The sequence below is a fragment of the Taudactylus pleione genome, unplaced genomic scaffold (assembly GCF_031769625.1).
Source record: "Taudactylus pleione unplaced genomic scaffold, aTauple2 ptg000201l, whole genome shotgun sequence".
Classification (NCBI taxonomy): domain Eukaryota; kingdom Metazoa; phylum Chordata; class Amphibia; order Anura; family Myobatrachidae; genus Taudactylus; species Taudactylus pleione.
This window is the reverse complement of record NW_028284603.1, coordinates 54418565-54490653: the sequence shown is the minus strand read 5'-3', so window position 1 is coordinate 54490653 and position 72089 is coordinate 54418565. Positions and strand designations below refer to the sequence as shown.

General features: G+C 45.1%; 1 pseudogene; it reads left to right on the top strand.

Moving 5' to 3' along the window:
• Window positions 1-13957: 13957 nt before the first annotated feature.
• On the top strand, window positions 13958-52727 carry LOC148518414 (uncharacterized; annotated as a pseudogene).
• Window positions 52728-72089: the final 19362 nt, after the last annotated feature.

The following is a 72089-nucleotide window of genomic DNA, read 5'->3' as shown; positions in this document are numbered from 1 at the left end:
ATGCTGTGTCTCTCCTGACACGCTAGGAGCTCTCATGCTTCTCCCGGAGATTAAATCTGACCAATATGACGTGATTTGCACAGAAAGACATCATGTTGGCCCTGCCCTCTCATTTACCTGCAATTTGTGGCATTATTCTCCCCATAGTGCCCACTTTGTTAGGATGCACCTACTCTTCCGGGGGTGCAGGGGACTGCCGGCAAATTCAGGTATCTCCTGCAGCTTCCAGGAGAGTGGACAAGTATGTATATATATCAGAGAGGAGCAGTTCAGTTTTGCTAATAACCAAACACACCCGAACTCTGGCATTTTGAGTAGAACCGAGGCCCTGATTCAGAGCCGGACGCTCTGAAAGAGCGCTCGCTCTGAATCAGGACGTTTTTTGTGTGTGTGTGCGGCCTCCTGGCCACTCGCATAGCTGTGGGTGACCACCCACAGCTATAGCGAGCGGCCATGATGATGGTCGCGATGGTCAAGACCATCGCCACCATCGGGCTTGCGACAAGACCCTTGTGGTAGGGTCTCGTGGCCGCAAGACCCAGAGAGATTTCGGCTCTAACAGAGCCGGAATCTCTCCACTGACATCACTCGTGATGTCAGTGGGGCTGCCCCCAAATGGCAGGCGTTCTCATGGGAACGCCTCCATTTGGGCAGCCACCCCCCCGGCCCACCCACCAAAGGGGGCGAGCTGTCACTCAACATCAACAGCTCGCCCACATTGGTGCGAGACCCGGAGCGACGGATTGCCCATCACTAGCCAGGTCTCACGCATGCGCATGACGGAGCCGGCTCCGTCGTGCGCATGCACTGTGGGCCACCATCGACCCGGTTGCGACCTGGTCTGGATCAGGCCCCGAGTCCCGACTCCAAGTTCGGAATTTGGTTCTAAAGACCGGATCTTGTGTATTTTGGATGGCATTTAAGTACCTCCCTTCTGAATTCAGGTGCTGTGAGGTGTTCAAAATTGACTGGAATTCAATATTAACAAAAACAGTTCCAAGTTACATGATTTTAGCTGTTTTTATAAATTTTTAAAGAAAATAAAAACCGAAACAAAACTCTTGAGGGTGGTTTTACTAAAGCCAAAAGAAAAACACAATGATGATTTAGCAGCAAATTCAAAACATAGGGGCCTGTGCAGATCTCTAATATATATATTGTGATTAAGCTATTTTTACAGTTTTATAACTAATATAAAGTTAAAACTAAAGCTCTACACATTTAGAAAAGGTGTATTAATCAGGAGATGATAATTAGATTATACAAAAACCACTGAAAATTAGATTTTTTTTAAATAAACACCAATCAGTACATAGTGTAAATGATGTCACTACAGGTGATGTATTTAAACCCTTCTAGGAAGGGCTCAGGGCCTGATTCAGACTTGGGAATAGAGTGAAATATCTCTCTCAACTGTGAACCTGAACAAACCATATTGCAATGCAAGGGGTGTAAATACATACATTTTTTTACATGAGGGGTAAATACTGGCTGCTCTTGCATGTAGCCCACAAATATTGCACAGCATTATTATTACTCTGCAATTTAGATGTCAGTTTGGAAATACTCCTCCTAAATCTAAATCTCTCTGCACATTTTAAATCTGCCCCACCTGCAGTGCAGCATGGTTCCACCAAGATGATCAGTTGAGCGAGATATCTCACTCCATTCTCACTCTGAATCAGGCCCTCTATCTCCCACTTTGAATCCATAAGGAAAGAAGGTGAATGTGCTACTCTGCTTACTCCTACTAATACCTATGATATATCTTTCTCTGTAAATATACCTGGTTAATACCTACTATGTATAATTTTTTTTCTGTAAATATACCTGATAAATACTGATTATATATATTTTTCTATGTTAATATACCTGATTAATACATATTATGCATTTTTCTGTGCTAACATACCCCACTGCATAATTACAGTAATGTTATTTATATTTCTACATTATTATGGTTTGATATAATACACACTAGCTTAATTTAAGGCTTTGTTATACATTTATTATAATAAGGGTCCTCTCAGACATATTATAGGTGATATTGGGTGATAATGCCCTATGTCCCTCCTGACCTATATTAAATGATCCATTGCAAGAATATCCACTCCATTTTTTTTGTATAATATAAGTAATACAATATTTAAATAATTATGGTAAGGGGTAGAAGTTACCCTTACTTTACATATAAACTAAATACTAATACCAAGCTATGCATAACAATAATTCCCCAATGTTCTAATAGGTGGAATTTAACTACCCAGTACTCATCACATACAGTACATACAGAATTTTCTTTCTTTTTTTTATATCTGAGGTATGTAGATACAATTCTTCATTTTGAGACCCAATGCCATTGTTCAATTATATGTATTAGACCACCATGCTAATTAATGAAAACTAAGAAGTATTACATACATTATTTAGGTGCGAAATCTGCCACCTTTTGCTGAGAACCAAGTGTTTCCTAAGAATATCCATCGTTCCAGTATGTATTCTTTTATGTGAAGGCAGAGAGGTATGAAAATTAAATTGGGTATTGTTAAACCCCTCTTTGGTCATAATAGTTATTTCTATCCTTAACTTGACAATCCCATAGTTATTACTATCCATAACTGGACAATTTCTTTAGCTCTTTCTAAAATGTTGTGAATCTCAATTCTTATTAATATCAATGTAAATAATTATATGCATACTGTAGTATGTTAAACTCTATATTGGAAATAAGTGGATAATGTTCCTACTATTTGCATAATGTTCTGAATAAGGTTGTAAATTCCATGTATGCAATAATTTGTGTGACACCCTTCTTATGGACTTTTTATGTTTCATTTTTAAGATTAACCCCTGATGAAGTCTCCAAGGAGATGAAATGTGTAGGGTAGCTGTGTTTTTGATCCATATTTGGTGACTACATTACTACGAATGTATGCTTTAAGCCTAAGGGTGAATCGTCCATGTTCAAATGTGGAAACCTGTAAACCTAATCAGCACCGTCTAAAATTGTATTGGTACTGTACAAAATGTTTTTTTATTGTAATAAATTGTATTATGTTTTTATAAGGGTGTCAACAGCTCTTTGTCCACAAAAACTACTAGGTTTTATGTGAATGTTTTTATACTTCAATAGTAGTATTCAGAAGTGTTTATCCAGAACGGCCTTTTCTTAATTCTCCCATATAAACAGTAAAGTTACGCTCTCTCACAGACCTTTTTGTTTCGCTAATATCCAGTCCCACTGATAGGGGACTCTGTATGAGTAGCTGCTAGTTTAGTTCACTGTATAGGCACAGGATGGGTGGTTTACATAACATTATATATATATATATATATATATATAATATTAGAGATGAGCAGGTGTGGTTCTCGGAGAACAGGACCCATCCGAACTTCCAGATCCGAGACGAGAACCGAGCTCAGCTCAGGTTTTCCCGCCTGACTTGGATCTCAAACCAAGGCAAAACATCATCCTCCCACAGTCACATTCTCGCGGGTTTTGGATTCTATAAAGGTTCCGTGATCTGCACCATTTTCACATCGGGTGTGGATGGTGAAATGAACAGACATATTGCTGTCACTGTCTGTGTCAGTGTTTTGTCCAATTTGTCCTGTCGGGATCTTGGGCTGAAGGCTGCTGCTGTGTTGTCCATAAAGGGGCTTTGGCTGCAGTATATAAAGGGGGGCTTCAGTGGGTGCTGCAGCTGCTCTGTCCCTTGTCCTGTCAATCACGGGGCTGCTGCTGTGTTGTTCTGTCCATCAAGGGACTAGGGCTGCAGTCCATAAAGGGGTGCTGTATTGTCCAGGGGCATGCTCTGTCAATCAGGGGTGCTCTTCCCCAGTGTAAAAAAAGAAAAGTGCTTTTCTTTTTTTGTGCGTTAGCAACTTAGCTGCGCTATTATTGTTTGGTGACACTGCCGGCCAGACTGCAGTTTATCATCCACGTATTTGTGACTCTCCAGAGGGTTTGTCTTCTATCGACAGGGGTGCTCTGTTATCCATAAAGAAGTGGTACTGTCTGTGTTGTTTATCAAGGGGATGCTGCCTTGTTCAGGGGTGCTCTTCCCCAATGTAAAAAAATAAAATTGAAATAAAATTAACTATTTATCATTTATCAATCCACAAAAAATTTAAATTTATTTTTGTGCTTGTGTGCGTTAGCAACTTAACAGCGCTATTATTGTTTGGTGACACTGCCAGCCAGACCACAGTTTATTGTCCACGTATTTGTGACTCTGCAGGTGGTCTGTCCACACTCGGCAGGGGTGCTTTGTTGCCCATAAAGAAAGGGTGCTGTCTGTGTTGTTCATCAAAGGACTGCTGCCTTTTTTCAGGGGTGCTCTTCCCCAGTCTTAAAAAAAAATATTGTTCGGTGACACTGCCGGTCAGACTGCAATGTAAGTTTGTTTATATGGAGGATGATCAAATGAGAGGAGAGCAGGAACCACATACCACTCTTGCAGCTGCTGCCAGCAGTCATGATGACGATGCAAGGTCGTCAACATCATCTACAAAGGCCGATGCCCAAGGGCTTAAGTCTGGGCATTTAAAATCATGCAAGCAATGTTTTACAGTGTTAAAGAAAAAAAAAATTAAAAGCTAAGTTAGCTGCAAAGAAACAAAAAATAGGCAATATGCCATTTACTACACGAAGTGGCAAGGAAAGGATAAGGCCTTGGCCTTTATTTATGACTTATGGTTGTGCATCTTATGATGACGTAAGCCCTTCTCCCTGTAGAAGTGTAAAAAAAATTAAAATCGCTAAGGCACATGAACCATCTGTGCTCAGAGAAGTCACAGATCCCCAAGGAGAGTCCATGTGTGTCCACGGTTGCCATGTGTGAGCCTGACATTTCTAATACTGTACTTGAAGAGGATCCTCCTTCCACCATTTGTGTGCCCTCTGCAAATGTGGGGATGAGCAGCACAAGTCAACATGTTGATGTAGAATTTGATGATGCTTCTGTGGAATTGCACCAGGAGGATGAGGGGGATATTTCTGTAGTTGGCGCTAACAAGGATGATGAGGATGTTGATGCCGAGCATGTTGTTTGTTTAAATCAGACAACAGTTGTTGACCATGGTGTGAAAAAGCCCATTGTCATGCTGGGGCACAAGACAAAAAAAATCCACTTCTTATGTGTGGAATTATTTCCACCCAAAACCGCACAACAGTTGTCAAGCCATCTGTAATGTTTGCCAAGGAAGAGTGAGTAGAGGTAAGGATCTTAACCATCTAGAAACCTTCTCCCTGTTATGTCACTTGCAGTGCATTCATCAAATTTCAAAGTGTTTACAAAATTCAGAAACTTTAGCTAAAAATGGAACAATCAGTCCAGCGTCACCTAGCTGCTCCCTTCTCTCTATTATATCCAAGCACCTACAATCTCCACCACCAACACCTGCATCATCAACATCCTCAATCATAATCGGTGATAATCCTGCTGCATCTAATTTCATAAGCATGACTGACTCCTCTCCTACCCGTGATTCCTCAGAAGGATCCTTGAGTGCTACGCCTGCTGCTGCTGCTGTGAGTGGATCTTCATCCTAGAAGATGACCAGGAAGAAGACTACTTTTAGTAGTTTAACAAAACAATTGACTGTCAAACAATCGTTTGCATTGGGGAACAAATATGACAGCAGTCACCCAGTTGCACAGCGGATTACTGACTTCATAACAGCTATGCTGGTATTAGATGTGTGCCCAGTATCCGCCATTAATGCAGTGGGCTTTATAGAGTTAATTGAGGTCCTGTGTCCCCACTACCATGTCCCTTCTAGATTCCACTTCACTAGAACAGCAATTCCCAGTCTGTACAAAGACATTAAAATAACCTTTTTAGTGTCCTCTGAACTGCTGTTGTACCCACTGTCCACTTAACCACAGATATGTGGACAAGTGGCACAGGGCAAACTAAAGATTACATGACTGTGACAGCCCACTGGGTGGGTGTATTGCCTCCAACAGTGCAAACAGCAGCAGTAGCATTTAACAAATGCCAGCTCATTCAGAGGCAGGCTACTCTGTGTATCACTGGTTTCAGAGGCATACCACTGAGAACCTCTTAGAAATACTCAGGGAAATCATTGTAAAATGGCTTACCCCACTTGGACTCTCCTCAGGATTTGTTATTTCTGACATTGCCACCAATATTGTGAGAGCATTACATCTGGATGAATTTGAACATGTCCCATGTTTTGCTCACACAATTAATTTGGTGGTGCAACATTTTTTTAAAATGACAGGGGCATGCAGGAGATGCACTCAGTGGCCCAAAAGATTTCTGAACATTTTCACCATCAGCTGAAGCAAGAGGTAGAAACTGGGTGGATTCTACCGTCTATATTCTTCAGTGGATGGAGGAGCAGCCAAAGGCCATCCAAGGCTACACAACGGCCTATGACATAGAGAAAGGAGCAGGAATGCACCTTAGTCAAGCACAGTGGAGAATAATTTCCATGTATTGCAAGGTTCTCAAACCCTTTGAACTTACCACATGTGAAGTTAGTTCAGACACTGTTTGAGTCAGGTCATTCCCCTAATCAGACTTTTGCAAAAGCAGCTGGAGAAACTGAAGGAGGAGCTGAAATGGAGTGATTCCACTAAGTATGTCAGACTTGTAGATCAAGCCCTTCATTCATTTCACCAGGAACCAAGGGTCATCAATCTCTTGAAATCAGATCACTATATTTTGGCGACCATGCTTGATCCCAGGTTTAAGTTATATGTTGTGTCTTTCTTTCCGATGGACACAAATCTGAAGAGATGCAAAGAGCTGTTGGTGAAAAAATTGTCAGCTCAAGCGGCACGTGACACAGCAGCATCTCCTCCTTCAGTTTCTGCAGCTGCCAGGAAAAAACTAAATTTTCTTAAGAGACCCACTGCTGGTGATGCAGATCAGTCAGCAAAACCTTGTGACATCTGGTTGGGTCGTAAAGAACTGGCTACAATTAGTGACATGTCTACCGTGACTTTGTTTGATATGGTCACTATTCAGAGAATGGTGGCTAATCATTTTAGGGATAGCATCAAAATAGGCATGTCTGACAGTCCATTTTACTACTGGCAGGAAAAAGAGGCAATTTGGAGTCCCTTACACAAACTGGCTTTGCTGTACTTAAGTTGCCCACCCTCCAGTGTGTACTCTGAAGAGTTTTCAGTGCAGCCGGGAACCTTGTCAGTAATTGGTGTAGGAGGTTACTTCTCCAAAATATGGAAAAGATGATGTTCATCAAAATGAATTACAAATTCCACAAGGAAGACCTTTCCCAGCAATTAAGTCGAAAAAATACAGAGGCACCTGTAATGGTGGATTCCAGCGGGGACTAATTAATATTGTGTGAAGAAGAGGTTGTATACACTGATGGGGATGATGACTACACCTGATCTTACCTATGTTGCAAAGTCAGTTTATGTATGGGATCATTGCCACCAATGTCCACTGCGCATTGGCAGCTTGTTTTGTGGGGGCCCAAACAAAGCAATAATTTCAGCCACAAGTGGCAGTCCCTGTCGCTGAAGTGATTGGTTTGTTAAACTGTGAATATCTTGTTTCGTATATATAACATAAGAGTGGATCATATTTGCCTACTTTTCAAAGAGAATTTCAGGGAGATTGTGAAAGCAGCACCTATGAGCACGGTAGTACAGTGGGCATGTACTGCTACATCTGAGAGACGTGTCATAATACTGACTTACATCCAAATGTAAACGAGCCCAAAAGCAGTTAGTAAGATCTATTTGTTGATGAAAACACTTTTCAGAAAATACATGTAGCCATAGGGATCATTGTGCCGTATAACCAATGCAGGGAAATGATACTAATGATCCCATTTGAATGTGTATATCTGTTTTTTTATTTTATATAACTTCATAATGGGGGTAAGATGCAATCAGGGAGATTGGTAGACTCTTCAGGGAGACAGGGAGATTGCTACTATTTCAGGGAGTCTCCCTGACAATGAGGGAGAGTTTGCAAGTATGGAGTGGGTGGGAGGGCCCAAGGACAATTCCATCTTGCACCCCTTTTCTTTGCAGTATGTGCTGTTTGGGGCATTGCTGCCTGACATTTTTAATTTTATAATTTATGAATGTCCAGAAATTGTAATGACCACAGACCACATCTCCTGTATGCCCCTTTCATTTAAAAATAAAAAATTCTGAACCACCAAATTGATGGGGCGGTCAAATATGAGCAGCAGCACAGAGCATCTTCCTGTCAGGATGTGTGCAATAAAGTGCAAATACATTTAATACAAAAATGAGTTGTGTATATTGGTCACATACATACATATTTACATACAGTGCGTAAAGCAGGCTCAGGTAACCTGAAGCACACCACCTTTTGCTGACAAATAACTAACAGTGGGCCCAGCAAACATCACAGATGCTGAGAGTTCTAGTGCAGCCGGAGAACTACAGGCTGCTTTCCTCTGATGTAAACAGAAAGTCTTGCTCCCATTATCCCTAACAACCTCCCTGAGTACAAAGTAAACATCTGTTTACAGTAAGTTCTAGCAGCACTTCCACAAGCAAGACCACCTCATTTCTACTATATGTATACAATTTTAAAAAAACCTCCTCCAGATCAAAGATGTCTTTAATGAACTGAAGAACTTGATCCTAGATTGATCTTCCCTCATAATTTTTTTTAAGAATCAAAACATTGAAATAAATAAATTAAAAACGAATCAATCCTTCAGTCCTTTCCCCGTCTTCAGTCCATAAACATATTCCAACTACGTCGGGCCACTAAACTAGTTAAGGAAAACAGTCTTGGTTTCTAGGGGTCGTATAGTTTAATAAACTGCCATCCTGTCTACCACTGCAATGCCACTCTTTGCCATGTGGGAAGCTGAACTGCCACATTTTAGTGCCGCCCACTGCTGTTGCTTAGCTTAGTCAGCTAACTAGCTGGATGCAACATTTTGGCCCTAAACTAGATTAAATCAATATTGTGAGCTGTGAGGTGGTCAAAATTGACTGGAAATGACTGGAAATAAATGTTATTGAGATTAATACTACTGTAGGAACAAAAAAGGCCCAAATTATGTGATTTTAGCTGTTTTTATGATTTTTTTTTAAAAACTACAGATCCAAAACCAAAACACGCAGTGTCTGCGGTAAAGTTGTTTTACATCGATCCCCTGTAAAGTTAATAATACCCAGCTTGTATGCTGTAGGCAGGTGTAGGCAAACTGAAGATGACTACAATTACTTTCTATGTGAATTTACTGTTGCCTTCTACTCTAGTCTATATAAACTAAACAGAAGTACTGGCAACATTTGTAAGTTCCCTTTCCAACTGTCCCCTCTCTGTACTTTTTGGGAAACTCTCTCTTCCTTAATAAACAGCATACTGTATTATACCCTTTTGTTGTACAGTATATCAAAACAGTAACGGGTTGGGTATGGGATCTCGGCGGTCAGGATGCCGCCGGTCAGAATACCAACAACGGCATAGCGACAGTCAGAACCCCAACAGCATCTGGTAAGTAACCTAACACTTATTCTTACCTCTAACCCTCCCTCCCTGGTGCCTGAACCTAACCTCTCCCCCTAGTGCCTAAACTTCACCTCCCCCTCCCCACACCCTAAACCTAACCCTCCCCCTAGTGCCTAACCCCTAAACCTAACCCTCCCCTAACCCCCGATACTTACCTTCGGGATGGCCGCTGTCGAGATTCTGGCGTCGGTATCCTGCATACCGGGATGCTGACTACATCCCGTTGTTAACACAAACATTCTTGAAAAGTAACATTCCAAACATACAGTACAATAATAATATGGTTCATTTAAGAAGAATTATTTGCCCATAGTGAAAATGTACAGCCTGCTCTGCTTTACACACTAGATGGAAAGATGATAAGTCAGTGAATGAATAAGTAATTCATGTACTAAGATTTATTAGTTGAACCTATTAACAAGAAAAGTCATATTGAAAGTTGCTGTCTACTTATGATGACTTGTAAATATTTTATATAGAACAAGGTGTAAATCATGAATGACTGTACACAGTTAAAATCAAATCTGTTACTTAGGGGCCTCTTTAGCAAATAATATTTGTGGGATATCAGCAAATATTAAGTATTTTGCAAAAGTACCCTCCAATATCTGTTGCGGTCCCTCCATTTCTGATAGCTGCCGCAGCCTCCAGAGATTTCTATTGGGACTGCTGTACTGCTGTGCTGCTGTACTGCTGTGCTGCAGGATTTACTGTTCAAGTTATTAGGTTAGGCATCCCAGACCAATTGTCACCCCTCTGTGAAGTTTTCATCCAAATCCATCCAGTGAAAGGTCCAGAACAGGCTCCCCGGGTCAAAATTCTGTCCAGCGTCCCCTGGTCTAAGTTCTGCCGAGCATACGCCAAACGGAGGTCTGACTGGGATCACCAATCTCCAATGTTACCACTTTGTGAAGTTTTCATCCATATCCTTCCAGTGGAAGGTCCAGAACAGGTTCCCTGGGTCAAAGTTCTGCCCAGCATACACCAACGAGAGCCAGAGCCGTAACTAGAACTCTGAGTGCCCTGTGCTGGCCCTGCCCCTTTTGCGCATGATGTCATGATGGCGCGCATAAGGGGACGCGGCCGGCGGCATCTGAACCTGCAATAGTACCCAGAGCGTCTTCAAAAAGCTCTGAGCAGTCGTAATTGTGTCAGAGTACCTGCCTGTAGAGTCCATGGGACGCTACAGGCAGCACTGGTGCAGTGATGCTAGCTGCAGGGTGCTTTTACCTGCACCCTGCAGGGTGACTTTAGAGGCACCCTGCAGTCAGAAGCAGGGTCTGTGGGGTGGCGACAGGGCCGCCCACAGAGCCCTGCGCTTTCTGCAGTCACACCTGCCGCACACCTCTAGTTACGGCCCTGACCCCCCCTAAAACATGACCAGGATCCAACTGGACCACCTCACATGCAGGGGTGTCTGAATGCATAACCGGACAGGACAAACAAACATAAAGACCAATGAATTTTATATATAAGATTAACTACTAATCTGTCCTTGCAGATCATTCAGGGGCCTATTCATCATACCTAAAGTTTCTCAGGAGGTAATTCGGTTTATAACTCGCATGGAATTCTACCTAATTACCGGAGGAATTCATCATTCCACCTCTCCATAACTATCTATTCCGAAAAGCTGTCATTTTTGCGATGACAGCTTTTCGGGATATAGATAGTTATCCCTGCCTGCTCTAACTTACCGCAGCTGGAAACAGTGCTGCGCATGCGCTGTAACATCTGTAAAACCAGCGCATGTGCAGCACTGCCTACACCTGCGGTAAGTTTGTGTCCCCCCCCTCCACTCACCTGCCCCCCCTTCTCCCCCCAGCTCACCTCCCCCAGTTCAGCACTTACCTGCCCGCGCAGCAGCCTCCGGCTCCATCTGCTATACTGTCACGTGTTCTCCCAACAGAGCACAGTACTGTTTAGAAAAAAAAAAAAGTTTTTTTTTTCTAAACTTTATTGTGTTCTGCTGGGAGAACACAATGTCAGCATAGCAGACGGAGCCAGAGGAGAGTCTAGAGCGATGGAGGAAGACCCCGGGGGACCTGCCCAGCTGGAAGCAGGTAAGTGTTACCTACTATACGCCACCTCACAGTGGCGGATAGTAACACCGTTTGATTTGATGAATACCATAATTTCCATATCCCCATACTAATGTATGGGGAGTGTGGAAATTAATGCAGGGGGACTTAGTGAGGACATATCAGTGATATCTCTTGTGCTAAGTGTGTTCATGAATACTAAAATAACGTTAATTAAGGAAAATGTCCTTAAAAACGTTATTTTACTGTTGATGAATAGGCCCCATAGTCTCCACAGAAGACAACTACTGTATCCCTGTTTCTTGTGCTTTCCATAGCAAGGTGGGAATTACTTCTTTAACACCTTTTGTTTAATACTTAGGGGCATATTTATCACAATCCGTATGGGATATGATAAATTTGCCCAAAATCACAATGCGATATTTAAATACATCGCAAGGATGTATGAAATACTGCATGCAGGGACAGAGCTTGCGAGAAACTCATTCCCTGTGAATCCTCACCACACAGTTCTCAGAGTATTTTTCACAAAAAATAACCAAAATGTGACCTCACGTGCACCGCTGGGATGTAGTTAATAATCCGGCGGACGAGATGCCGGCAGTCGATATAGCGCCGCTGGCATCCCGCCGCTGGGCAAAATGCCGATGCTGCTATCTCTGCACGAATCAGGATCTCATTTCCCATTATAAATATCAGCTTACTAGAACACATTTCAGACATAAAAACCTAGGAATTTGCCAGGGCACACCAAGTCAACCCAGGTCCTGCTTATGGGCCTGATTCAGCAAGGATCGCTATTCTGCTAATACGCACGCAATGCAGTTGCTAATATCAGCGGTGATTTGCAAATGATTACATTCGCATTGCGATCGCAGCCTAACATAAGGACGCCATCTATAGATGACATTGCCCCCTGACAGGGATCCAATCAGATCCCTGCCAGCAACCCCCATGGCACGTGTGTCACTCAACACATGCATAGAAGGAATTCTCAGTCATAAACCCGGAAGTCCTTTTATACTGTAGTAAAGAGCAGCTCTTACCGGGAGAGCTGTCCTTTGTGAATTTTTTTTCAAGCATACGGCGATAAATGCCCTTATGTTTGCAATGAGTGTCGGAATGCATCGCATTCAAAACGCAATGCGTCATGCATCCCGCCCACAGTGAGACATAATGTAAGGGCTTTAATGTACAGTATAATTGCATATAGAATGCTTAGGGCAGCGCAGCTGTATATCTCACACTGGGGGAACTGTAGAGAGCAGGGATGCAGAAGAAAGCGATAAATTGTTAAGATATTATTGAGTGTTAGGGATTTTTACAAAACATTACTTACATACAGTATGTATGACTCCAATGAAAATATATCATTTTTTCTACGTTTTTATTTACACAAACCTAATCACTATTCCTAAATAGCAATATAATATAATATAATCTTAATTTCTCTTTCATCCACTAGAGGACACTGGAGGTGCTTACGTTGGGTATAGAGGCGTGGATAACTGGAGCCGGCACTTTAAATAATTTACAAGTGTGAAGCTCCTCCCCCTCTATGCCCCATCAGCCCCCAGTTTAGAAAATGTGCCCTAGGAGATGGTCACAATTTGCTGTGATCCAGCAATACATTATTATTTATTATAGGTTTTTTTTATTTTATACATCTTTTTACATACTGTAGGTACCCTTCGTAACCTCTTCAAAGGTGAGGTCTGGGTACCTGGCACCCTGTCTTATTAGAAGCAGGAAGGAGTGCACAGTGCTTACATTAAAAGCACTGACAGCTCCTTATTGCCACAGCACAGGAAGAAGTGCTGAAGCCGATTGCAGAGAGAGACCTCAGCGGGGACACGCAGTGAGTATCAGCGCTGCACATCCCCTGGCTCCCGCCCCGCTACCCAGCGCTATATCTGCACTTAGTAAGAAGTGCCTGCGCTGGGTTAGGAATAGTAGCGCTACAGCGCGGCTTCCTGCTTCTTCCTCTCCCCACTGACAACACGCGCGTAGCGCGGAGGGGGAGGAAATGACAAGCAGCCATCTTTGAAGCCCTCGAGGCATAAAAGGGGGCGGAGCTTGGGCAGCGTGGGCTCTCTCTTCTAAGCGGCAAGCAGCTGTGTAAAACAGCGTGGCTGCCGTTTATTTATTATACTAATGCTGCATCTCTCCTTCAAACAGGAAGTGTGCAGTTTTTAACAGGATCCTTGGCAAAAGATTACACAGAGGGCTGACCTGACTACATCCCTGGTACAGAGGCTGTGAGTATCACTGGGGTATATGCAGGGATTCTGATCTGTGGGAAGGGAGTGGGGTGTACTCCTCCTCTGTGTCCCAAACCAGCCTTCTGTTTATTTTGTTATTCTGTCTATACTCTGTCCTTCTGTGTGGAGTGACTGTTGTATATCCATGTGAAACAGAACTAAAGCTTCTCAGAAAATGTTTGTCTGTTCAAAGTGTAACAACAAACTAACTAAGCCGCATGCTGCTGGGTCCACGTTATGTGATGCTTGTATAGCAATAGATCCATCTATGGCTATTACTGCCTCACCTGCTCCTCCATGGGCCGCTGACATGGTAGGAGTTATGTCAGACTTAGCGTCAGAGTTAGCTGAGGCACGTAAGTCTCAACCTCCCTGGGTGGCCGGGCTAACCAAGTCTCTAGACACCTTGGTACAGGTTATGGGTAAAGCGGCATCTGCACCCTCCACTTCCTACCAGAGACCGACACAAAAGCGTACTCTGACGACTGTTCTCCAGTCAGAGGAGTCGGACAAAGAATTTCTCGCTATGGAGGATACCGAAGAAGGGGAATTGGAGGAAGCTTTACAGGATGATACACCTCAGGAGTTAGAGTCCACCTCTCCCGGGGTGGAATCTCTAATTTTGGCGGTCAGAAGGACCCTGAATTTACCTGAGGATATAATTCCTGCACCACAGGAGCTTGAATTATTTCAAGAACAACCTAAGAGCTCTGCGATTTTTCCGTTCTCACAGCAACTTCAGCAACAGCTCTCGGTGGCCTGGAAACAGCCAGATAAGCGGTTCCAAATTCCGTGACGGTTTTCGTCTAGCTACCCTTTTCCATCATTCATGATGGAGAAGTGGGAAACACCTCCTCCAGTAGATGTGTCTGTCTCCCGTCTCTCAAAGAAAACAGCACTCCCAGTACCGGGAGCTACAGTACTAAAAGATCCGTCGGATCGTAAGTTGGAGACAACGCTAAGATCTGTTTATACTGCAGCGGGTGCTCAACTTAGGCCCACCCTTGTTACTGCTTGGGTTAACAAAGCGGTGGTTTGCTGGGCTGACCAGTTGATTACAGGTTTGGACTCTGGTACTTCCAGAGCAGAGTTACGTCTACTAGCAGAACACATCCGTGAGTCTGCAGTTTACATGGGAGAAGCTTTTAAAGATATCAGTCAGATTAGTGCTCGCATATCTGCTTCGGCGATTTCGGGCTGCAGAGCCCTCTGGCTGTGCGCTTGGCAAGCTGATGCAGAATCCAAGCGTGCTGTGGAGGGTTTACCATTCAATGGCGATATGCTGTTTGGGCCGGAATTAAACAAATGGATATCCCAGGTCACGGGGGGTAAGTCTTCCTTCCTCCTCTCTACTACACCGGCTCCCAGAAAAGCTTACACTGGGCCTTCGTTTCATTCCTTTTGTGCGCCACATTCCTTTCATGGTAGAGCCAGAGGGGCTCCCACCCAAGCAAGAGGTGGCAGAGGTAAAGGCCACCCACACACGGTTGCACACAGACAGGAGCCTAAGCCAGCTGAAAAACAGGTGGCATGACGGTCTTCCGTCCCACCTGGGACCACCTACAGTGGGTGCCCGCCTGCAAAGATTTCAACATGTTTGGAACCAGACGTCTCCAGAACCGTGGATCTGCAGACTAATTTCCCTGGGGTACCGAATAGACTTCGAGGTCCCCCCTCCACCTCGGTTCTTCACTACAAGTCTGCCAATACCTGCAGACAAGGCCAGAGTTCTACAGGAGGCTATTCAGTCTCTAGTAGTATCATCTGTGCTAGTTCCAGATCAACGAGGTATGGGGTTCTACGCAAACCTGTTTGTAGTACCCAAACCGGATGGATCAGTCAGGCCCATCTTGAACCTCAAGTCATTGAACCTGTATCTGAAGAGATATCGGTTCAAAATGGAGTCTCTGCAGTCCGTTATTGCGAGCTTGGAACCAGGAGAGTTCCTATTATCCCTGGATATCAAGGATGCCTATCTAAATGTTCCCATTTGGGAACCACACCAAGCCTTTCTGCATTTCGCCATAATGAAGGATCATTATCAGTTTCGGGCATTGCCGTTCATGTTATCCTCGGCTCCCCGCATCTTCACCAAACTCATGTCAGTCATGATTGCTCTCCTTCAGTCATCGGGAGTGAACATAAACCCTTATTTGGATGATCTGTTACTCAAAGCGCAATCGGTATCTCTTCTTACAAGTCATGCCTTACTGACATATCAGACTCTAACCCAACACGGTTGGATAATCAACTTCAAGGAATCAAATCTCAGAAGCTCCTGTTTCTGGGCAAGATCTTAGATACGGCATCACAGAGGATCTTTCTTCCACTAGACAAAGCCCGGGATATCCGGTTGTTAGTTCAGCTGGTCCTCAGACCAAAGAAGGTGTCCCTCCTTCTTTGTTTGTGTCTCCTGTGGAAGATGGTAGCTGCTTTCGAGGCACTACAGTTCGGCCGGTTCCACTCCAGGATGTTTCAGCTGGACCTACTGACACAGGGGTCAGGGTCTCATCTGCTTCTACATCGACAGATCCGTCTGAGCCCAGCTACCAGAGTGGCCCTTCTCTGGTGAACACAATCCAATAATCTTTTAGTGGGCCGGAGATTCGGAGTGTGGGACTGGATCATCGTAACAACGGATGCCAGCCTTCAAGGATGGGGAGCAGTAGTTCTCGATTATCACTTTCAGGGTCGATGGTCCCCTCTAGAACAAAAGTGGCCCATAAATGTGTTGGAACTCAGAGCAATTTACAATGCTCTGATAGAAGCAACAGAGGCCCTGATTCAGAGCCGGACGCTCTGACAGAGCGCTCGCTCTGAATCAGGGCCGTCCTTCTTCACTTTTAGAGCGGCCTCCTGGCCGCTCACATAGCTGTGGGTTACAACCCACAGCTATAGCGAGCGGCGAAAAAGATGGTCGCGATGGTCAAGACCATCGCGACCATCGGGCTTGCGACGAGACCCTTGTGGTCTCGTTGCCGCAAGCCCTGGAGTGCTTTCGGCTCTATCAGAGCTGAAAGCACTCCCACTGACATCACTTGTGATGTCAGTGGGGCCAGCCCCAGACGGTAGGCGTTCCCATGGGAATGCCTCCGTCTGGGCAGCCACACTCCCGGCACGCCCACCAAAGGGGGCGTGCTGTCACTCATCATCGACAGCACGCCCGCTTTGTAGCGAGACCCAGAGTGACGGCTTGGCCGTCGCTATCTGGGTCTCGCGCATACGCATGACGGAGCCGGCTCCCTCGTGCGCATGCGCACTGGGCCAACATCGACCCGCTTGCGAGCGTTCAGCGCTTGCGAGCGGGTCTGAATCAGGCCCAGAGTTTCTAAGGACTCATCCGGTAAGAGTTCAGTCTGACAACGCGAAGGCCGTCGCGTACATCAACCGCCAAGGAGGGACTCGGAGTCGCATGGCCATGCGAGAAGAAACTCAGGTCCTCAGGTGGGCCGAGAGCCAGTCATTAATCCTGTCGGCGGTATTCATCCCGGGTGTGGACAACTGGGAAGCAGATTACCTAAGCCGCCAGGATATCCATCCCGGGGAATGGAAGCTTCATCCAGACGTGTTCAACGCGCTGATACGTCGATGGGGATGTCCTCAGGTGGACCTCATGGCATCACGATTGAATCGTCAGCTCCCAGTATACATGTCAAGAATTTGAGATCCGCAGGCGGTGGCAGTAGACGCTCTGACAGTTCCATGGAACTACGACTTAGTTTACCTCTTTCCTCCGATTCCACTTCTTCCTCGACTACTAAAAAGAATAAAACACGAGTCAGCCTCTGTCATTCTCGTGGCTCCGAACTGGCCTCAGAGAAGTTGGTTTGCGGACCTTCGGTCCCTATTGGCAGACGATCCGTGGCCCCTTCCTCTGTGCCCAGATCTGCTACAGCAGGGTCCTTTCGTACACCCCAACCTAGCACAACTGTGTTTAACGGGATGGCTCTTGAAACCAATATCCTAAGAGGAGGAATCCCAGACTCTGTCATTCCCACCATGCTACGCGCCAGGAAGCTAGTTTCGGCTGCGCATTATCATCACATCTGGCGTTCTTATATCTCGTGGTGTTCCAGTCGGGATCTTCCATCTAGGACTTTTCGGTTGTCCCGGTTTTAGCTTTTTCTTCAGAATGGTCTGGATTCTGGCCTTCGTCTTGGAACTTTAAAAGTGCAGGTTTCTGCCCTTTCCATTTTCTTTCAACGGAAATTGGCCCTCATTCCTGAGGTGCAGACATTCTTCAGGGGGTGTTGCGTGTGCAGCCTCCTTTTGTACCTCCGATAGCTCCCTGGGACTTGAACTTAGTGCTTTTGTTTCTTCAGTCGTCCATGTTTGAACCTTTGGAAGAGGTTGATATTAACTATTTGTCTTGGAAAACGGTCCTCCTCCTGGCTCTAGCTTCGGCTCGTAGAGTTTCGGAATTGAGTGCTCTGTCCTATAAGCCACCTTACCTTGTGTTTCATGCTGATAGGGCAGAACTCCGGATGGTAGCCGCCTTCCTTCCCAAGGTAGTGTCGGCTTTTCATATTAATCAGCCTATTGTAGTACCGTCTTTGGTGGAGGACTCTGGTGGTTCTTCTACCTTGGATGTGGTTAGAGCTCTCTGCATCTATGCTGACAGGACTGCTTCCCTCCATAAGTCTGAGTCGCTTTTTGTCCTCTATGATGCGGTTCAGAGGGGTTGGCCAGCGTCTAAGCAGACTCTGGCACGTTGGTTCCGGCTGACTATTCATCAGGCTTATGTTGGTGCCGACCGCCGGCCTCCTTCATCCATTTCGGCTCATTCCACACGTTCAGTGGGTGCGTCATGGGCGGCCGGTAGAGGAGCCTCCACGTCACAATTGTGCCGTGCGGCCACTTGGTCTTCAGTTTACACGTTTGTCAAGTTTTACAAATTTGCTACGTTTGCTACTTTGGCATCCCGTTTTGGCCGTCTTGTTCTGCAGGTCCCCCGCCCATGGGGAAAACTTTGGAACGTCCCCAGCGTAAGCACCTCCAGTGTCCCCTAGTGGATGAAAGAGAAAATGGGATCTTGGTACCTTACCGGTAAATCCTTTTCTCTGATTCCACAGGGGACACTGGACGCCCACCTCTGCGCTCTTAGCCTGCCTGTTTGGTTTGTTACATATGTTGTATGTTTTGATTGTGTGTTCTCTCCCCTCCCTTTTACTCCGCTTGTTCTCCATCTCCTCTCGGTCTCCATTTTCTAAACTGGGGGCTGATGGGGCATAGAGGGGGAGGAGCTTCACATTTCTAAATTATTTTAAGTGCCGGCTCCAGTTATCCACGGCTCTATACCCAGCGTAAGCACATCCAGTGTCCCCTGTGGAATCAGAGAAAAGGATTTACCGGTAGGTACCAAAATCCCATTTTAGAAATTCTAGATAGAAAGTAATAGCATTAAAACATAATACACTGCTTAGAGTATGAGAAGGAAGGTGTGTTACATAACATACCAACATTTCTGGTCTTAAAGACAACCACGCCTCTGTTTCATACTTTATCTACAATCACAATTGGCAGCACTTTGTTTTCAGATGTTGACATTCCATGATGCATGATGATGTCATACGTGACCTCTTGTCATCTGAATGGAGATGCAAATAGCTTTTAAATCACTTATGTCCAATAAATATTCTTTCTGTTCCTATTTTTAAAAGTGAATAATTGTTTAAAAAATGTATAATTTACTTTCTGTAGAAGCTAACCTACCATATATTAATTGCTGCGAAAAGCTGGAATAATCAGCTCACTTCATCCCTTTCTGCCCTATGGAACCAAATTGAGCAAGTTGTGGCTATGAACCAAAAAAAATCACCTATTACTTGCATGCAGGGCCGCCATCAGGGGGTGACAGCCAGTACTCCTGTACCGGGCCCGGACAGCTGAGGGGCCCGGACGTCGGCAGGCAGAGTTAATTGCTAATTTATTACCCTCATACAGGACAGCTGAGGCTGCTAAGTGCTGGCCGGAGAGTTCTATGAATGAGTCATCACTCACTGCTCAGCAGTGTGTGATGACTCATTCATTAATGAACTCTCCGGGCAGCGCTGCATGATCATCATACACACACGCGGCACCAGTGTCCTGCTTCTGTTACTGTGAGAATCAGGAGCAGCTGCAGGAGGACCAGCTTATATAATAAAGGTAGGAGCACTGGGCCCCCTCACAGAGATGTTCCCCTCTCAGGACCCTATCAAATTAGTTACTCCAATCACATCTGCCTCCATAGTTGCTCCACCCTCAGCTCTCCTCCTCTCCTCCCCCTGCTCTCATTGGCCAGATAATGTGTGCACTGCACTGAGGAAGGAAATGTGAAAGAGCAACTGCGGTGCACACACAGAGGTACTTCTGCCCCATCCCTCCCTCCTATACAACCTGCCCCATTGTCCCCTGTACTATGCCTATCTGCCCTCCCCTCCCCCTCCTATACAATCTATCCCCTGTACTATTTCTGAATCCTGCTCTGTCCCCCTCCCCCTCCTATACAATCTGCCCCACTGTCCCCTGTGATATTCATGAATCCTGCTTCTGTCTCCCCCCTCCCCAAATTTCTATCTCTGTACTGTCCCCATATGTGTCCATATCTTTGCCCCAATTCCCTCATAGCTGTGCCTTTGCCCCCTCTCCATCTCTGCCTCTGCCCGCTTCCCATTTTTGACTCTGCTCCTATCCCATCTGTGTCCTTTACTTAAGTGTGCCTCTTTCTATTTGCACCTCTGCCCCCTTGCCATGTCTGTGCTGGGCCTGATTCAGACCCGGTCGCTATGGAGCGATCACTTGCTGCCGGGCGATTGTTGCTCAATGCGCATGCATCTAATTCGCAGTGCACGTGCGCAAGCCAGTCTCTGCGATGGGTAATTGTGTGCTCATAGCACACAGACTGCCCGCTACTTTGAATGACAGATAGTGCCGTTTGTGGGTGGGTAACAGGGGAAGGTGCTTGTAATGGGGGAGTGTTGTTGCGAACGCAGGCATGTCAGGCCAACAAAACGCTGTTTAAAGGGCGTGCATAATTAGCAAAGTAGCGTCATTGTACACGTCACCTCCATGTATTTCAGCCAGCACTGATCGCAGTGCTTGCGGCGGGGTAAGGCTACCTCAATTGCTGTGATCAGCTCCGATGGCTCTCAATGTTACGATTCATCCAACAATCCCAGGAGATGACTTGTGTTGCGAGGGGAAAGGGGGCGTCTTAACACACTTGCGAGCGCTCAGTGCCGTAGCTCGCTAAGACATAGAGGGCGTCCTTACGCGATGCAGTGCAATCACATAATTTAAATATCCGGCCCTTTTTTTGCAGCGAGCGAGCGCATCTTCAGAGCGGGTCTGAATGAGTTCCAGTGTTCCATACCACATACAGTAATTGAACCTCCGGATGGCAGGTTAGTACAGTTCTGTTGTAAATCATTAGGCTTTTCTCAATTTAAGAAACAAAAAATCTGTTTATTCTTTTTTAATATTTAAAGGAAAAAAAAATTATATATATATACTCCAGATACCAGAGCTCAACCCCACCAGACCTTTGGGTTGGAAGAACAAAGGGGGTGGGGGGCCCTGCCTTTTTCATTTGTACCGGGCCCCACAATTTCTGATGGCAGCCCTGCTTGCATGACAGGGGCCACATGTTCACTCAGGACTGGGATCCCTGACTCTCATTTAGTTGCACCTTCCCACACCTACTGTACTCTCTGCTGACTAATCTGCCAATTTGACCCATATGTGATGCAACATTGTAGTTCCCCTTGTACTGCAGATTCACACTACGGCACTCCCAACCTCTGTACTATTTCCTTCTATGCTCTGCACCACTTTTGTGCTTCTTCCTTAGAGCATTTCTGTAAGCCAATTTCTCCTTCCTTCATTTTTGGTTTCTATGATCCTGCTGTAAAATTGCTCACATACCATAATCATGTTCCTTTTGCTGTGTGCTCTGTCTTATACATTTATTCTTTGTGAGCAACCAAAATAAATAAATATAATTTTGATCATTTTACATATTGTATTACTACTTTAACATCCCTTCCAGATGAATGGGACTGTGTGATGCTGCTGAGTGTGGTGCCATAGATGGAACCACTCCTGGGGCAGTTCAGTAGTGTAGTGGTTGGGTAGTAGCTCAGGTGACCAGGAAAGTTACTTTTCGGGTTTCAATATGCTGCTTCCAAACCTTCAAATTCTGTCTGAGCTCAGTGTCAGCTAAAAACTTTGATATATACACTGAAGTGCAAAGTCATGGGATGTGGCGGAGAAGTCCATTCGCACCCAAGATCCTGAATCTACAGATATCATGATGCTGTGGGAAGCTATCCAGATGGCATGGATCAACATCTCTCCAGGGGTCTTCCGTCCACTTGTGGAATCAATGTCATGTCAAGTTGCTGCACGTCGACAGTGTATATATACAGTACCAGGATAATCATAGTAATAGTGTGACAATATGAGTATAGGCTATAGTTCTGAGAGGATCTGCAACCTAGATAGATACAGAGATGATTTCTACATGCAGGAGTGTGAATGCTCATCCTGAGAGCAGTGCAAGTGTGTTATACCTGTGAGTACTGTGTGCAGAAGGCAGGACACTGAAAGAGGAGAAATACATTGTAAAGAGGTGAGAGGGTGTCATTTACTTCATTTTTCCAAAAACACAATTAATTCATATATTAATCAAAAATCCAGACTTGAATCTGTGATAGAGAAGGTTTTGGGGATGTACAGTAGTCATAATGTCAACATCACTATATCAACAGTTATGGTGTTAACATTGTTTAAATGACAATATTGAACATGTTGTCATGTGCAGATTGTCGACATGTTCACAATGTTAACATCTCAAATGTCTACATGTGAAATGTCAATATTCAGCATGGACCGGCAGCGGAGGGATATGGCTAGGCACTAGTAAAAACAAAAAAACCTGGCGTTGTACCCCCTAAGTACCCCCTAAGTGGAAAATATATGGGGATATTCTGACTGCCGCCTGGAATAGAAGTGTGGGAAATATATCAACCCACAAGAAACTATGACAAAGAAAGAAAGTAGTTCGAGGCGTTGTCAGATTATTATATTTAATCACAATTTTTTTTTAAATGTACTAAAATAGACAAAAATAATATAATGTAATGCCTACAATACAATAAAATAAAATACTATACCGTATCCCCACTAAAAATAAACCTCTGGATCAGAATAGAAGACATACTGTATGTCTGTCAAGATTGATAGAAAATACTCGTTTCCACTGTGAATCCAAATAATTGTATTCAAAGGAATAGCAACACAATTATTAGCCTGTATCCACCAGCACAAACAATTTTGTATCCAATGTGTGCTCAGTTTCTTCATTTTTAAAGATGAAACATATTTGCAGAATAGTTATCTACAGTATTTCACATATGGCACATTATAAAAAAAAAGACATAGGACGCTAAATCCATACTAGGCTGCTGAGATGAATGTGCAGAGAAAAAAAGAGAGGCAGTCTTCACTTAATTAGATCATAAGCATATAGGGAAAGACAGGCACTTGTTACTATAACTTGTGTACAGTCACGCAGAGTATTTTCTATTACTCTTATTTTTTTAGTGGGGATACAGTTTGGTGTTTTATTTTATTGTACTGCATGTATTACATAATATTATTTTTGTCTATTTTAGTCAATTTGTTAACATTTTTGTGATTAAATATAATAATCTGACAGCGCCTAGAGCTACTTTCTTTCTATGCACTAGGGGTAGGCTACAGGAGGGGAGATTAGGGTTAGGCACTAGGGGAAAGACACGCAGGATCTCCTGGCATCACCGGCGAACCCGGAAGATACCACTGGAGAGTCACTGAACCCGCAGTAGAAGGTAAGTTAACACTAGACATTTTTTACTCAAATTCTAATCATGTCGACATTTTATCAGTATCAAGATAATGACATAATGAATGTTGATGTGATCAATGTCAACATGCTAAGCATGTCGACTTGCTGATGGTTGACATTACGACCATGTCGATATCTTCATATCAACATTATGAATGTTGACAAAATATCCCACACCCCAGGGTGTTTAAAAGGTTGTTGCCTTTTATTGACTCATGTAGCTGCTCTAACATTATGGAAAGTGGGAAGGAAACTTCTTTGCCCATGTTGTCTTTATAAGGGTCAAATATAGAGAAGGTAAAGGAGAGGGAAAACCCAAAATAAAGAATATATCTGATGTCTAATTGCTGTGTTGGGTATTGAGCTGAAAAATTATTGGAACACAGACATGACCAAGATAACTAGCACAAATATCAACCTGAAAAATAACTTAGATTTGCAAGTGAACAGCTTGGTGGAGGGGAAACTTGATGAACTGTTCAAGTCTCAAACCTGAAATTGTCTCAAAGGTAAGCATGTGCAGTCAGGGAGAGCCTCCCCTGTCATACCCCCTAACCTATCATCCTCCCTGTCATGCTCCAAAGTTTTGAAATAAAAATTGTTAGAATAATACAAAGAAGAAAGTTATAACTTATAAACATCTTCTTTGCTTATTGTAATCATTTTCTTTAGTTAAAACTGGCCAAATCTGTGGAACTCACTAGAATTTCAGGGAAAGGCGAGAGGTGAGGCAACAAATGCTCAGCCTCACCTCTCATACACTGCTTGCAGAGCTAGGGGCAGAGCCAGTAATACTGCACAGTAGGAGAGCCAAAAGAGGCATGACTCACTGTGAGGGAGGGGGGGTACCTTGAGCACTGATGGACACCTTCGATGTGTCATGTGACCAGGAAGTGCACTGCTCAGAGACCCACTGGAGCTCAATCAGCAGCAGCGGCGGGGGAGGAAGAGAAGTCAAACAGTTTGTGATGCAGGTAGGAGAATCAATAGACACTGAAGCAGAGTGTAGTTAGGGGAGAGTTACAGTGAGTATGGGCTCATGGCACTCAGACTCACCCCCATGTGTGCCTCCCCAGCCATTGACTTCACCGCACATCACTGCTCAAAGATATAGGACAAGAGTTAAGCTCGCCATAGGTTGGGTCAGAGGACAGAGTAAATAAATTTTCCACTTGGACACATTACTAAGAAGACTAACTAGGCAGTGACTATTACCTCTTACTTCTGCCCGTTTCTGCCTAGTCGCAGTCCTGGTAACCATGCGGAAAAGCTAATTTCCGCATATTTTAATTACCGGGTCATTCATCGTTAGGGGTCCCAAATGGACAACCTGATATTTAGCAAACTCAGAAAACTGAAAGTTTTCAGAGTTTGCTTGCAAGAACATGCTCCATCTTCAGATGGTGCTCCTATGGGAAGGAGTTCTGGGGATGTGAAGAGGGATTACCTTGCCGCCTCCTCACTACTTCCCTTGAGTCACGCATGCTTACCCAGGCCGACGGGGTAGAGGTAAGTAACACAGCTACTTCTGTAGCTGCAATACTAACAGAGGGGACAGCTGCTTTTTGGAGCAGCTGTCCCCACACTAATGAAATGATTAATTGCTCTGGTGTTAAGTTCCCCTGCTGTGAGTTTCCCCCCCCCCCCATATGGCCCCCAGTGATGAATAGGCCCCTGAGTGTGAGACATTTGTTTGAATACTATGGTTTATAACTGCACTTATTGTGTAGCATGACAAAAGTTTAGCTGAACATGGAATGAGACAAGTAATGTTAACCACAGTAAACAAAGAATCAGTATACTGAGAAGATAGTGACGTTTCATAGTCATGGCAGTATATTAGGACATTGTGTGAGAGCACTCTAACCGGCTTGATATGCGATATGACTCCTAAGTGATACATATGATTATGATTAATACAATACTACATTCCATGAAACACACCTTTGTTTAAACATACAGTTGTAAATAATACACTTTAGTGGTTATTTGAGGTTGTTAATATTAATACTCTCTGGCTAGAGGTGAGATCAGGATATTCCTAAAGTCAGATGTCAGGCATTTAAGACAGCTCTATTGAGAGCTCTCTACAAATAATTCAGCCTACTCTTTTAAATTTAAAGGTTTAGGTGTTTTGCATAGCTGCAACTGTAGTCATGGTAGGGGGTTTACTGAAAGAAACTGTTTTTATTTAAAAAAAATTTATATATTTTGTGCTACAATTTTGAATGCAAATAGAAGGTAATACTTACATCAGTCGAAATCTCAATAGCTTTTCAAGTGCAGCTTTAACAAATTTGAAATGTTCAGTCATAATTCTTAAAATATTCCTAGTAACAGTACCAAACTACACATATTCCAATACCTGCTCTAAAGGCGAGTCATTGTAGCAAGTTTGGCATGCTTATTTCTATGTGATATGAATATATACTACATGTATGCCTATCATATATAAATAAGTGCTCTGCTGTATGCTGTATACTGTAGTAAGACCTATTTATGCAGCTGAACAATTACCAGCTCACATTGCAGATGAAGGTTTGTAAAATCATGAATTACCTTTTGTGCAGGAGTTTCCATTTTATCAAGAAGCAAATACAATGAACCTGATGCAAAGTTGAGCGTATGCCTGTTTGTTAAGTATAACTAGTAACATACTTACTTAACTACTGTCCTGGATCATCCAGGAGACTCCTGAATTTGCGTGAAGTCCCCCGGACTTCTGGTAGAGTAGGTGGCCCTCCTGCATCTCACCTACTTCCTAGTGAAATGGCTTGGTTGGGGCGCATAATGTCTTGAACTGTGGATCCAGACAGTTAGGGTGGAGCTAATATGGATGGATTCTATGAGAATAATGTCATTTTGGGACCGTCCCATCTTTATAGAGTGCACCACAAACAGCACATGCTTCGGAACCAGGTATACGCAAGTACCTGCAGCGCAAGGTCATAAGAATTTTAATTGCATTTCCACTTGTGACTGAATAGGCAGAATTGGGCTGAAACTAGACCTTCTCGCCAAGTTCAGTGAGCGCTGAAGGAAAGGATTTTGGTAATGCAGTTATGTTTGAATGACTTGAATGACATAGATTTGCACAAAATGTGCTGTGAACCCAGATTTTCTCATGTTCATAAAGAAGGCTCTATACCCACTTGTCAGCCCCAAACCATAGGAGGTGCTTAAATACTGTGCACATGGGAGTGGAACCCAAGAGTAGGGTATCAAGAAGGCAACAGCAGTTGTAAAGTTGTGAACGAGTCTCAGATTAAGAGTCAGAAGGGTAGTCATACCGTATCAAGTATCAATAATAACGTATGGTCTAGCTCTATCCAAGTTAGGATATACAGCTGTTACCAACTCGCCCTTTTGTTCAAATGAAGAATGACAATAAAGAAATAGAACACACTACTTTCCTGTGGTAAGTCTCACTCAGAAAGGCATAAATATACCCAAAAGGTAGACCTCAGCACCATTCAATCCTTAGATGCTTTTCTTTAAAATGACAGTACTCCATATGTCCTACTAATCTCCATATAACCACACAAGTGGTAACTTCCTGATCTTCACACATAAGAAGAAAAAACTCTATATAGGGAAGTAGCGTATATTACATAAAATAGTAGGTTTAAAACAAATCACAATATATCCACCACCAGTGCGTATCAGAAAGAGAAGGTGTACATAGCACACCAAAGACCGTATAATGCAAAACTTCCAGGGGTCTCCCGGGACCATAGAACCTTTGATAGTGATGCTGGAGCTGTTACCCCTCTCAGATGGTATATTACAGTCTGCTGTCTGTCTCACACTGGCCACCAACTCCTTTCAGCTCTTATGGCCGGTACACACTAGACGGCGGTATTTCATTTGTTACTGCCGCGAATAGCGAAGATAAGAAATTATAATTATCGAGTCTAAGATACAATAAATAGGATAAAAAAAGGATACAATGTAGCATTATTTACCTAGTCGTAACCTGCAGTGCTGATGGGGTAAAATTATTTCATTGGCATCAGTGTTTTTTTTGTAAAATAAGTTGTGATATTCACAGGACCGAATAGTGTGTCTTCAGTAGTAGTTGTGAATTGCAGTATACAACTCTTAGAGGTAAATTTACTAAGGGTCAAGTTTGTGTGAGTTTTGGTGAGTTTGAAGACTCACATGAGTTTAGGCATTTTTTTCATCTCGCAAATTTACTAAAGACAAACTCGAGTGAGTTCTCTTTTTTCACTGTTGAAACTCATATAAGTTTGCACACTCGAAAAAACTCACCATCGGCCAAAATAGGAAGTACTTTAGATGAAAAAGATGCAACTCGCAAATTTACTAAGATTTGAGTTTCCAATCTCGTGTGAGATTGTGGCAAACTCACTGTGAAATAGAAGTTTTAAACACTCACCTCCTGAGCTGCGAATTTGGGTGAAACATACACAAATCATTGTGATTTTTTTTTTTTTTTTTTAGCTTGTTTAAGTAGTGTTAATTATTTTTAAAAAAATTACGTGAGGTCCTCCCCCCAAAAGACTAACCAGCCCCGGACTTGCCAGCCTGTCCTGGTACCTAAAATTATGGGGAACAAAACGAGTAGGGTTCCACCGTAAATTAGGTACCAGCACCAGGCTGCAGGGCCAGTCCTGGTTTTAATTATAGGGATAAAACATTTGCATAAGGGTACCTCTAAAATTAAAACAAGCACTGGACCCTATCTAGCAGGGGGCTGATGCCACAGCCAGGGGAGCTCTTTCACCAGGCCCCCCAGCCACAGCATCAGCCCTGACCGCTAGTCAGCCCAGGCCAGGGATCCCTTGGGAGTTATGGACCCCTCCAATAAAGGGGACCCCCTCTCCAGGGCACCTCTGGCCTAGGTTGATAGCCCGGGGCTATCCCCGCCACCCATGGGCGGTGGGTGGCTGGTTGATAGTGTAGGTGTAGTGTTAAAAATGTAATTAACAACATTGTCTTTACAGTAGAACTGCAGGTCCCAGCAAGCCTCCCCCACAAGTACCAGCATGCGGGGCACTAAGGGGCCACTGGTACCTGTAGTTCACCTGTAAAGACAATGTTGTTAATTACATTTTTAACACTACACTGTCTAAGCCGGATGATTGGCTGAGACCAAATCTTAAATTAATATCTGGCGATGCCATTTTGTGTCGTCCCTGACGACGCCATCTTGCATCGTCAGCATAAAGCCATTGTGTACGATGCTATAGTTGATTATTAGCGTTGTGCGTCTGCTTTGCTACAGCATATTGTTGAAAGTCCTATCAAAACCTATATGCACATTAAATAATACATACAAAATATACAAGACGCACAACGCACAGTTGCGCTGTTCATCAAAGCACAGATAGGCACAAAACACATAGACGCACAATGCACACTAGCGACTTTACACAATATTCTCCCACTCACACATGCAATCTCTTATAAAAAGGTTCCCAAGCATTAAGCTTAATGTTAGAGGTTTTATTAGCTAATACTTATGTTATGAAATGTAAAGTACATGATGTTTAAGGTATAGAGACTAAGAGACAAGTCATGTTTGTTACCATTCTGAATCACTGTTTATTTGCAGATCTCCGGTTCTATCGGCAAGGAGATCGCATCATGCGTCTGTAAATTATGAATTATATGAAATTAGTGGTTAGAATGTAAATCTGTATGTAGTGTCTTTAACTAGTTTAAACCAGGTCTTCAGTGGGAAAACCACATAAAGTAACGTCTGAGGAACTGGGACATACCCCCAGTGATGCTGTATGAACTGTCCAATGACCTGCATCGTACCAGAATGTCCAGGAGCAAGACCCAATGTAAACCTGTTAACTAGTTTCTTTGTTCTGTAAGTTATATAGCCTACTCACTGGTTATAGTATACAGCCATTCTTCTTGGATGACCACAGGCTTCTGGAGAGATGACTGTATACTGGGACCAGTACGCACGCGTATGTATCAGCTTGTACCTTTTGTATTTACTTGCTTTTTGCGCTAATTGTTTAGATCACAGCGCGTTATACTTTTCCTTGAATAATATAACTTTTTGTGCTTTGGAGCCACAATTGGATTGGAAAGCAATTATTTCTTATGCGACTTGTAGCAGTAAACAGCGAAATTTTAGGTATATAGATTTAGGGGTATCAATAGTTGGGGGCTCGCTACCGAGAGGTCGCACGATAGCGTACGGATCTCAGTTTCGCAAGAAAGGGTGGAAGGCGCCATAAGCAGGAAAGAACGCACTGTGTCTGGTGTTGTGAAACCGATATCCGTTGTGTGATTTCAAGGAGCACTGACTAGGACCTTGGGCAGGAGAGAAAAGTTTGTTTCTTTCATTGTCTGTCTTGGCGCTAGAGTGCGAGTCGCACAATAGCGTATACGTATTTCCTGTATTGCTGCCACGTGTTCAAACAATCATTCTGATAGTATTGTTATATTGATAGTAGGGGTGTGCACCGGCCACTTTTCATGTTTTGGTATTGGATCTGGATCTTTCTTCGTGTTTTGGATCTGGATTGGTTTTGCCAAAACCACCCTTCGGTGTTTTGGGTTCTGGGTTTTGTGTTTTGGATCTGTATTTTTTTTTTAAAAAGCATAAAAACAGCTAAAATCACAGAAAGTGTTGATTTTTCTGCTCCTATGCTATTATTACCCTCAAAAACCTTAATTTCCACTCATTTCCAGTCTATTCTGAACACCTCACACCTCACAATAGTGTTTTTATGTCCAAAAGGTTGCACCGTGGTAGATGGATGACTACGCTAAGCGACACGAGTGGGCGGCACAAACATGTGGCCCATCTCGGAGTGACACTGCAGTGGCAGACAGGATGGCAGTTTGAAAAACTAGGCCCCAAACAGTACATAATTCAAAGAAAAAAAAGAGGTGCAAGACGGAATTGTCCTTGGGCCCTCCCACCCACCCTTATGTTGTATAAACAGGACATGCACATTTTAACAAATCAATCATTTCAGCGCCAGGGTCTGCCACACGACTGTGGCTGAAATGATTGGTTCATTTGGGCCCCCACAAAACAAGCTGCCAATTAATCTGTCCCTGCACAAACTGGCTCTACGGAGGCAAGATGTCGTCCTCATCCTCCTCATCCACCGATTCCTCACCCTCTTCAGTGTTGTGTACATCCTCATCCTCACAGAGTATTAACTCGTCCCTGCTGGGATCCACCACCACAGGTCCCTCTGTACGTTCTGGAGGCTGGTCTCTCTGGAAGAGTTGATAATTCATTTTTATGAAAATCATCTTCTCCACATTTTGTGGAAGCAACCTCCTATGCCTTTCGCTGACAAGGTTCCTGGCTGCACTAAACACTCTTTCGGAGTACACACTGGAGGGGGGCAACTCAGGTAAAATAGAGCCAGTTTGTACTGGGGCCTCCAAATTGCCTCTTTTTCCTGCCAGTACAGGTATGGACTGTCTGACATGCCTACTTGGATGCTGTCACCGATGTAATCCTCCACCATTCTGTCAATGGTGACAGTATCATATGCAGTGACAGTAGACATGTCAGAAATTGTTGCCAGGTCCTTCAGTCCAGACCAGATGTCCAAACTTGGTCCTGCCTGCCCTGTATCACCGCCAGCGGGTTGCTTAGGATACCTAAGTTTTTTCCTGGCAGCCCCAGTTGCGGGAGAAAATGAAGGAGCTGTTGACGTGTCACGTTCCGCTTCAGCTGACAGTGTTTTCACCAGCAGGTCTTTGCACCTCTGCAGGCTTATGTCGGCCAGAAAGAGAGACACCACATAGGCTTTAAACCTAGGATCGAGCACGGTGGCCAAAATGTAGTGGTCTGATTTCAACAGATTGACCACCCTGGAATCCTGGCAAAGCGAATGAAGGGCTTCATCCACAAGTCCCACATGCCGAGCGGAATCGCTCCGTCTTAGCTCCTCCTTCACTTTCTCCAGCTGCTTCTGCAAAAGCCTGATGAGGGGAATGACCTGATTCAAGCTGGCAGTGTCTGAACTGACTTCACGTGTGGCAAGTTCGAAGGGCTGGAGAACCTTGCACAACACGGAAATCATTCTCCACTGCGCTTGAGTCAGGTGCACCTTTGCCTATGTCATAGGTGGATGTATAGGCTTGAATGGCCTTTTGCTGCTCCTCCATCCTCTGAAGCATATAGAGGGTTGAGTTCCACCACGTCACAACCTCTTGCTTCAGGTGATGGCGGGGCATGTTCAAGAGTGTTTGCTGGTGCTCCAGTCTTTGGCAAACAGTCGCTGAATGGCAAAAGTGGCCAGAAATTTTTCGGGCCACCCAAAGCATCTCCTGCATGCCCCTGTCGCTTTTCAGAAAATTCTGCACCACCAAGTTTATTGTGTGAGCAAAACATGGGACATGCTAGAATTTGCCAGATGTAATGCCCGCACAATATTGGTGGCGTTGTCAGATATCACAAATCCCCAGGAGAGTCTAAGTGGGGTAAGCCACTGGGCGATGATTTCCCTCAGTTTCTCTAAGAGGTTGTCGGCGGTGCGCCTCTTACTGAAATCGGTGATACACAGCGTAGCCTGCCTTGGAACGAGCTGGCGTTTCTGAGATGCTGCTACTGGTGACGCTGCTGTTGTTGCTGCATAAGGTGATACATCTACCCAGTGGGCTGTCACAGTCATATAGTCCTTAGTCTGCCCTGTTCCACTTGTCCACATGTCCGTGGTTAAGTGGACATTGGGTACAACGGCATTTTTCAGGACACTGAGGACACTTTTTCTGACGTTTCTGTACAGTCTCGGTATCGCCTGCCTAGTGAAGTGGAATCTAGACAGGATTTGGAACCGGGGACACACTACCTCCATCAATTGTCTAAATCCCACTGCACTAATGGTGGATACCGGACGCATGTCTAACACCAACATAGCAGTCAAGGCCTCAGTTATACGTTTTGCTTCAGGATGACTGCTGTCGTACTTCATCCTCCTCACTAAGGACTGTTGGAGGGTCAATTGTTTAGTAAAAGTAGTGGTGTTCCTACTTCCTCTCTGGGATGATGAACGACTCCCAGCAGCAGTGGCAGCAGGAGGCGTAGCAAAGCAGGAACCTCCGGAGGAATCCCGGATAGGAGAGTCAGTCATGCCAGTGACATGGCCTGCAGGACTACTTCCGATCCTGACTAAGGAGGAAATTGACGAGGAGGGAGTTGATAGTGTGGTTTGCAGGCGCTTGGATACAACAGGACAACGGGATTTAGGTGTCCCTGGACTGCTTACAGTCTTAGCCAAAGTTTCTGAACTTGACAGTAACTTTTTATGAACGCGCTGCAGGTGACGTATAAGGGAGGATGTTCCTAGGTGGTTAACGTCCCTACCCCTAGTTATTTCACCTTTACATATGGTACATATGGCAAGACAGTTGTTGTCCGGATTTGGATAGAAATATTGCCAGACCAAAGAGGTGGAATGTTTGGTCTTCTGCCCAGGCATGACCGTGATGGGCTTTTTCATCCCACGGACAACAACTGTCTCCCCCGAAGCCTGATTTAAACAAACCACATCACCATCAGAATCCTCCTCTCCAACTTCCTCCTCAGTGCCAGCTACACCAGTATCCTCATCCTGTTGTACTTCAACAGTGACATCTTCAATTTGCATATCAGCATGTGGGCTGTGGGTGCTCCTTTCAGCACTTGCAGGGGGTGTGCAAATGGTGGAAAGAGCCACCTCTTCCCATCTAGTGCTGGGAAGGTCAGGCATCGCAAGCGCCACCACACTTGGACTCTCCTTGGGGATTTGTGATATCTTCTTAGAACGCACAGCTCTTCGCTGTGCTTTTGCCAGCTTAACTCGTTTGATTTTTTTAGCGGGAGGAGGGCTTCCATCGTCATGTGAAGCTGAACCACTAGTCATGAACATAGGGAAAGACCTTAGCCGTTCCTTGCCACTCCGTGTCATAAATGGCATATTGGCAAGTTTACGTTTCTCTTCAGATGATTTAAATGTTTTTTTCAAGGTCATTTTCCTGAACTTTGTCATTTGGGATTGTATGTGCCCTCTACTATGACATTGGGCATCGGCCTTGGCAGACGATGTTGATGGCATGTTATCATCTATGTCATGACTGGTGGCAGCAGCTTCAGCACTAGGAGGAAGTGGTTCTTGATCTTTCCCTATTTTATCTTTATCGGACAAAGTTTGGTCCTCCATTTATGTTATATTGATATATACGTGCGGCTAAGGCGCACACAAACACAGAAAATTATTTTTTATTTTTGTTGGAGACTAGTGCACTTTGTGGGTTACACCACCCTTTAAGAAATGAGCCAGCCGGCCCTTTACTTATGGAACACAGGCGCACGCTTGGCGCTGCTCCTTTGTTGATGCATGTGCAGCTACAGCCCACACAATTCACAAACACAGAAAATATTTTTTTATTTTGTTTGGAGTGCCCTTTGGGGATTACAGCACCCTTTAACGGACAAGCCAGCCAGCCTTTTACTTATGGGACACAGGCGCACGCTTGGCGCTGCTCCTTTGTTGATGCACATGCAGCCACAATGCACACAATTCACAAACACAGAAAATATTTTTCTTTTTTGTTTGGAGTGTACTTTGGGGGTTACAGCACCCTTTAACGGACAAGCCAGCCGGCCCTTTACTAATGGGACACAGGCGCACGCTTGGCACTGCTCCTTTGTTGATGCACTTGCAGCCACAGTGACAGTGCACACAATTCACAAACACAGAAAAAAAATTTTTTTTTTTGCACTTGGGGGGAGCACCACTGATGGACAGAGCACCCCCTGGACAACACTACAGCACCCCTTTAGGACTGGGACACTGCACAGGACTTTGGAGTGGACACAGCCCCTATGGACAACTGACTGCACAACACAGTCCAGCCAGCCCCTATGGACTTTGAAGGAGTGGACACAGCCCCTATGGACAACAGCAGCACAGCGCAGCACAGCACAACACTTCACTGCACTACACTACACTACACAGCCCAGCCAGCCCTAACTCCCACCCTCCCTCTTCACTGTCCACAGCCGAGTGAGAAAATGGCACCGACGCGGGTACCTTATGTAGGATCCAAAACCCGCGAGACCAGGAAGGTGGGATGATGACGTTTTGCCTCGATTTCAGATCCGTGTCAGGCGGGAAAAGTCGAGCCTGACTCGGATCGGCCTCGGATCGGGGTTGCTCGGGGGGGTTCGGATTTCAGAAATCCGAACCCGCTCACCCCTAATTGATAGCATGATTACATTGTTTAAAACTTCTGAATCATACTGCCATATTAGCGAAAAGTCTAGTTTCTGCGCAGAAAACTAAAGGTGTATGAAAGCAGATGTGTGATTGTAACATAATAGAGGCTACTACTGTGTGTGAGGATTATGCTAGGTACCGTGTGTCGGTCCTAAAGACTCGGTAGGTTTTTGACGAGCCAGAAAGCTACTGAGTGTGTACACATAGCAGGTGTATTGCAGCAAGGGCAGGGATTTTGGGCCTCATTCAGAGGCGGTCGTAGGATGCAAGCAGTCGCTCAGAAACAGTGCGGCCGCTTGCATCCTGAATGGCCGCCTCCATGTCGGTCGTTAGGCTGTGGGTTAACACCCACAGCTCTAACGACCGCTAAGGGAGATGGTCGCGATGGTCAAGACCATCGCGACCATCGGGGCTTATGACGAGACCCTAGGGTAGGGTCTCGTCAACCTTAAGCCCCAGGGAGCTTCCTGCTCTGTTTGAGCAGGAAGCTCCCCACTGACATCACTGATGATGTCAGTGGGGACGCCCACAAAACGGCCAGCATTCCGAAAGGAACGCCTCCGTTTGGCCAGGCACGCCCCCTGCCCGCCCAGCAAACGGAGCGAGCTGTCAATCAACATTGACAGCTCGCTCCATCTGCTTCGAGCCCGCTAACGACGGGTGATCCGTCGTTAGATGGGTCTCGTGCATGCGCAGGACGGAGCCGTCTCCGTCATGCGCATGCCCTGTGGTCCAACATCGAGTCGGTTGCAAGCGCTCAGCGCTCGCGACCGACTCTGAATAAGGTCCTTTGTACCTTGAAGAAAATAAGGGGTTTTCAAAATTCAGCTCCCAATAGTGGTCGCAGAGCTCATTGATCAGTTAGGTTCTCTGGACATTGCGACTAGACTGCACAGTTGGGTAGACCATGATTGTGACTTGGGTTGTAGTGGAGGAAATCACTGGAAAGGGTAAGTGTTATTGGAACACTTAAACTCTAACAAGGGAGAGTACTCAAAAAGCGTGAGCTACCGGACAAGGGCTGAAAGGTGTCCGGAAAGACAGTATAATCATATAAGACTTTATTCTGTTCCTCGTTGTGCACGCCGTCCATAACGGTTAGCGGGCCGGTTGTGCACAACGGGATAGGAGTGTGTGAACGTAGCTCTATTGAAATCGTTCACCGGTCCACATTCACTAGTGATAAGCTGTTTAGCGTTTTTCCAGATGGGTGCTAAGCAGATGCTGGGAATTGTTGATAATGTGCTGCTTTTGGAAGGGCCGACAGGTTCGGCAAGGCATATAATGTATACAAAGTATGGTGCGTAGGCAACTGCGTACTGTGATGTATGGGTTAAGTTGACCAAGAGATGTGTGAAACCTTTTCCTAAAATTGGCAGTTTTGATGTGGAGGTGTTGAGTAATGTTAGAGATGGCATCTGTGTTGTGAAATCTCTAAAGAAATGAGTAAAGTATGAGCGTTGTTCAAAAAGTAATGCCTAAATGCTCACAACTCAAATTTTATTGTAGATACAGATTTGAAAATTTGCAGTAAAATACTTTGAAGTCTTAGTAACAGAATGACTCTACTCAAAAAATTCACTATCTGCCCTCAAACATTTTCTCCACCTCTCAACCCAAGCTGTGAATCCACTTTGGAAAAATTCCAGTGGTTGGTGTTTGACCCAGGAACGTATGGCGTTTTTAACAACTTTTATGTCTTCAAAATGTTGACCACGGATATGGTGGATGTGGCATTATTGCCACCATATTTTGGCAATGGCCGCAGATGTTGCCATCGAAGTGTTAGGTCTGGCATTGTTGTGGTGTAAGATGACATTTGACAGTGGAATTGTTTACTTTTTTTTGCGGATGGCTTCTTTCAGCTTCTTAATTGTAATAATGTATCGATCACTGTTGATTGATTGGTGTTGTTTCAAGTAAACGATGAGAATAACACCTCGGCAATCCCAGAAGAATGTGGCCATGACTTTGTTTATGGATCTCCGTGATTTAAACTTTTTTGGCCTAGGTGAACTTGGGTCTTTCCATTGTTTTGATTGGGCCTTTGTTTCTGGGTCATAAAGGAATACCCAGGTCTCATCTCCTGTAATGACATTTCCAAAAACGTCTCAGGGTTGGCTTCAAAGTTGGTCAAAAGGTCATTGCACACTTCCACCCTCTGGGCCATATGATCCCTGGTTAATTGCTTTGGAACCCATTTAGCACAATGGGTTCCAAAATAACTTTACGATATCCCAAATCATTGATTAGTGTTTCTACAGTACCATGGCTACATTCCAGTTCATCACTGATATCTCTGATGGTCACACAATGATCTTTCTGAATCATGGCATCAACTTTGTGTCGGTTCTCTGCTGTCACTGCAGCTGATGGTCTGCCACCACGAGGTTTGTCGCACATGGATTATTCTCCCAATTGAAAATGCTTCATCCACCTTCTGACATTGCTATAGTCAATTGTATGCTCACCATACACTTTTATCAGTCTTCTGTGGATTTATGTAGCACTGCAGCCTTCTTTTTCCAGAAATTCAATGATGGCTCTTTGTTTCGTCTTGGATTCCATGGTATTTCTTGGACTGCCTAAACAAAACTACATATATAGTTAGCAGACATATTATAGTACAAACTGACAAAGTTTCAAATAAATGTTGCATATTATTTCAGAGTTATGAGCATTTAGGCATTACTTTTTGGACAACCCTCGTATAATGATTGTTTGAAATTATGGCAGCATGAGGGGAACACGTGGTTAAGTGGCGTGCTCGCACCGCTAAGTAGTGTCATGAGCACTATGCAAAAGAGTGTGCACGCAACGCAAAAAGTGTTGCGCATGCACCTCAAGGGAGCACGCACACAGCGCTAGTCAGCGTCGGGTGCATGCCACAAAATAGCATACATGCACCGCAAAGTAGCGGCACTAAAGGTATAGGTATTCGTGCATGCACAGCTCCAACGCCCAATGCGGCTGAAGGTGATGGTACAGCCGATACTAAAAATGATAAAAATGTAACAAGTAATTTGTACCCTATCCTGAGTAATCATAAGGAAAATGTTTGTATAGATGATGAACCTGTTGAAATGTCAGCCATTGCATATGCAGTAAATCTGTTAGACACAGCACTAAACCTAGAAAGGGAAGTAATCCAACCAGCTGTATCAGCAGAAGGGATCCTATCAGTTATACCAACAGTAGAAATTGATGAAGGTAATACAGTGCATTTTAGTAACAGATTGAACCCCCAGAGTACTATGGTAAAAGTTCCCATAAGTAACTCTAAAAATAGCAAAGTGGTAGGTGTCCATCCTGTCCAGACAATAACTGTTCCCAATGGGAATCCGGATGGAAATGGTGTAGTACCCACAAGGGATGTAGCAATGCATTGTCCATGGACAAGAGCAGAGTTACATTCAATAATGACAGAATTTCCCGACCCTAGAAAAGAATTAGCTAAGTGCCAAAAATTTGTAAAAGATTTAGGTAATGCTCATGAGCCAACCAACACAGATTGGCGAGTGGTATTATGGGCATGTTTTCCATCCAATATCGATGTGAAAAAGTTTATCACAGATTGTGTATTGCATGGAGATAGGCCCTCATTCAGAGCCGCTTGTTAGCGGCAGTACGCTCGTTCCGAGCGATGTTTGCACATCTGCGCATGCGTACGCTTTTTAGTACGCATGCGCGAACCAGTCAGTGCGGCCGAAAATCGTTTGTACGCTATATAGCGAGTGCCTGCTATTTTGAGTGACAGAATGAGGCGTATGTGGGTGGTAACAGGGGAAGGTGCTTGAAAATGGGGAGTGGAGATCCGAACGCAGGCGTGCTTAAAGGTCAAAACGGGCGTTTTATGGGTGTGTATATTTAAAACAGCAGCGTCAATGACCACGTCACTGGGTTATTTTATAGCCAGAACTGCTCGCAAATTTGTGGTAGCAAACACCAACCACAAGAATAGCGAGCAGTTCATACGCTGGTCGATGTACTCGATTAATCTAATAAATAGCGGACATGACGTATGGTGCGAGCGGCCAGGGGGCGTTTTTAACAAATAAACGAGCGTATGTTTTGCTCGTTCGTTCAGGCTTAGAGGTGTGAACAGACTGCAATGTGCGTACGGATCATTTGAATAGCCACCCCTTGTTTTTAAACGAACGACCGCAAATAGCGAACGGCTCTGAATGAGGGCCTTAGTCCCTTAACTGATGACAATAACCAAGGAAACATTACATGCATAGTCACCCAATTCGCCATATATTTTCCAGTAGTAGTGAACTGGAGTAAAATTTTCACCATCAGGCAGAAGGATAGTGAGTCTGCAGCAGATTATTTCACCCAAGCACTATTGACAATCACCCAATATACAGGCATAGAAAATATAAAAGACAACACACACTACAGGGAAGTAGCTGTCATTGTACTTATGGATGGTCTTAAAGACACTCTAAAGACCAGGCTTCAAATCTCTCAGTCTAACTGTAGAGGAATTACGGTAGATGCCCTCAGGGAATCAGCTATATAACATGATAAAAACATCCTCAGGAACAGAGAAACACAAAGTGAGAAGCTAATGGCTGTTAGCATTCAAGCTTTAGAAGGAATGTACACACAGCCACAAAACACATATCAACATACCCAGCCACAAATCTCATACCACACACAACCACAAGCTCTCCACGCACAACAACCTACTCAACGACAACTTTCCAACATAAGATGTAACACATGTAGCCAAAAAGGACATATAAGTAGATACTGTCAAGAGAGAAATGGGGGGGACAAATAATAAGAAAATGCATAGGTTCATACCAAAAGGATACCAGCAGAATGTAGGAAATCCTCAGCAGTCGGCGGCTCACATAGTGGCCGTGAATGCTTTACTGGAGAATGATAGTCAGCTCTAGGGGTCAGGTCATACCGGTAGTCTACAGCCAGTCAGGTTAACTGAGAGTACTAGGGAAGAACCTACAATGACAGTAGATATAGCTGGTAGTAAATACTCTTTTTCTTGTAGACACAGGGGCGACCAGATCAGTGTTAAATTCTCCATCAAATGCACAGATAACCAGCAAGACAGTACCAGCAATGGGAGTAATGTGTAAAGTGCAGCATTATCCTTTAACCAAATCTGCAGAGGTTACTATCGGGCCGCTGCAAACCAATCATCCCTTTCTTCTGGCAGCAGCTGCTCCTACTAACCTACTGGGAAGGGATTTGTTATGTTAATGGGATGTGTCATTTACTGTACCCCTGATGGTATATTCTTAGATATCCCAGAGAACGTTGCGCATGAGGTAAGGGATATATTGGACACTCCACAAAGGTTAATGCTTCACTCTACCATTTTAGAACAAAGCCCATCCCAAGTAAAAGAGATGTTATCTCAAATACAGGGTTCACTTTGGACCAAGCATGGACAGGACACTGGATTGATGGCAAATGTATCTCCTGTAATGCTAAATTTAAAAAGTAATAGGCAAGCTCCAAAAATTCCCCAATACCCGTTAAAGCCAGAGGTAAAGCTAGGGGTTTATCCAATAATTGAAAGGTTGCTACAACAGGGGATTTTAATCTGTACAGCTAGCCTAGCTAATAGTCCCATTTTTCCAGTGAAGAAGGCTGGGGGGAGGGGCTATAGGTTAGTACAGGACCTTAACGGTGTAAACAAAGTAGTCGAAAGCCAATTCCCCGTAGTGCCCAATCCAGCTGTCATCCTCATGCAAATTCCACCATCTGCAACCCATTTTACATTGACCGATGTTCTGCTTTCTTCTCTGTCCCTCTTCATCCTGACTGTCAGTATCTCATTGCATTCACCTACAGGGGGCTACAATATACATGGACACGATTTCCCCAGGGTTTCATAGATAGCCCCAGTATTTTCTCTCAAGCCTTACACGACTGTTTGCAATCTTTTCAACCAGGCAATGGATCTGTTCTAATTCAGTATGTAGACTATTTATTGTTGTGCTCTAATTTGTTTATGTCATGTTTAAATTATACTAAACTACTGTTGCTTCATCTCTCACAGACAGGACACAAGGTTGCTAAGGACAAATTACAGTGATGCCAGACTAAGGATAAATACTTGGGACATTGACTAACACAGGGACTATGATATTTGACAACCAACAGGATACAGGCCATACAGACCACGACACTGCCGCAAAACCAACAGCAAATCCGTACCTTCTTGGGCATGTGTGGATACTGCAGGATGTGGATCCCAGGTTTTTCTATTTTGGCCTTACTTTTGCAGTAATTGGTGTCATCCTCAAAACCCGACCGTGTCACACACACACTGAGGAAACAGAGCAGGCTTTCCTTAACCTTAAGGACAGTCTGACAAGAGCACCTGCACTGGGAATACCAGATTATGAAAAACCTTTTGATTTATATTGTAGAGGCTGATGGCTGCGCAGCAGGTGTCCTCACACAAAACATGGTGATGCTAGTAGACCCATAACATACTACAGTGCACAATTGGACACTGTGGCAATATCAGTCCCAACATGTTTAAGAAGTGTAGCAGCAACTGCTCTGTTGGTCAGTAAGAGTGAGAATCTAGTATTAGGCCATGATATGATTGTCTATACAATACACCCCATGCTGTATCTGCTTTGCTGAATTCTGCCCAAACCAGACATGTTTCCTCAGCTAGGTTCACAAAATGGGAACTAGCTCTAATGGCACCTGCAAATATCACCATTAAACGGTGCAGTACGTTAAACCCAGCAACGTATTTACCATATGTGCCTCAGGATGCACAAAGGGTGGAGAGAGGTGAGTCGGCTGTTTGAAGGTGAGTTTTGCAGGTATACGGATACACATGATTGTATGGAATATTTGAATCAGACTTTACTGCATGACCTGACATACGTGATACACCTTTAGAAAATGTAGATGTGACATTTTACATGGATGGGAGTTGTCATAGACAAACCGACACAGGAGAATTATGCACAGGTTATGCTGTTGTAGATGATGAGGATGTTGTAGAAGCTGAACCACTTGGTCCACCTCATTCAGCACAGGTAGCTGAACTGGTGGCATTAAGGAGAGCATGTGAACTGGCAGAAGGTAAGTCAGCTAATATCTACACTGACTCTAGGTATGCTTTCGGGGTAGTTCACGATTTTGGGGCTCTTTGGCATCTTCAAAATTTTATGACAGAAGCAGGCACACCTGTTGCACACTCACACCACATAAAAGGACTCTTGACAGCAATCCAACTACCAAAGGCAGTAGCTGTCATCAAATGTAAAGCGCATACATGTGAAGAAGACCCTGTGTCATTGGTAATAACAGAGCAGATGAAGCTGCCAAATGGGCAGCAGGGTTAAAAATTAACATGCAAATTGATAAAATGATGGTTTTTCAAATGATTGACACCCAGAAATTAATTGAGATGCAAAATTTGTGTTCCATACAGGAAAAGGCAGTCTGGAGATCAAAGGGATGTGGTCAAGAGTCCTCTGGACTCTGGAGAGAGGCTGCGCATGATTTGACTCACCTAGGAAAAGGAGGTATGTGCAAGTTAGTCAGAGCATACTGGTGTGCACCTGGATTTTCTTCTCAAGCTGAAAAGAGGGCTATGGGCCTCATTCAGAGGCAGTCGTAGGATGCAAGCAGTCGCTCAGAAACAGGGCGGCCGCTTGCATCCTGAACGGCCGCCTCCATGTCGGTCGTTAGGCTGTGGGTTAACACCCACAGCTCTAACTACCGCTAAGGGAGATGGTCGCAATGGTCAAGACCATCGCGACCATCGGGGATTACGACGAGACCCAAGGGTAGGGTCTCATCAACCTTAAGCCCCAGGGAGCTTCCTGCTCTGTTTGAGCAGGAAGCTCCCCACTGACATCACTGATGATGTCAGTGGGGACGCCCACAAAATGGCCAGCGTTCCGAAAGGTACGCCTCTGTTTGGCCAGGCACGCCCCCTGCCCGCTCAGCAAACGGAGCAAGCTGTCAATCAACATCGACAGCTCGCTCCATCTGCTTCGAGCCCGCTAACGACGGGTGATCCGTCGTTAGCAGGGGCTCACGCATGCGCACGACGGAGTCGTCTCTGTCGTGCGCATGCCCTGTGGACCAACATCGAGTTGGTTGCGAGCACTCAGTGCTCACGACCGACTCTGAATAAGGTCCTATGTCCTGTTTGATTTGTCTGAGGAAAAATGTTGGGAAGACAATCCCTACAGAGCCATCCCATATCCCTCTGACAGACGGACCTTCTCAGGTAATACAAATTGATTTCATCCAATTACCACCCTGCAGGAATCTCAAGTATGTATTAGTTTGTACTGATGTGTTTTCCAATTGGGTAGAGGCATATCCAAATGCCACTAATACTGCTGTTTTTACTGCTAAAAAGATTGTTAAGGAATTTGTATGTGTATGCAGATATGGTATCCCTAGAATCATAAAAAGTGATAGGGGTACTCATTTCACTGGAGATGTTTTCCAGCACATTTGTAAGTTAATGGGTATTAATAGTAGACTTCACACACCCCTACCGACCACAATCCAGTGCGAAGGTGGAGAGGGTGAACTGTACTATTAAGAACAAACTTTGCAAGGTCATGACTGAAACTGGATTAGGATGGCCAGAAGCCTTACCGCTAGTCCCCCATAGCATCAGGACTACTCCTAGACCTCCTCTTAATCTGTCCCCCTTTGAGATACTGTTTGGGAGACAACCTTATTTGATTGTAAGTCCACAGGACGATCTGAAGTGTAATAATGAGGTTACTGTGAAATACCTTATAACAATGAGTAAACAGTTGAAACATCAGCAAGAGAAGTTGAAATTGATATCACCTGACATAACTGAAACAAACTGTCATGATGTGGAACCTGGAGAATATGTTATGATCCAAAATTTCTTACGTTCAGGTTGTTTGATAGATCGGTGGGAAGGACCGTATCAAGTGTTGCTGACAAGTACGACATCGTTGAAAGTGACAGAGAGAGATACCTGGGTCCATTCCACTCACTGCAGAAAGGTCAATCACCTGGAGGAGATACAAGGCGGAGTCGATACAGATAACGTGGACCTGTCAATTGCGAGCCTGTTCCGGGAGAGTTAGAGATTGCAGTAAAACACCTGGGCACAGTTGCGCTGTTCATCAAAGCACAGATAGGCACAAAACACATAGACACACAACGCATACTAGCGACTTTACACAATATTCTCACTCTCACACATGCAATCTCTTATAAAAAGGTTCCCAAGCATTAAGCTTAATGTTAGAGGTTTTATTAGCTAATACCTATGTTATGAAATGTAAAGTATATGATGTTTAAGGTATAGAGACTAGGAGACAAGTCATGTTTGGTACCATTCTGAATCACTGTTTAATTGCAGATCTCCGGTTCTATCGGCAAGGAGATCGCATCACGCGTCTGCAAGTTATGAATTATATGAAATTAGTGGTTAGAATGTAAATCTGTATGTAGTGTCTTTTACTAGTTTAAACCAGTTCTTCAGTGGGAAAACCACACAAAGTAATGTCTGAGGAACTGGGACATACCCCCAGTGATGCTGTATGAACTGTCCAATGACCTGCATCGTACCAGAATGTCCAGGAGCAAGACCCAATGTAAACCTGTTAACTAGTTTCTTTGTTCTTTAAGTTATATAGCCTGCTCACTGGTTATAGTATACAGCCATTCTTTTTGGATGACCATAGGCTTCTGGAGAGACGACTGTATACTGGGACCAGTGCGCACGTGTATGTATCGGCTTGTACCTTTTGTATTTACTTGCTTTTTGCGCTAATTGTATAGATCACAGCATGTTATACTTTTCATTGAATAATATAACTTTTTGTGCTTTGGAACCACAATTGGATTGGAAAGCAATTATTTGTTTTGTGACTTGTAGCACTAAACAGCGACATTTTGGGTATATAGATTTAGGGGTATCAATAACACCTACACTATCAACCAGCCACCCACCGCCCAGGGGTGGTGGGGATAGCCCCGGGCTATCAGCCTAGGCCAGGGGTGCCCTGGAGAGGGGGTCCCCTTTATTGGACGGGTTCCCAACTCCTCAGGGATCCCTGGCCTGGGCTGGCTAGCAGTCAGGGCTGATGCTGTGGCTGGGGGGTTCGGTGAAAGGGCTCCCCTGGCTGTGGCATCAGCCCCCCACTAGAAAGGGTCCAGTGCTGGTTTTAATTTTAGGGGTACCCCTACACAAATTTTTTACCCCTATAATTAAAACCAGAACTGGCCCTGTAGCCTGGTGCTGGTATCTAATTTACGGTGGAACCCTACTCGGTTTGTTCCCCGTAATTTTAGGTACCAGGACAGGCTGGCAAGTCCAGGGCTGGTTAAGCTTTAGGGGGGGGACCCTATGTCATTTAAAAAAAAAAAATTATTTAACCCATTTTTTACAGGTATTAAAACATACAAGCAGCTTACACATCTCTCACTGATATGTGCAGGCTGCTTGCTCGAGTGAGTTTTGCAGAGAAAACAATGCAATCTCGAGTAAGTAATGTCATCTAAACTCTCATCTAAACTCTCCTTAAACTCTCATCTAAACTCTCCTTAAACTCACCTTAAACTCTCATCTAAACTCGCAATTTGGAAGAAAAAACTCAATCTGCTTCATCATCGAAAAACTCACTTTCAGCTAAACTGAAGAGTTTTGAACTGGAGATATTTGACTGTGAACTGGAGATATTTGACTGTGAACAGTAAATTGGAGATATTTGACTGTGAGAGGTACTAATGCAATTCCTATTTTGGTGAGATGTCAATCTGCAAACATCCAATCAGAAGCTGCTAACTAGTGCTGCTAATTGTTCCTATAAACACCCTGGGATTCCCTTTGGATACAATGACAGCAATACCACTCCAGACACTAGAGGGAGTTTCATGATGCTAGAGAACATACATAATAGTACCTGCAGTATGGCACCCAAAATCTCTGTGAAATGATAAATCGCACTCTGGACTTCTGATTTGTAATGTGAAAGGAGAGGAAAAAAATCTTGTGTTTAGCAGATTAATTAAAACCTTATAGATATTATCATGAACATTGGCTTTTCTCTCACAAAGGATGACCCAGGGCTGCCTTAGGCAAAGCTCCATCCACCAATATACGCTTCTCAGGCCCATTCACACATTTATTTTGTAAAATAAAAATAAAACTCTTACCTGCTCCCGGCTGGCTGGTGAGGCTGCAGTCCAGATGCAGAGATGTCTGGTGCAAAACTCTGTTCAGGCTCCTACTGTAGGTTCACATGTATGATTTCTAGTTAGGGGGGGGGGAGTCAAAATATTAATGAAACAAAATTATACGTCAGCTCTTCTGCTACACTGGCTACATCGCAGGCTAGTCAGGGTCCCCCCCTGTGCATGTACAGTACAGTATAATGCAGCTTTTCCAAGTCATGCGGGCGCACTGGTAGTATTATTTCTGTGTAAAAAACGAAGACAACCAAAGAAAGAGAAAATGTATAGTATATAGTATAAGGGGTCTATTTTTAGCAAACAGCGTGGTAACAGTCTTCTCTCTTCTTTTAGCTCTTTGGCTCCCCATCTGGGGGGCAGAGCTTCATACTGTCACTCACTGGCTGGCAGGTAGGGAGAGAATAGGAATTGCCATCGGTGTGTCTTCCATCGATGGTGATGGTGGCACAAATCATCAATGATAGGTAACTATTCTGTGTAGTGCCATCAATAACTTTACCATCCTCATCATCAATAGATCATCTGTGGTATAAAATCATTGAAGGACAATGGCCATCCCTAGGAGAGAGGAGGCTGGAGTACTGTGTCTGGCCACCTGCCCACAGCAGCAGCGCCAGCACCAGTCAGGCTTGTCAGTGATACATACTGACACACGGCACAGGCAGCCAGACCTGTGGCAGGCACCAGCATAAAGTAGAATGAGGATGTCTTTTTCAGAGACAGCCCTAATTTTAGTGCTAAGAGGACTTAGCGGCGACCCCCAGATGCCAGCACCTTAGGCAGGTTCCCAAAGCAGCTTAATGCTAAGCATACACTATCGGATAAAAAGTCTGTCAGACCCACAGACATTTTATCTGACAAACTGATACCATCAGATATCGTGTCCGGAATCGGTATGTAATGCTGGTTCAAATACCAACAAAGCCAGCCCTACGGTTTGAAATCCCAACTGCAGCAGGTAAGTACACTAACCCTCCCCTCTCCCTACCCTAACCCTCCCTTAGTGGTGCCTAACCCTAACCTCCCCCCTAGTGCCTAACCTTAACCTCCCAATTAGTGCCTAAACTAACCCCCCTTTCCCGCACCCTAAACCTAACCTAATCCTAACCCCCCCTAGCGGTGCCTAACCCTAACCCTCCCTTTCCCCATCCTGGAGGGGTGCCTAACCTCTGGGGGTCCCTAAAGCTAACTCTCCCCCCCGCAGCTAGACGCTAAGATACCCGACTTACCTTTGTTCGTTATGCCGGGTGTCGGGATTTAGTAGTGGGGTCAATGATAGGTGTCGGGATTTCGACCACTACTGTATCTTTAGTCCCATGCTTTGATGTGTGACGGAATATCGGCGGGTGGGATAGCGCCCGCCGGTTTCTTCACTGCATCCCATTCGCTCGATGTCTGGCTTCCCATTCGCTCGATATCTGGCTTCCTTCCCTGAGGAGGAAACATGTCCCCGTTCTTCACCTGTGAAGGAACAGGAGAAATGTTGGGCTGCATGCACTGCCTGATGCGGCCGACTTACAGCTTACAAATTATCTGTCTGACGGACATGCTGGACAATTCAGCATGACCGACAGACAGATAATTTGTGGTCAACCTTGGCTACACATGATGCGATTATCGGCCTGATCTGCCGATAATCAGAGGTTCAGTCTGATAATGTATCCCCAGCATAATGAGTTGTCGGCTCTAATGCCACATGTACTGTACTGTTTGATGGTAATTTATGAAAATATAAACCTGTGAACACATTGGTTATTTCATTCTACACAAATTCGTCTATTTGCTTGCCTCATGCAATCAGCCTGGAAACCTGCTTCAGCCCCTTCCCTTTTTTCACGATTAAGAATATATTTATTTGTAACACAAGTTCCCCCAAATAAATACTGCAAATAAATGAATAAGGATAGGAATAAACCGTAAAACAGTAAAATAATGAAAAATAAAAAAATATATAAATAACATTCTGCATCTATATTTGGTTGGAGCACCTTTAGCATCTACTGAGACAGTAATCTTTTGAAGTATAGTAAAAAATTATAAACTTTGAGTGCTGAACCTATTAACTTTGGGCCTGATTCACTACCAGGGTTGGACTGGCCAACAGGGGTAAAGGGGAAAACCCCAGTGGAGCCTACTGCCTGAGGGCCCCATATATTCTACTAATGCCAGGTTTCAGATGGTGCTCTCAAATTTTACATGTTACACTATTACAGGGTCAGTTACTTTTTAGGGCAGGAACATGGAGGAACAGACCATGCACTGTAGTATCCATGTTGTCTGCCGGCTACAGTATGTCCTCTATGATGGTTGGGCAAGCCTCGGTGGTGACTGGCCATACCCATTATGCATGGGCACCTACCACTACCTTCCCCCGGTGGGCCCTTCACGTTCCAGTCCAACACTATTCACTACCAATCGGGACTGCAATCACAGTGACTATGCAAACCCATTGCAGAGTGATAGACAGGAAGTACTGTTTGTGGGTGGTGACAGGGGGTGGTTGGCGAAACGCATGCGTGCCAGTGTGTTCAAATGCCGTTGCAGGAGCATACACAAATTATCCACTGCGATGCCATACGCAGCTTGAGTACTCATAGTGGGCCTGCTTCAGACCAGTTTGCTAGGCTGCGTTTGCACGTAGCCTGCCGATGTTTGCAATCTGCACATGTGTATAAGACGCAACACGCGTGCGCAAAGTAGTCCATGCGATTGCCCCTTGTACACAGACTCCTCGCTAGATTGACTGACAGGACGAGCCGTTTGTGGGTGGTGACAGTGGTTGGTCAATGGAAACGGGGGATTGGTGGTGGGAACGCAGGCGTGTCCGAGCGTCTTAATGCCGTTTCAGAGGCTTGCATAATTAAGACGCAGCATCATAATACACATCACATGGCTGAATTACACACTGAAGCACTCGCAGTGCTTGCGGTAGGGTATGGTCAGCCACAAGTGCTGAGTATGGCTCCGATGTTACCGATTGTTGCATAAACTTCCTGGAGATGACGTGTAACACTAATTGAAAGTGGGCAACTTAAGACACACCGCGATCGCACACCAAGACATACTGTAGTGGGTGTGCTAATGCCTTGCTGTGAGATCGCGGGATTTGCATACTTGGCAGCTGATGACTGCATGCAAGCGCATCTAGCGAGCGGGTCTGAATCAGGCCCAGTGTGCGATGAAGTTAGCAATTTCTGAGTAAGGTCAGAGCTTGTGCAAGTGTGCGCGAGGCTCCGATTGTTCGATGCTACCGATGTTCTCAGTCTTGCTAAACATTACAGATGTGTGCAAGGTAAGGTGGGTGTCCCTGTGTAGTGCTGAGACGTCATAGCGATCGCAATGGATTAGCATACCATTGCAGTGAGATTGCGTGCGTAATCGCAACCTCGATCGCAGTTTCGATCCATAGTGAATCAGGCCCTTTGAACACTGAGATAGAGTAATATTTGTTTATTTAAAAAAAAAGTTAAATTGATTAAGGTATACCAGGTTAGTTGGGTAGTAATAACAGACAGCAAGTTTGGAGACTTAGGGGCCCATTTATCAATAATCACATTCTCAATGCGATCAAGGCTTTGCAGTATGTGATAACCACCCGAATGTATCAAATGGCACATATAAAGACAAGGGGCCTTATTCAGACCCGATCGCAAGCGCTGAGCACTCGCAACCGGGTCGATGTTTGCCCACTGGGCATGCGCACATCGGAGCCGGCTCTGACGTGCGCATGCGCGAGACCCGGCTAGCGACGGGCACTCCGTCGCTAGGGGTCTCGCACCAAAAAGGGGCGAGCTGTCGATGGTGATTGACAGCTCGCCCCGTTTGGGAGGAAGGCAGGGGGGTGGCCGGCCAAACGGAGGCGTTCCCAATGGAACGCTTGCCGTTTGGAGGCGGCCCCACTGACATCAACAATGATGTCAGTGGGGAGCTTCCTGCTCAATCAGAGCAGGAAGGTCCCTGGGGCTTGCGCTTGCCGAGACCCAACCTTAGGGTCTCGTCGCAAGCCCCGATGGTTGCGATGGTCCTGACCATCGCGACCATCAACCTGGTTGCTCGCTAGAGCTGTGGGTGGTAACCCACAGCTTAACTAGCGACCAGGAGGCCGCACTACGCACCACAAGCAGTCGCCCTCATTCAGAGCGACCACTTGTATCTAGCGATCGACTCTGGCCTAGGTTTTGAAAAGGAGCCCGTCCCTGCAATGTGCTCAGAGTGAAGTGACGGTATCAGGGATCTCTTCACTCTTCTATCGGGACTCCTGCGCATGACCGGTCTACTGAATATTTACAATGGAATTATAGTCAAGGACATCTATTTTTTTATATTTTATTCTAAGACCGGTGTTGCTCTTGCACTGATCATTGGACCTGATTCAGAGTAGTACACAAACCCTATGATTTGCGTACTGCTCCAATGTTAGAAGATTGGCGGGATCTGTACTGCGCCAGCCTTCTACTGCAAGGTCTCTCGCAGTTCCCCAAAGCCACAGCCTAATTTTTTGGGGATGGGTAGTGGACTGCGCCAACCTCCATTACAACAAACAGGAACGTTTCGCCTCCGTATTCTGGGAGTGCTGAGGCCTCATCTATGGAGCTGTAAGGGGCAATCTGAGTAACCTCAGGGTTACTCTGGTGGCCGATGGCCTCGCAGAAGATCCAATGCTGCATCTTAGGATGCAGCACTTGGATCTGCTATGTTGTTAGGTGGCGTCTATTTACACCAGACATCTCCTGCTGCATTAGCATATTAGTTGTATGGTACCACACAGCCGTTTCCCTGTGGCTGTACAATACTGTACAACTCTGAATCAGGCCCATTGTCTTACTGATAAACAAGCTTCCTTCACAGTGTCACTTGTTGTAATCAGGGCTGGCAACATAGATCTTGGGGCCCGGTACACTCATGTTTTTAGGGCCCCCTATACCCTCTCCTAGTTCTTATCCAAGCCCATCACACACATACCCCAGCCCCTGTGTCTGTCACACCCCCTCTTCTCCACCCCCTGTATCTGTCACATGTCACACTCTCCCTCTCTTCCCCAGCCCCTGTGTCAGTCACACACCCCTCTTCCCCAGCCCCTGTGTCTGTCACACACCCCTCTTCCCCAGCCCCTGTGTCTGTTACACACCCCTCTTCCCCAGCCCGTGTCTGTCACACACCCCCCTTCCCCAGCCCATGTCTGTCACACACCACTCTTCCCCAGCCCCTGTGTCTGTCACACACCCCTCTTCCCCAGCCCGTGTCCGTCACACTCTCCCCCTCTTCCCCAGTCCCTGTGTCTGTCACACACACCCCTCTTCCCCAGCCCCTGTGTCTGTCACACACCCCTCTTCCCCAGCCCGTGTCTGTCACACACCACTCTTCCCCAGCCCCTGTGTCTGTCACACACCCCTCTTCTCCAGCCCCTGTGTCTGTCACACACACCCCATTCCCCAGCCCCTGTGTCTGTAACACTCTCCCCCTCTTCCCCAGCCCCTGTGTCTGTCACACACACCCCTCTTCCCCAGCCCCTGTGTCTGTCACACACCCCCTCTTCCCCAGCCCCTGTGTCTGTCACACACCCCTCTTCCCCAGCCCATGTGTCAGTCACACACCCCTCTTCCCAGCCCCTGTGTCTGTCACACTCCCCCCTATTCCCCAGCCCGTGTCTGTCACACACCCCTCTTCCCCAGCCCCTGTGTCTGTCACACACCCCTCTTCCCCAGTCCCTGTGTCTGTCACACACCCCTCTTCCCCAGCCCCTGTGTCTGTCACACTCTCCCCCTCTTCCCCAGTCCCTGTGTCTGTCACACACCCCTCTTCCCCAGTCCCTGTGTCTGTCAAACACCCCTCTTCCCCAGCCCATGTGTCAGTCACACACCCCTCTTCCCCAGCCCCTGTGTCTGTCACACACGCCACCTTCCAGAAGTTGCTGAGTCTGGTGAGGCGCTACCAGGATACCAGGTTGTGTAGGGACATACCTGCCGAGGAGAGGCTGATCGCTACCCTGCGCTACCTGGCGACTGCAAGACCTCAAGTTTGGCACCCTCATCTCATCTTCCTGGAGACCTGGAAAGCTATAATCACTGTCCTGAAGCTGCAGTACTTAAAGGTAAGAACATTTTTGATGTCCCACAATGCTATACACTGCTGCCCACCACTGTATGCCCCCCAAGTGTTATTTGCTGCCCCCCTTATGGTATATGCTGCTGGCCACCACTGTATGCCCCCTAAATGTAAATTGCTGCCCCCCTTAAGGTATATGCTGCTGGACACCACTATATGCTCTTAAATGTAATTTGCTGCCCCCCTATGATATATGCTGCTGGCCACCACTGTATGCCCCCCAAGTGTTATTTGCTGCACCCCATATGGTATATGCTGCTGGCCATCACTTATTGCCCCCCAAGTGTTATTTGCTGTCCCTTTATAGTTATGCTGCTGCCCAACACTGTATGCCCCTAAATGAAATTGCTGCCCCCCTTATGGTATATGCTGCAGGCCAGAAATGGAGTTATAGGTAAAATCCATGTATTAACCATTTTTTGTCATTCTAGTTCTCTTCATTGGTAGAGGAATGGCAAAGTATTGCTCAGGAGTTTGAGTCACGGTGGAACTTCCTGAACTGTGGGGGAGCCATTGTTGGATAACTCCAGTGGCCAACAGTCGATCCATGTACTACAGTTACAAGGGATTCTTTAGTATCGTCATGATGGCCAAATTGAACGCTAACTATGAATTTCTGTTTGTGGACGTTGGGTAGAATGGCCGTGTGTAGGATGGTGGGTCCTTCAGGAAGCACTTGTTTTTATGATAGGCTCATGTCTAAAAGGCTCAATGTACCTCCTGCTTCACAATGCAAGTATGGACTCAATTCGTGTATGTTGCTGATGAGGCTTTACTAGAGCACGTCGTACTGTGGAGAACGCCTTTGGCATCCTCAGCAGATGCTTCAGGGTACTTCACACAGCCATCTACCTACATGTAGACAAAATAGAGTGGGTTGTACTGGCATGCTGTGCCCTGCATAATTTCCTGAGGCGTAAGAACACGCAACAAAGGCCACCAAGTACATCACTGCCTGAACCTACAGACCACATAGAGGACAATGACAGGTGGACTTCTGTGGCTGGAGCAGGAGTTACAGAAGTGGCCCCTGGACTTGCTAAACAGGTCAGGGAGTAGTACCAGGCCTATTTCAATGGAGCGGGGCATTGCCATGGCAGGAAGAATGCATAAACTAAAGTCCTTTTAAAAAATTGCACTTCCCTAAAAATAAAAACATGAATATTTCATATGCTATATAACAATGTTTTATGGTAAAACTGTTTTTAGAATTGAATATTTTTTTTGCTAAATAAAATTTTTGGTGCTATTTAAAAATATATAGTGTCCATATAATATAATTTGTTTAAAGCTACTGGGAGGCATGCATAATTGGTGGCCAGGGGTACTATGGGGCATATACTGGGTGGCATGTGTCCACATTACACATTACAAGTTTAATATTACATTGCCCCCTATACCTATCCCTCCTAAACCCCCCTAACCCCCCTATAGGTGTCCCATAATATGTTGCTGCCCACAGTGCAAACAACAACAGAACACTTTAATTTTTTTTTATTCGATATAAAAGGCATAGAACAAAGAATTCTGGAGGAATTGGCGGTGCGCCTCTTGGGCACTTTCTCCAGGGTAAACAGGAGTAGGTCATAATACCATAAGGATGGTTTATGTACGGTTTATGTACTTCATTGGCCCCAGCTACTGAACATTGTCCATACATATTGGGACATTGACAGAATTTTCAGATTTTGGCCTCTATTCACCACCACAATGGTTTTGAAATTAAACAAACAAGATGTGCTTTAACTGCAGACTTTCAGATTTAATTTGAGGGAACGGTGTAGGAATTACAACAGTTTCAATATGCGCCTCCCACTTTTTAAGGGGCCAAAAGTAATGGGACTATCAACTCAAAAGCTATTTCTTGGACAGGTGTGGGCTATTCCCTCTTTATTTCATTGTCAATTAAGCAGGTAAAAGGTCTGGAGTTGATTCTATGTGTGACATTTGCATTTGGAATCAGTTGCTGTCAACTCTCAATATGAGATCCAAAGAGCTGTCACTATCAGTGAAGCAAGCCATCATTAGGCTGAAAAATCAAAACAAACCCATCAGAGAGATAGCAAAAACATTAGGTGTGGCCAAATCAACTGTTTGGAACATTCTTAAAATGAAAGAATGCACCGGAGAGCTCAGCAACACCAAAAGACCAGGAAGACCACGAAAAACAACTTTGGTGGATGACAAAAGAATTATTTCCCTAGTGAAGAAAAACCCCTTCACAACAATGGCCAAATCAAGAACACTCTCCAGGAGGTAGGTGTATATGTGTCAAAGTCAACAATCAAGAGAAGACTTCACAAGAGTGAATATAGAGGGTGCACCACAAGATGTTATGCATTGGTGAGCCACAAAAACAGGAAGACCAGATTAGTTTGCCAAACAACATCTAAAAAAGCCATTACAGTTCTGGAACAACATCCTATGGACAGATGAGACAAAGATCAACTTGTACCAGAGTGATGGGAAGAGAAGAGAAGGAAAGGAACTGCTCATGATCCAAAACATACAGTACCACCTCATGGCGTGAGCATGTATGGCTGCCAATGGAACTGGTTCCCTTGTATTTATTGATGATGTGACTGCTGACAAAAGCAGCAGAATGAATTCTGAAGTGTTTCAGGCAATATTATATGCTCATATTCAGTCAAATGCTTCAGAACTCATTGGACGGTGCTTCACAGTGCAGATGGACAATGACTCGAAGCATACTGCAAAAGCAACCAAGAGTTTTTAAGGCAAAAAAGTGGAATGTTATGCAATAGCCAAGTCAATCCCCTGACCTGAATGCGATTGAGCATGCATTTCACTTGATGAAGACAAAACTGCAGGGAAAATGCCCCAAGAGCATCACCAGGGATGAAACCCATCGTTTGGTGATGTCTATGCATTCCAGACTTCAGGCTGTAATTGCCTGCAAAGGATTTGCAACAAAGTATTAAAAAGTGAAAGTTAGATTTAGGATTGTTTAGTTTGTCCCATTACTTTTGGCCCCTTAAAAATGGGAGGCACATATAGAAACCGTTGTAATAAAATTTTAAACCATTTTATATATATATATATATATATATATATAATTATATATATATATATATATATATATATATATATATATATATAGAGAAAGGGAAAGGTGGCACTCACAGGTCTGATGAAATGAAAAAATCAAACTTGACAACTGTGTCTGCCTTGTTCAACGTTTCAGTCTCACATGACTTTTATCAAGAACACAATGAAAAAAACAAATACACATACCTGTATAGTGGAATGTCCAAGGTGATTGGTGCAGTGTAATGCTCCATGCTGCCGGGGCAGTCTGGAAACATTGGTGGGCCACGGTGACATAGGTGGCCAGTGGTGTCATGCGGCCTGGATACATTGGTGGCCACTGGTGACATTGGTGGGCAGTGGTGTGGGTACATTGGTGGTAGCACTGTACTCACCGATTTTTCAAGAATGATAAGCTCCACAAAAACAGGCTCCCTCTCGCTCCGCATGTACAAGAGAAAATGGTGGATGTGTAGTGTCCAGGGAGTGGATAAAAACTTCCATATCGTTCATCGTTCACTGCATACACACTGGACGATATGCAGTGGCACCCCTCCCCATGGTGACATTGGGTGTGGGGACAGCCGCCATGTGCACGGCTTAGCCGCGCCACTGAAAATGGGGTATGGCCTGGTGGGCCGAACCCCGGCCCATGGTTATCCTATCATTGGGGTGGTGGGGGGTGACGGAGGTGCGGAGTGCCGGCTCCTGTCACTGAGGGGGATGACACCTGGGTGCGGCCTGCACCCCCCTTGTGATGCCACTGACGATATGCACTATATCGTCAACAACATAGTCAAAATTGAGCTGCATGTACAGATGACAGAAGACATCGTTAACGACCCACAAGAGCGTGCATCGTTCTTCGTTTAAAATGTTAATCGTTCAACGATGTTGTTATCGTTCATATCGTTTAAAAATATCGCCCAGTGTGTATGGATCTTTAGACTGGGTAAACATTCTGCATTCAGTTAACTCCTGCCTTCAGAAGATACAAATACACCCTCAGCAGATACTGTACCAACATCTCACCTCAATTGTGTATGTGCTTGTGTATAAGAAAACAGGAATGTTCCTGCATAAATAGACGGGTGACATCACATAATGTAAGGCACTCTGCCGCTTTGCACTTTAGGAAATCAATTCGTAGGCCTAGAATCTCTCCTGAATATTGATTACGTTCACAAAATACGTACCTTCTCTGAGTAGGCAACACTAGTAAAATGTAACCCTTCTTTTTACTTTTCTAACAGGAAACCATTTCACCTGGTACAGTTAATTTTCAAAATGAAATATTTTTATATATTAACATGGCTGCTAAAATAAGATCATTGAAAGAATCAGCCCATATATAATAATACATGAAATAAAATGGTGTACAGTACTTGGCTTTGAAGGTACAGTAAATTTAGGTTGGGCAGGTTGGATTACTACTTTCTGCCATAGCAACTAAAATAATTTAATCACAAGCACCAAAAACCTTAATAGTTTTTGGTGCTTGTGATGTTGTCATAGGTTTAGTTTAGTTAGCAGCACACCGAGCATAGAGACATGAAACAGCAGAGTTAATGATTGTTGTTTTTTTTCTTAGAGATGGAAATGTATAGTTAGCTAATGTTTACTGAAGATAATTGCAAGTATATGTTAATGACTTGTAAGCCTCCAGTCCTATGTAACTTGATTCCCCAAACCCCTTGATTTCATCAGTGGAGTTTGGAATGAAGTTTAATCCCTGTGTAATAAGTCTGTGCAATCATCATGTAATCAATAGGTCACATTTCATCTGATTAACTACAGGAACTTCCTGGCTACAGGAATTTAGTAATAAGTAGAGATGAGCGGGTCCAGTTAAATGAGAACCGGACCCACCCGGACCTCGCGATCCGGGTCGGAATCCGAATTCGGCTCGGGTTTTCCTGCCTGACTTGGATCCTAAAAAGAGGCAAAACACCATTATCCCGCTGTCAGATTTTCAAGGGTTTTGGATACTATAAAACACCCGATCATCAGCGCCATTTCACTCCAGCTGTGGAGAGTGTAGTGAGCAGCTGTGTCTGTCCAGGGGTGCTGTGTCTGTCCAGGGCAGGTGCTGCTGTGTCCATCAGTGGCTGCAGTGTCTGTCGTGTCAATCCAGGGGCTGCTGTGTCCATCCAGGGGCTACTGTGTCCATCCAGGGCAGGGGCTGCTATGTCCATCCAGGGGCTGCTGTGTCCATCCAGGGGCTACAGTGTCCATCCAGGGCAGGGGCGGTTGTGTCCATCCAGGGGCAGTGGCTTCTGTGTCCATCCATGGGCTGCTGTGTCCATCCAGGGCAGGGGCTGCTATGTCCATCCAGGGGCTGCTGTGTCCATCCAGGGGCTGCTGTGTCCATCCAGGGCAGGGGCTGCTATGTCCATCCAGGGGCTGCTATGTCCATCCAGGGGCTGCTGTGTCCATCCAGGGGCTATAGTGTCCATCCAGGGCAGGGGCTGTTGTGTCCATCCAGGGGCAGTGGCTTCTGTGTCCATCCATGGGCTGCTGTGTCCATCCAGGGCAGGGGCTGCTGTGTCCATCCAGTGGTTTCTGTGTCCATCCAGGGGCAGTGGCTGTTGTGTCCATCCAGGGCAGGGGCTGCTGTGTGCATCCAGGGGCTCCTGTGTCTGTCCAAGGGTGCCCAGTGTAAAAAAAAATAAAAGCTAATAATATAATCTTTTTTTTTGTGGGGCTGTACCCTAGTGTACTATATTATTTATTTTTATTGTGTCGCTGCTGGTCAGACAGCAGTGTAATATTCATACACGTATTGCGACACTATAAGTCGAAGCGCAGTGTAATATTCATACACATATTGTGACACTGTAAGTAAAACCGCAGTGTAATATACACATATTGTGACACTAAGTATAACAGCAGTGTAATATAAACATATTGTGACACTGTAAGTGGAAACGATGTGTAATATTCAAAATGTATTGTGACACTGTAAGTGGTAGCGCAGTGTATTCATAAAAACTAGGGATGTGCAGGCTCGGTTCTACTCGGTTCCGTTCGGTTCTTTTTACCGGATCTTATTGGGTTTCAGCTGTCACGAGTTTTGGATAGCCAATAAGATTCGGTAAAAAGAACCGAACGGAACCGAGTAGAACCGAGCCTGCACATCCCTAATAAAAACTATTGTAACACTGTAAGTGGTAGCACGGTGGTTTAGTCATAAAAAATATTGTGACACTATAAGTGGAAACGCAGTGTAATATTCAACACATATTGTGACACTAAGTAGTAGCGCAGTGTACTCAAAAAATATTGTGACACTGTAAGTGGAAACACAGTGTATTATTCATAAAAAAATATTGTGACACTAAGTGGTAGCGCAGTGTATTCATAAAAGTTATTGTGACAGTGTAAGTGTTAGAATAGTGTAATATTTAAAATGAGTACAATTTGACGTGTGTGCTGTACCCTACTTAATTTGTGTTTGTTGATTTGGAGAATGATCAGTTGAAAGGAGAGCAGGAACTACAAACTAGTGCTGGAACTGCTGCCAGTGCACCTGTCATGACGGTACTAGTCCATCTACATCATCTACTAAGGCTGATGCCCAAGGGCATACAGGGCTTAAGTTAGGGCATCTAAAATCAAAGAAGCAATCTTTTACAGTGGTAAAGAAAATAAATGGAAAGTTAGCTGCAGACAGACATAAAATTGGCAATATGCCTTTCACCACATGAAGTGGCAAGGAAAAGCTAAGGCCTTGGCCTTTATTTATGACTGGTGGTTCTGCCTCTTATGATTATGTAAGCACAAGTGAACATGCTGACATAGAATTTGAGGATGCTTTTGTGGAAGTGCACCAAGATGAGGAGGATATTTGTGTGTCTAACACTAATAAGGATGTTGATGATGAGGATGATGATGAGGATGTTGTTGATGAGGATGTTGTTTGTGTAGATGAGGCACCAGTGGAAGAAACAGTTGTTGCCCATGATAAGGAAAAGCCCATTGTCATGTCTGGGCATAAGAAAAAAAAATCCACTTCTTATGTGTGGAATTATTTCTACCCAAATCTGCATAACAATTGTCAAGCCATCTGTACCCTTTGTAAAGCCAGAGTAAGTAGAGGTAGGGACCTTAACCATCTATGAACCTTCACCCTGTTACATCATCTGCAGCATATCCATCAAAACATTTTTTGCAAAATTCAGAAACTATGGCTAAAAGTAACAACATGCAGTCCAGTGTCAGCTAGCTCCCTTCTCTCTGCTAAATCCAGGCAACTGCCAACTTCACCACCAACACCTTCACCAACAATATCCTTAATCATGAAGCAATTGGTTTGTTTGAGCCCCCACAAAACAAGCTACCAATGCGCAGTTGACATTGCTGGCAATGATCTCTATGTGCACAAACTGGCTTTACAGAGGCAAGATGTTGTCACCATCATCATCCAATTCCTCTCCCTCATTAGTGTGTACATCATCTTCCCACAATATTATTCCACAACCACAGGTGTCTGTTACGAGCCGCCGCACTGCTAATGCTGTGCAAAGTGAACGCCAGGCCAGCGTTCGCTGAAACTCCATCTACCTCCTGTCCATCATTCTGGGATTTGCCCGGATTGACTCCTGCATCCATGACCTGTGAACGTTGCTCTGATGCCGGTGATAGTGTTTCATGTGTTTCTGGTTCTAGTGTGGTCTCCTGTATCAGTCGAGTTCCCAGTATCCAGTCAGCTTTGTTGTTCCTGCCATTTGCGTCATCCAGGTGGCACGGTCCACATTTGTACTACCTGCCGCTCGTGTCATCTTGGCAACACGGTTTGCATTCCTGCCCTCTGCCATTTGTGTCATCCAGGTGGCATACACCGCACTCAGTGTCCAGAGTGCGCAACCCAGCGTCCAGTGGCTTGTGTCAACCCGGTGGCAGAGGTCGCACACCAGAGTACACGATTGTGTGTACTGCTGCTAGTGTCATCCTGGCGGCATTAAGCGCACCTCAGCGTCCTGTGTATGCCCAGAGGCTGCTACCGGCCCAAAGGCCGCATCTCATCTTACTGGCCCACAGGCTACAGCCAGCCAAATCACTTCCAGCCCTCAAGGCTGCTGCATGGCCTGAAGGCTACATCACGTCTTACTGGGCCACAGCCAGCCAAGTCACTTCCAGCTCTCAAGGCTGCTATACGGCCGCATCTAGCCAAGATATACCAGCCCTCAAGGCTGTTGCGGGACTAATACCCTTTTATCATACCTGAGCCTTAACATTATCACCCACCACATATATATATATTCTTTCAGGGTATTGCGGTCCTCAATCATGGACCCTGGTCAGAACCCGGCTCAGATTCTGGCTGGCCAGATCCAGATACTGACACAAAAGTGCAGGAACTTTCCCTCCATGTGGAAGAGACTCATGGTGCCACTGTTCCCACTATTGTGGAACCGAAATTAAATTTGCCTGACCAGTTCTCCAACCGGAAGGATTTTTTTAACTTTAGAGAGAGCCGTAAGCTCTACTTCAGACTCCAGCCCAGGTCCTCGGGTTCTGAGACCCAACAAGTAGGCATTATAATTTCCTTACTACAGGGTGATCCACAAACCTGGGCTTTTGGTCTTCCCTCATCCAGTCCGCCCTAACAGACAGTTGAGGCATTTTTACTGCTTTAGGGTTGCTCTACAATGACCCGGATAAGGCGACCATGGCAGAGGCAAGTCTTAGGTGACTGAAGCATGAGAATAGAGGTGCAGAAGATTATTGTACGGAGTTCCGTAAGTGGGCTGTTGATGCAGGATGGAACGACCCAGCCTTGCAAAGCCAGTTTCATTGGAGTTTATCAGATGAAATTAAGGATATCCTGGTCCAGTATCCTGCCCCGAGTTCCCTGGATGACCTCATGAACTTGGCAATTCATGTTGACCGACGGCTCTGGGAACAGTGAGCAGAGAAGAAGTTACCTTCTCAACACCCTCGATCTCCATTGTGGATGGCTCCATCCAACTCGGAAGAACCTATGCAGCTAAGAGCGTTTCGATAACTAGGGGAGGTACATCTAGGCCTTGCATCCATCTCCCCGGAAAATTCTGTCCTGATAATCGCAATTATTCATCTTTCCAATACGCAGGTCTCCATCCCTGCTTTTGTCGATAGTGGTCCAGCGGATAATTTCATGGACTTGTCCTTCTTCCAAACTTTGGGTCTGACCCCGCTGTCATTATCCACTCCTGTGTTGGTGATTGGACTGGACAGGTCTTTCTGAAGGCTCCAGTGCTCTTCCGGACTCTTCCTTTGCAGCAGTTGGTTTGTGCCCTACATCATGAGGAACTGTTGTTTCTTCTCCTGCAGTGTCCTTTGGCCCCAGTGGTCTTGGGTTACCCTGGCTGAAGAAGCATAACCCCGTGGTCCAGTGGCAGGCTGGTGAAATTCTGGAATGGGGTACATCATGCTTCTCTCAATGTCTGTTCCGACCTATTTGTCTGGCTGCTGCTGCTGTTGCCTCATCAGTTCCGGCTCCATATCATGACCTAGCCAAAGTTTTCTCTAAGAAAAACACAGATGCCCTGCTGCCTTACCATCCCATCAATTGTGCCATCAATTAATAACCCGGTGCTAGGCTTCCCAAGGGCCAATTATATGCCTTGTCCATTCCGGAGGATAAAGCCATGCAGGACTATATTCAGGAGGCTCTGGCTAAAGGCTTCATTCATCCATCCAAATCCCCAGTGGGAGCGGGGTTCTTCTTTGTCCAGAAGTAGGACGGATCTCTCCGACCCTGCATTGACTTCCGTGGACTGAACAAAATCACAGTCAAGAATGCATATCCCTTGCTGCTCATCTCGGTGCCCTTTGACCAACTGCGTGAGACATCCATCTTCTCTAAGATTGATCTCAGAGGCGCATACAACCTCATTCGCATCAGTGAAGGGGATGAGTGGAAGACATCCTTTAACACCCATTCAGGACATTTCGAGTACCTGGTTGTGCCGTTCGGCCACTAAAACACCCCAGCCATGTTTCAAGATTTTATTAATGAGGTGTTAAGGGATTTCTTGGGAGTCTTTGCAGTGGTTTACTTAGATGACATCCTCATCTATTCTAAGTCCATGGAGGAACATTGGAGACATGTCAGGCAGATCTTGCGAAGGTTTGTGGATAACAACCTATATGCCAAACTGAAGAAGTGCAGGTTTAATGTTTAAAAAGGTGTCATTCTTGGGCTACAGTATTTCTTCGCAAAGGTTTCTCCATGGATCTTGGCAAGGTGAATGCCATCATGGACTGGGAGCAACCCGTTACATTGAAGGCCATTCAGCGGTTTCTAGAGTTTGCAAAATATTATCGCAGGTTGATCAAGTACTTTTCTGCCATAGTCTCCCCCATTGTGGAGCTAACCAAAACAGGAGCTGAGGTTGCGAATTGGTCACCTGGGTCCATTCAAGCCTTTGACACTATGAAGGTGGCTTTTGTGTCTGCTCCTGTCCTCCAGCATCCGAATCCAGAGCTTGCGTTCATCGTAGAGGTTGACGCATCTGAGATTGGAGTGGGCGCTATCCTTTCTCAGAAAGAGATCAAGGACGATAAGCTGCATCCATGTGCTTTCTTCTCCAGGAAATTCGGTTTGGCTGAGAACTATGATGTGGGCAACCGAGAGCTGTTGCCGATTAAGTGGGCCTTGGAGAACTGGAGGCATTGGTTAGAGGGGGCTAACCATGTGGTGACAGTTTTCATGGATCACAAAAATCTGGGCTACAGTACATTGAGACGGCGAAAAGGTTGAATGCGAGGTAGGCATGATGGGCCCTTTTCTTTACCCGCTTTAATTATGTGATTTCATTCTGACCTGGGTCCAAGAATATTAAAGAGGACGTCCTGTCTTGAAGCTTGTCTGTCAGTAAACCTCCCAGGGCATCAGAAGAGACCATCATTCCGGCTTCTAGGATCCATTGTGAGGACACAGGACCCTGGCAGATTCTCTCAGGGCTGGTCAAGCTGAAGCTCCTCTTTGTAAGCCATCAGGTGTGCGGTTTGTCCCTGAGAGACTTTGTAAAGTTGTTTTGAAGGACTTTCATTCCTCCAAGGCAGAGGGTCATCCTGGCATTTCTAAAACTGTTAAACTTCTGTCTCAATCCATCTGGTGGCAGTCCATGTCTAGAGACACTTGTGAGTTCATCCTGGCCTGTGATGTATGTTCTAGAAACAAGACCCTCAGGACTACTCCACAAGGTCTGTTGTGTCCTATTCCTACGCCCTCTAAACCATGGACCCACATTGCGATGGACTTTGTCGTTGACCTTCCTGTGTCTTCTCATTGTACAGTCATCTGGATCATAATAGACTGTTTTTCCAAAATGGTGCATTGCATTCCTCTTGTCAAGTTACCATCTGCCAAGGAATTGTCTGCACTGTTCCTACAGCATGTCTTCAGGCTTCATGGGCTTCCAATGGATATCATCTCAGATCGGGGGACGCAATTTGTTGCTCGGTTCTGGAGGTGTATTTGTGCTGATCTAGGCATCAATGTCAGCCTGACATCAGGGTACCACCCACAGTCTTATGGGCATACGGAGCAGGCCAATCAGTCCCTGGAACAGAACCTCCACTGTTTCATCTCTAATGGCCAAGACAATTGGGCTTCACTGTTGCCCTTTGCAGAATTTGCTTATAACAACTCCTGCCATTCTGCTTCCTCTGTCTCTCTTCTACTGCAGCTCTGGGACCGATACTAGGAGCAATTCTTTTGAACCTTCGGCAACTAGAACGCCTTCTTCTCCATCTGTTTCTAGGCTGCGGTCAGTATGGAGGAAGGTGCATCAGTCTCTCCTTCAGACATCAGGTCGGTCCAAAGTGTGGGCTGATAAGCATTGGAGGCCCTGTAATTTCAAGATAGGAGACATAGAAATATTAATCTATGTCAGAGGTCACAAAAGTTGGGGCCTAAGGGCCTGATTCAGACCCGCTCACAAGCGCACAGCGCTCGCAATCGGGTCGATGTTTGCCCCCTGCACATGCGCCGTGTCTGGCGTGCACATGCGTGAGCCCCAGCAAGCGACTGAAGTTCAGTCTGTCCGGGGCTCGCTACAAGACGGGGCGGCTGTCGATGTTGATTGACAGCTCGCCCCATTTTGTATGCGGGTAAGGGGGTTGGATGAGCAAACGCAGGTGTTCCCAAAGGTAGGCCTGGCATTTGAGGGCAGCCTTAATGACATCACTAGTGATGTCAGTAGTGGACTTCCTGCTCTATTAGAGCAGGAAGCCCACTCGGGCTTGCGAGAGCTGAGACCCTACCACATGGTCTCCTCACAAGCCCGATGGTCACTATAATCGTGACCATCTCCAGGCCGCTCGCAAAAGCTGTGGGTAGTCACCCACAGCTTAGCGAGCGGCCTGAAGAAAAAAAATTAAAAAATCCCCGCCCTGATTCAGAGTGAGCGCTCGCCAGCAGCGAGTGGCTCTGAATCAGGCCCTAAATTCATTGGCCCATTTCATATTATTGCTCAAGTGAATTGTGTGAATCAAACAAGAAAAAATAAATCTGCTCCCCCAATAAAGAGGTATTATTTCTGCTGGCAAATGGAACAGGAAGCATATCCACAGCAACAGAAGATAATTCAGAACAAAAACAAATAAACATAGGCAGAGAGATGAACATACCTAGGAACAGGATAAATAAGCAAACAAATAAAACTATAAGAGCAATGTGTTGAAATGCTAGGAGCTTAGGAAATAAAATCCCCAAACTAATTGCTATAATGACAAGGGATGATCTGGAAATTGTGGTTACTACGGAGTCATGGTGCAATGAAAATCATGACTGGGACATAGCTATACCGGGATATACTTTATTTAGGAAGGACAGAATGGGAAGAATAGGAGGAGTAGCAATGTATGTCAAGGAAAGCATAAATACTACGTTAATACATATAGTATTGAAGAAAAAAATGAGTCCCTTTGGGTGAATATAGAAACAGGGGAGAAAGTGATTCTTCGTAATGGGGTGATCTACAGACCACCAGGTCAGGAAGAGGAACTGGACAATAAACTATTGCAGGACATCACTAAAATGGCATTAAAAGGAGAGGTTATAATCATGGGAGATTTTAATCTACCTGATATAAACTAGGAGGTAAGTTCCACTAGAAGTAGGGAGATCCTGAATTCATTGCAGGGATCCTCCCTCCAGCAATTGGTGAGGGAGCCCACTCAGAAAGACACAATATTAGACTTAATACTTATGGAGCATACACACGGTCAGATATTTCTTCAGATCTGAACGATAACGATTGAAAAAATCGTTCAATTGTTCATATCTGAAGGAAAATCTGACATATCTGACATATCTGTCAGATCTGTCAGATGAACGATTTGAACGATTCGCGTTACTGATGGTCAGATAACAATATCTGACATCTGATGTGTTTGCAGTCAGACTTGGACGATTCCATTCATTTTAATGCAGTCAAAAATCATTCAAATCGTTCAAATATTTGGTAAAATCATTCAAATCGTTCAAATCATTCATCTGACAGATCTGACAAATCTGTATACTCCATTACAAATGGAGACAGAATATCTGATGTAAAAGTGGGTGAAACCTGGGATCCTGTGATCACCAAGCAGCATGGTTCTGAATAAAAACAGATACTGATGGTCTCATTCAAACCCGGTCGCAAGCGCCGATGCACTCGCAACCAGGTCGATGGTCCCCACAGAGCAAGCGCACGACAGAGCCGGCTCCGTCGTGTGCATGCGTCAGACCCGGCTAGCGATGGGCGCTCCATTGCTAGGTGTCTCATAGCAGACGGGGCGAGCTGTCGATGTTGAGTGACAGCTCGCCCCGTTTGCTGGGCGGGCCAGGGGCGTGCCCGGCCAAACGGAGGCGTTCCAGTCGGAACGCTTGCCGTTTGGGGGCGGCCCCACTGACATCATTGATGATGTCAGTGGGGAACTTCCTGCTCAAACAGAGCAGGAAGTTCCCTGGGGCTTACGAGTGCCCAGACCCAACCTTAGGGTCTGTTCGTAAGCCCCGATGGTCGCGATGGTGATGACCATCGCGACCATCACCCTGATCGCAAGCTAAGCTGTGGGTGGTAACCCACAGCTTAGCTTGCGACCTGGAGGCAGCACTTCAAAACAAGAAGTGCCCGCCCTCATTCAGAGTGAGCGATCGCTTCTTGCGATCGACTATGAATGAGAGCCTGGCTCCCATACAAAAACATTTTGCGGGGATGGGAAGATGTGTAAGCGAATCTTTGGCAGAGTGGAGGAACTTGAAAGGAGTGCAGGAGAGGTGGGAAAATGTAAAAAGTGCAATATTAAATGCAACAGACCTTTTTATCAAAAGGGTTAGGAAAACCACAAGGAAAAGGAAGGCAGTGTGGTTTGGGAAAGAGGTAGCAAGTATAGTGAAAGCTAAAAAGATGGCCTTTAGGAAATACAAGCAGACGCAAAATAATGAAGACAAAGAGGAGTAGCTTGTAAAGCAGAAGGCGGCTAAGAAAGTAATCAGATGGGCAAAGGCAAAAGCTGAGGAGAAAATGGCACAGTCAGTGGGTAAAGGGGGCAAAACTTTTTTTAAGTATATAAGCGAAAGTAGAAAAACAAAAGGTGGAATAAAAAGACTAAAGACAAAAAGAGGGAGTCTTGTTGAGGGAGACAATTTAATAGCTGATCATCTTAATAATTATTTTTGTTCAGTATTCACTACTGAGAGAGAGGGAAAGGGGCCACAGTTAAGTTGCAGGTGTAATCAGAAAAATGAGGTAGGAACAAGCGCATTCTAACAGAACTCTCAAAACTGAAAGTGGATAAATCAATGGGGCCAGATGGGATACATCCAAGGATACTAAAAGAGCTTATAGGGATTCTGGCAACACCATTAACAGAATTATTCAACCAGTCACTAGCTACTGGAGAAATTCCAGAGGACTGGAAAAGAGCAAACGTTGTCCCACTGCACAAATGTGGAAGCAAGGAAGAGGCAAGCAACTACCGAGCCTTACATCAGTAGTAGGGAAATTGATGGAAACACTCTAAAAGAAAGAGTCGTAGATGATCTCAAATCCAGCAATTTGCAGGATCCCAAACAGCATGGAGTTACTGGGGAGAGATCATGTCAAACAAATCTTAATGACTTTTTTGACTGGGTGACTAAGGAAATAGAGGGGGGGGCATAGATATAGCTTATCTAGACTTTAGTAAGACACTGTTCCACATCACAGACTGTTAAATAAACTGGAAAGCATGGGATTGGATACAAAGATAGTTGAATGGATAAGATCATGGCTGCAGGTTAGGAAACACAGCGTTGTCAGAGTGCAGTCTCAAGAGGGAAATGTTACCAGTGGAGTACCTCAGGGACCTGTATTTGGAAACCAGTTCTTTTTAATATCTTTATTTGTGACATTGCAAATGGTATTCAGGGACGTAACTAGGGTAGTGCGGCCTGTGCCATGGCACAGGGCACCACAGGTCAGGGGGCTCTGTTTGGGCCTGTCAATTTTCTGTGTATTATCATTCTCACTTGTAGCTTCCTCTTATTTCATCCCCAGCATCTCCTGGCCTCCCCTATCCCCTCCCTGGCACTTCCCCATGAAGCCATTCCCCTTTTTTGGGTGCATTATGGCCCTGATTCAGACCCACTCGTGAGCGGCTGTCCGCTCGCAAGTGGGTCGATGTTATGCACTAAGCATGCGCACGACGGAGGGAGCTCAGTCGTGCGCATGCGCCAGACGCGACGAGCGAAGGAAAGTCCTTCTCTCGTTGTGTCTGATCAAAGGGGGCGTGCTGTCGATGTTGATTGACAGCACGCCCCCTTTGGTGGGCGTGCCGGGGGCGTGCCTCCCTGACGGGGGCGTTCCCACGGGAACGCCTCCCGTCAGAAGCCGGCCCACTGACATCACTAGTGATGTCAGTGGGAGTGATTTTGGCTCTGATAGAGCCAAAATCACTCCGGAGCTTGCGGTTGAAAACCTCAACCGCAGGCTCCGACTCGCAGTTTCGATGGTCGCGATGGTCACGACCATCGAGGCCATCAAAATGCACGCTCGTATAGGCTGTGGGTGGTGACCCACAGCTATACGAGCGTCCAGGAGGACGCTCCATTTTCATGGAGGGCGGCCCTCATTCAGAGCGTGCGCTCTGCTCAGAGCGTACGGCTCTGAATGAGGGCCTATGTCCCTATTTGAAAAATGAGGGGGTCGCCAATGCTCTTTCTGGCAAGGGGCACCAAAAAGTCTAGTTACGGCTCTGATGGTATTGAAGGGAAACTATGCCTGTTTGCAGTTGACACAAAGGTATGCAACAGGGTAGACACACCAGGAGGAGTAAAACAAATGAATGAATATATAGGTAGACTAGAGGAATGAAAGGGGGGATGGGCTGCACATCCTAATGTAGTTCTAATGCAGGGGGGATGGGCTGCACATTCTAATGTAGTTCTAATGCAGAAAAAATAGGGGAAGCTAATGCACACTCTAAGTACTAAGAATAAAAATATAAAAAATATATATAATAAACTGTCAAACTTATACAATGTGTCAGTATTAGGGATGTTAGGGACCCACCTGATAAGGTCATCGTGACGTGGTAGGTGGGCAAACATCTTTGGCCAAACGTACTAAGAACCTTTATATAAAACCATGTTTATTATATATATTTGTTATATTTATATTCTCAGTACTTAGACTGTGCATCAGCTTCCCCCCTTTTTTCTGCATTAGAACTACAGGTCTCAGCATGGTACAACCTCTTATTATGTTGTAATTAGGATGTGCAGCCCAGCCCACTTTTTTTCCCATGTATATGTGTATTTAAGGTACACTTGAAGGTGTGAGACCCCTTCTCCTGGGCTAGCACTCCTACATGCCCCAGGTGACTTTAATTAGTATTAGTCCTGTGCAGTGCAGAACGCACATGTAATGGGCACTATTACAGGTAAGTCCAAGATAAATTAATACTATGTGTCAGTATTAGGGATGTTAGGGACCCACCTGATGAGGTCACCGTGACGTGGTAGGTGGGCAAACATCTTTGGCCAAACATGTACTAAGAACCTCTATATAAAACCATGTTAATTGATCGTTTATTATATATATTTTTGATATTTATATTCTCAGTACTTAAGAGTGTGCATCAGCTTTCCCCCTTTTATCTGCATTAGAACCCCAGGTGATTTTAATTAGTATGGGTCCTGTGCATTGCAGTACACACATGTAATGGGTGCTATTACAGGTAAAGGCCCCCATACATCAGAGATTGACTGCAGCAATCGTGCAATTTGCAATCGATTGTGTACAAAAATATTTCCCTTTTTCAATCGATTGCAGATTGCAGAGATGCCACAATCGATTGAAAAAGGGAAAGATTTTTGTACACAATCGATTGCAAATTGCACGATTGCTGCAATCAATCTCTGATGTATGGGAGCCATTAGTCATAGATAAATTTATACAATGTGTCAGTATTAGGGATGTTAGGGACCCACCTGATGAGGTTCACCTTGCTGCGGTAGGTGGGCAAACATCTTTGGCCAAATATGTACTAAGAACCTCAATTTAAAACCATATTTAGTGATAGTTTATTATATATTTTGTGATATTTAGTGTGCTTAGAGTGTGCATCTGCTTTTCCCTCCTTCTATTTCTGCTGTAGAACTACAGATCTCAGCAAGGTAGCACCTCATATTGTGTTTAAAGTAGGATGTGCAGCCCAACCCCCCTTTCCTTTTATTCTGTGTATGCGTGTATTTAAGGTACACTTGTTGGTGCTAGCACCCTTCCTACCTGCCCCAGGTGATTTTAATTAGTATGGGTCCTGTGCATTGCAGTACACACATGTAATGGGCGCTATTACAGGGAAGTCCTAGATAAATTTATACAATGTGTCAGTATTAGGGATGTTAGGGACCCACCTGATGAGGTCACCTTGATGCGGTAGGTGGGCAAACATCTTTGGCCAAATATATACTAAGAACCTCAATTTAAAACCATGTTTATTGACAGTTTATTATATATTTTGTGATATTAAGTGTTCTTAGTGCTTAGAGTGTGCATCTGCTTTTCCCTCCTTCTATTTCTGCTGTAGAACTACAAATCTCAGCAAGGTAGCACCTCATGTTGTGTTTAAATTAGGATGTGCAGCCCAACCCCCCTTTCCTTTTATTTAGAACAAAAACATGCCCAAATTATGTGATTTTAGCTGTTTTTATGATTTTTTTAGAAAAAATACAGATCCAAATCCAAAACACGCAAAGGCGGTTTTGCTAAAACCAAATCCAGATCCAAAACACAAAGGAGATACAGACCCAAATCCAAAACCAAAACATGGGGGTCGGCGCACACCTCTAGTAATAAGATACAAGAGGCATGGTGTTTGTAGCACAAAAGTGTCCTGATCATACCACCTAATCATGCCAGGCTGACCCACAATAAGTTTCTTCATGTTGAGGAAAGTTTACATTTATATTGGACCAAAATAAATAAAATGATGAAAAATTAGAGGAAAACTACAAGGTAGAATTCATTAGTTATAGCAAGCAGATGTGTTAATTTCTTGGAAAAATTGGCATTGATAACAATATCAGGAATGTGGAGGTAAATCAAACCTGGCTTTGGGTGTGGCAGTGCAGCAGAATGCCATCGATGGTGAGATATTGGAGTCTCTATGGGGAGAATTCTCTTCCTCGCAATGCCCATCTGCACACATTACCATCTATTAATGTAGACAATTTTTGCTAATTTACAGGTACACCAGCAAAGCTGTTCTTTAGAACTACAGACAATAGTGTAAAAGGACTACATTGTTAACACTAATAATGTTGAATAAAAATTAAATAAGCTGGCAAGCAGAGGGAGATAGACATGGGGAATGAGGAGAAGAGAGAGAGGGGGCTAAGGGGGATAGATTCAAAGACTGGGAAAAAGGGATAGACAGAGAGGGAGAGAGGGGTTGCTAATACCATCTGCTTTGAAAGTAGCTGTCCCCATGGTTAGTAGCGCAGCTACAGAAGTAGCTGCGTTACTTACCTCTTCCCTGTTGGCCCGGCTACGCATGCGTGACCCAAGCTCACACATGCGCACAGCTGCCGGGGAGGTAGCGAGGAGGTGGCGTAAGGATCCCTCTTCACATCCCCGGAACTCCTTCCCATAGGAAGGAGAGGGTATCCAAGAACAAGCGCCATCTTAAGTTGGCGCTTGTTCACGCAAGCAAAGTCGGAGTTTGCTGAATATCAGGGGGCCCATTTGGGACCTCTGATTATGAATGGCCCAGTAACTAAAATATGCAGAAACTAGCGTTTCTGCATGGCTACCGGGCCATTTAGTGTTGATGAATAGGCTCCTTAGAGCGAGCTTATACATAGTGAACAATAAATATCTATATATATGTGTGTGTGTGTGTGTGTGTGTGTGTGTGTGTGTGTGTGTGTGTGTGTGTGTGTGTGTGTGTGTGTGTGTGTGTGTATATTAGGGGTGAGCGGGTTCGGATTTCTGAAATCCGAACCCCCCCGATCCAAGGCCGATCCGAGTCAGGCTCGACTTTTCCCGCCTGACTCGGATCTGAAATCGAGGCAAAACGTCATCATCCCGCATTCCAGGTCTCGCGGGTTTTGGATCCTATATAAGGTACCCGCGTCGGCGCCATTTTCTCACTTGGCTGTGGACAGTGAAGAGGGAGGGTGGGAGTTAGGGCTGGCTGGGCTGTGTAGTGTAGTGTAGTGTAGTGCAGAGTAGTGTTGTGCTGTGCTGTGCTGCGCTGTGCTGCTGTTGTCCATAGGGGCTGTGTCCACTACTTCAAAGTCCATAGGGGCTGGCTGTGTTGTGCTGTGCTACTGTTGTCCATAGGGGCTGTGTCCACTACTTCAAAGTCCATAG